Here is a 72,089-nt window from a genome sequence, read left to right as displayed (position 1 = left end):
GGATGACTGTACAGTTTAAACAGAAAATATGTATAATGTTGGTTGCATAAAATGACATGGCGGGCTAAATTTGCCCCCTGGCCTTGAGTTTGACACCTGTGCTTTTAATGACTTTGGGGTTGATTGAATACAGACTTTAATTGAGAATTTACGGTATGTTTATATAAAAGGGGAACTGGGGAGAGGAAAATGTACAAGACCAACCTAAAGTGATGAACTAAAGAATTAAAGTGTGCGTTATGTAAAAGATAAATGGCTATGATAACCATAGAACCATAAATGGAACCCCCTCTATTAAGAAAAAAGTGTCAACAAAAGTAACAATCTACGCCTATATTAAAGTTCAAATCAAATTTTAAAAAGTTAATATTGACAAACCATTGCGATCAACGGGAGAAAACTGCATGCTCCTTCTTATTTCCTCCAGTGAGAGACCACCAGATGCTCGCCTTCGCTCACTGAAAGTAAAAAAACAAAAAGCAAATAAACCACGAAAAAAAAACATGGTCGCAGACAACAATCATGGAACACAATACATTGAATTGATAACAAAATCAACATTAATGATTCAATGAAAACTCATCCAGATGCGAGGCATGGATTATCACTTTTTGAGAGGGGAAATGTCATGTCTATATTTAGGTGTGGCACCCGGGCCAGGGGAGGTACCGATTGAACCACACTGTCCTATAATAACCCTTCACTGGACTCATAGAAGGTTGAATCTCAATAGAAAGCACTTAGAGCAGGGATGGGCAAACCTTTTGGCTGAGGGGCCACATTGGCTTTTGAAATTTGACAGACGGGCCAGGCTAACACATAATGCATTTCAAAGCATGTCATATCTGTTGGAACTAAGAGTAGTATGTTTCCAAACATGGGCTATACATCTATTTTCCACATTATCCTATCAGAACCTCAAAGAAGCCCAACAAATGGCATTACAGGGTTAACACTTATGTTCTCTTTCAGTGGGAGCAGTGTTGTTGATCACATTTTTGCCCAATGCGTCAAAGTCTAGTATCAGTTTTGTTGTAGCAATTCTCAAAACAGATCTTTGCCTAATTTTGTCCTAATATTTGGCGGGCCGTATTAAAAAGACCCACGGGCCGGATGTGGCCCCCGGGCCATAGTTTGCCCATCCCTGAGGATATGCAGAGTCACCCAAAGAAAAAAATGTTATCCTTAATTGTCGAAATGCTTTTGAGTTTGAATCATGAACAAGAACAGACATGTTTTATGGTTAAAAGCCAATTGAAGTTGTAATAATCAAGTGTTAAAACAAATATGAGGCTTGCTAATACATGCAAAATGAATGTAAGTTCCTTATATTATTAATTTCCCATAAATTAGTGTAGGACACATAGCAGCATACCATACACTGGTGTGAATATTCCAGGGCATTACTGCAAACTGCTTATTAATGCCTTTTTTGACAGAATAGAGTAACCAATTTTTGTACACTGTAAAATTATTCATTGTAAATTCACAGCAAATTACTGGCTAATATTTTGCATTACTTTCACAGAAACATTTACAGTATTTCACTGTGAGCTTAACTGCCATGAAATATAAGGATATCATATTTTTGACAGTCATTTGTAACAGTAAATTGTGATTTCAGTATTTTAATGTGAAAAAATACTGTGAAATTGAGGTACATTTTTACAGTGTACATTTTTGGTGAACGTCCTGACTTTCAATAATAGCAGCCTGCCCATTCTCATGATGGTTAATGTGCATAACTTCAGCCAGGAAAAAACAGTCACAATTAATACAAGACAATTATAGCGATAAGTGATTTGCGTCATCGTGCAGCGACTTATTCCGACCTCTGGCTCCAGAAGGCATAGGCTCGAGTGTTGAGAGCGTACTCCAGCTCGAACCTGGACCGCAGGGCGGCCACGTGACCCCGGCTGGGTCCGGCACGTGCAAGCAGACAGTCCGATGAGGAGGAAGGTGACAAGGAACCACTGCTGTTGCTTGAGGCAGGTGACATTAGCTAAAAGACCCACACACAATAATATGATAAATGCTTTGATTAACATCAAGAGATATGGCTGTAGGCAACCTCATGGTGACAGTAGCTGCATTTGAAGTATCATAAGTGGTCAGCATCCTATCTACCTCTTCATGCACTTTAAAATATGAATTGCACTACTCAGCTGTTAATCTGAAACGCGTGTGTGTTCACACTTGCCGCACTGTTGTTTACAATGAACTGATCAGCAGAATGAATGCTGACTGAGTGGTTTACTCCTTGCCGCCGAGGGATGGGTACTGAATTTGGTATTTTTATAGGCACCGACCGAATTCCGTCGGTACTGCTGGGTATTGATTCACGTAAAATCAAACAGTACCATATTTTAATACCTTTTGTTGCTTGTGACGTCACGTCCGGTTGCAGACTAAACACCAGCTCAAACGCTTGGCAAGGAAACAAGCACTCAAGCAGCACTCAGAGCTGCCTCAGCCAAACTGCTTCTAGGTAATGCAGCAATTTCTAAAGCCAACAAAGCAGGTATGTTTATAGAAAACACTTGAACTTATTATATATGAATATATGTATGTATGTGTATGCTTGCTTTAGTACTATTATTTTGTGTTTATCATATAGTGTTTTTTGTGCTTGCCACCATGCATGCCTCCGATTTTTCAAAATGCGCTAGCTTGAGGCACATTTACATTGGCTTTTCCATACACATGCTAACCATTAGCATTAGGGACTTTACATGACAATTTAAAATCCTCCAAATTTGGTAATGAAAATTACAACTAAGATGCACTTTACAATCAAACAGCTGGTGTGTAATAAGTATAATACGACTTTGTATGGTGCAACATAAGACAAGACTAGCACATTCAACTTCATGGCAAAGTCTACTTCCTAGCCAAGCAACACAACATATCTATACATTAATGCCATCGTGGAATTGCAACTGTATGCAAAGTCTACTGTATAATACTTGCAAATGAGACTCAGAAATGTAATAAGAAAACAACATAACTGGACGACACAGTTATCATAACTAGCTCACTAAACAATTAACATTATTAACCCACAAAGAAGTACCAAAAAATGGTACCGTTGAGTGCCAGTATCGTGTCACAGGTGCCAAGAATTGGTACCATATTGTTTTCAAAGTGAAAGGTACCCATTCCTATTACAACATTGGTACTGCAGTAGTCTTGTTAATAAATGACCTTGGAGCCAAAGAGAGCTAAGTGTCCATGTTTTTTTTCCCACTTTCTCATGCAACCCAAATCATTGGTAAAGTGAAACTAATTAAGTTGTGATATAAAAGAAGTTTTATATAAAAATTTAAAAAAAAGTAACATTCTCTCTCCAGTTATTACCTCCTTCAAATATACCCCTTTATGGTTGAGGTAAACAAAGGCCCGGGGTATAATTAGAGAGTTTTACTAAGATAACATGGTCATAAACAAATAATGTTTACCTCAACATTGCATAAGCACTCCTCCAGGTTGGTGACCACTTCAGAGAACTCTGGACGGTCCTGAAATGAAATCAGCTGTTTTTCATATTGGGCTTCAAGGCAGAATAGTGGCAATGACTGACAAACCGCCAACGTATACTCTACACACATGAAGCAAAAAGGTGACCTTGGCTTCAAACTCCAGCAACGAGCTGGACAGCTGGAGCTGTTCAATTGTACATTGTCAGACGACGGCCCATAAGAGCCGCTGCTTTGACTCAAGATATATTTTAGGAACAGTAAAGGTAAAAAGTTTGATGCTTGTATTGACTTTTTGTATAATATTGCATTACAGTAATCAAGCCTTGTCTACTTCTTTAACTGAGTAGTAAGTCGTAGAAAAGGTTTAGTTTATGTTTCCAGACAATCATGGAGGTGCACTAGCTGAATGTGGAGGTCCTTGGCTGTTGTGGTTACACGTGGGGCGATATAGCTCGGTTGGTAGAGCAGCCGTGCCAGCAACTTGAGGGTTGCAGGTTCGATTCCCGCTTCCGCCATCCTAGTCACTGCTGTTGTGTCCTTGGGCAAGACACTTTACCCACCTGCTCCCAGTGCCACCCACACTGGCTTAAATGTAACTTAGATATTGGGTTTCACTATATAAAGTGCTTTGAGTCACTAGAGAAAAAGCGCTATATAAATATAATTCACATCACTTCACTTCACGTGGTCGGCAATTGTGAGGCCGGTTGGATGTACTGCCAAATTATTTGAAACGCCTTTGAAGACAGCTTGTGGTAGGGCAATAAACATTCAATTCCTGGGCAACGGCTCTAGTGGACATTCCTGCAGTCAGCATGCCAACTGCACGCGCCCTCAAAACTTGCGACATCTTTGGTATTGTGCTGTGTGATAAAACAGCACATTTCAGAGTGGCCTTATTGTGGGCAGCCTCGGGCACACCTGTGCGATAATCATGCTGTTTAATCAGCATCTTGATATGCCACACCTGTAAGTGCTCACTAACACAGATTTAAACAGATTTGTGAACAATATTTGAGAGGAAAAAGTATTTTGTGTATATGGTAAAAGCTTTACATCTTTGAGTTCAACTCATGAAAAATGGGAGCAAAAAAAGTGTTGCGGTCACATTTTTGTACAGTGTAGTATAAAAATAAGAGATATCTTATTACTAATTACATTTGTATCAAATCCGACTAAATTGTTGGGATAATGTGTTCATGCCAGGTCAATATTTTTCACAGCACACCTTAATTGCTATTGTTAAACCAATAGTAGTGCTATACTCTAGGGGGATCTGTTTCCATGATATTTAATCATCAGGAAGACAGAAATGTGCACGCATGCTGTAATGTTTCATAACGAGGAAACAGGGGATAAAATAATGGCACAAAGCGTTGGATCGTCCACGTCACATGTGCTCCCTATTATGCAGAGGCATGCAATAACATATAGTCTAGGGATATGATCGTGTCATTCATTACTGGTGAATGTAGCTGAGTCAGGCCCCCTTTCCCCATCTCGGTCTCAGTATAATTGGGGAACTAAAAAGCGCATGGATGGCTTTTGTTGGTAAGATCATTTTACAACGTACAAGTTGGAGGCATGGAGGCATGGCAGAGATATTTCTAAAACAATCTTGCCTTCTTCCAAACTTGCTCCAAACGATCCTTTTGGAATTTGAGACTTTAGTGATGTATATTGGCTTAGCTATGTCAGCGGATATCTCCATATATAGTAGAGGTTTACCCGAAGAGCTTTGCACAAGTACGTCATTTTTATCCAGCTGTAGTCCAAAGTTGTGGTTAATAAGTTCCCTTTTTTTCTCTTTTTATTTACTGGCACGTGCTTGCTGAAATCTTCCGCTGTTGCCATTTCTGATACAAAATAGCGTGTCAGTGGACTCGATATGGAAGTGCTAAAAACTACAACATGGCTGACGGAGTGGAGACGTAGTCGAAGACTTTGCCTTGTAGGAAAACTTTGGCACATAAATAAAAACGCCTACAACACTGCACATTCTGAAAGCAGCTTGTAGATGGTCTGTAAAACAAAATCTATGCAAAACTTTGACCAAAGAACCAACATTACATGTTATGTAGACCACAAGGAAGTGTTTGAAACGTAGAAAAAAAAATCATTATATGACCCCTTTCTGTTAAATTGTACTGAGTCCTTCTGTTGTTTACATACTTTACAGTAGCTATACTACAAATTTTGATCACAATTATAATCATACAACAACACAAGATGACGGTGTAATCAATTAAATATTTAAATTATTTCCTACCATTGGATTTGATTTAAATCATTTGTTTTTTGCCCAGAAAGCCCTCCTGTGTCCAGGTACCTATTTCCTCAGTTTGTAAACAATAACAAAAACGGCCAAATATTTTTTTCATAATAAAAAATATTTATCTAATGACTAGTATCGACTGTATACTGATGCTAAACTTGGTATCATCCATCCATCCATCCATTTTCTACCGCTTGTCCCTTTTGGGGACGCGTACTGTTGATATTTTAATTGATCCGTCCACCTCTGTTTACATTCAAGAGCTTTAACTTGCGGTTAGTGGTTAGTATATCCACTTACGATGTGTAGTGTAGCATGTTTCGATATTGTCCAGTCATAACGATACTTGTAAGAAACATAATTTGTTGCTATATTTATTGGGAATTTGACTGTTTGAATTGATAGGTTGCTGATACACATTAAAGGTTCGGAAGATAGACTGGAATAAACATGGGAGGAATGTTTTTACCTCTGGACATGCGTTCCATCCTCTCATCAGAAGTGCAGAGATGGGTTTGGGGATGGAATAGCCAACAGGAGGCCTAATGTGATGGTAAGCCATGTCCGCTGCTGCAGCAGCTGATGGTAGCAAGACAAGCAAGCCTTTAATATTGGCCATTTAAGTCAATCAACATTGAAATATGATACGAGAGTTTTAAATGTCTGTACCAGGTTTCAAGTGTGCGAAGGGAATTTCTCCGGTGAGCAACTCCCACAAACAGAGGGCATAACTGAACATGTCTGCTTTCACTGAGTAGCGAGTACACTGGGTAAAGACTTCAGGAGCCATCCATCGCAAGTTCTTCCCAAAAACACAAAAAATATTAATTAACAACAAAATCAAAACATTCAACTACCACCAAATGACTCAAACATTTTGACTTAGGTTCTATGGTAAACACTGCTGCAAAGTGTGCAAATGCAACTAGTTCCTTACAACAGGTCCCTCTCGAGAGATGCAACCCCCTCAACGCCAAATTGCAGGCTAAGCTTGCGGGATAGTGATGACTCGTCACATTTAAAAAAAAAAAAAATCTGCATGAAGGCAGTTTGGTTTGCTGGAGGGGGGAGGTGGGTAATTGATTGCAGGTGCAGGTAGACCCAATACTGATCCAGCGGTAATACAAACACTTGTACATTATAAATAAAGTTGATTTGATTTGATTTGATATCTGCAAGAACTAAACAACCACCAATAAAGTAAAAGAAGTGACTTACCCCCGGCTGCTTGGTCATGTTGTCCTCGTCAACAGACTGTAGAAATCTGGACTCTGCAGAACAAGCAGCTCTTCTTAGTGAAATAGTTTATTATTTGCAACCATTAATGACTTCACTTAACTCTATAATAGCAAATGTAAACTTGGAATTGTGTCTTGTAGTTTTATATTTCAGTGAATTTGGCCCATTATTGTATTGTCACAATATAACTTCTGTTAATTTTTGGCTCATTATTGTATTATCAAAATATAACTGCTGTTAATGTTAATAGACAATAAACAAACCCTTAGTGAGCATTGTTGCAGTTTAGAATACCAGAGCTGTATTAGAAAAGGGAATAATGTATTTTTGTTCTTGTATTGTGGACTGTTATATGCATATGGACACACACACACACACACACACACACACACACACACACACACACACACATACATACATATATATATATAAATATATATATACATACACACATATACATAAATATATATAGCATATACATACACACATAAACATATTTATATACATACAGTACAAATACATACTGTATATGCAAACGTACAAACACATATACATACATACATGTGTATGCATATATGTATATATATATATATGTGTGTGTATATACATCTACACCTATATATACACACACACATATATATATACATACATGTGTATGCATATATGTATATATATGTGTGTGTATATACATCTACACCTATATATACACACACATATATATATATACATACATGTGTATGCATATATGTATATATGTGTGTGTGTGTATACATCTACACCTATATATACACACACATATATATATATATATATATATATATATATATATATATATATATATATATATATATGTATATATATATATATATATATATATACACACACACATCTATACATATATACATACATACATGTGTATGTCTATATGTATAGATATTTGTGTGTATATACATCTACATGTATATATATACACACACATATATTTATATATATGTATATACACACATGTAATCTGATTTAAAATAATAATAATTTAACAGCACTAATGATGATATTGCAGAAGGCGTTGACATTTAAAAAAAAAAAAAAAAGGTTAAAAGGCACACCATTTTTAATCAGGCTTTTTACTTTGGCGCAGTTGGAAGAGTGGCTGTGCCAGCAACCTGAGGGTTCCTGGTTCGATCCCCACCTTCTACCAACCTCGTTAACTCCGTTGTGTCCTTGAGCAAGACACTTCACCCTTGCTCCTGATGGGTCGTGGTTAGGGCCTTGCATGGCAGCCCCTGCCATCAGTGTGTGAATGTGTGTGTGAATGGGTGAATGTGGAAATAGTTTCAAAGCGCTTTGAGTACCTTGAAGGTAGAAGAGCTATACAAGTATAACCCATTTACCATTTACTGATATTTTAAAATATGTCTTGGTTATTAATTTTCATTCTGTCATATTCTGTTTTATTTATTGCTATTATTACTACTGTTATTATCACTAATTTATGTGTTTATTCATTTATTAAATTAGTATTTAGCGCCCCCCCTCCCCAGTGAACCTGAGAGGGACAAGCGGTAGAGAATGAATGGATGGATGGATTTTTTTTTTTTTATATATATATGTTTTATATAATTTTTTAGATGGCGTTCATTTTAGTTATTTTCCAGTGTGGACGCCTCAAAGTTGGTGTTTTTCCCTCAACCCTCAGTGTCATGCCATATTATTGTCAATAGTGCTGCGTTTGTGTGCGTGTGTTCTTTTTTATACTGGTGTAAAGCACTTTGTGTTGCAACATGCCTGTGCATACAAAGTGCTATATACTGTAAATAAAGTTTTGATTGATATTATAATATATTGTACTATTTTAAGAAAAAAATGTTTTATATATTATTTATCTCTAATGTGTTGAAATTTAGGGGCTTCACGGTGGAAGAGGGGTTAGTGCATCTGCCTCACAATACGAAGGTCCTGAGTAGTCTTGGGTTCAATCCCGGGCTCGGGATCTTTCTGTGTGGAGTTTGCATGTCCTCCCCGTGACTGCGTGGGTTCCCTCCGGGTACTCCGGCTTCCTCCCACTTCCAAAGACATGCACCTGGGGATAAGTTGATTGGCAACACTAAATTGGCCCTAGTGTGTGGATGTGAGTGTGAATGTTGTCTGTCTATCTGTGTTGGCCCTGCGATGAGGTGGCGACTTGTCCAGGGTGTACCCCGCCTTCCGCCCGATTGTAGCTGAGATAGGCTCCAGCGCCCCCCGCGACCCCAAAGGGAATAAGCGGTAGAAAACGGATGGAAAAAAAATGGATGGTGTTGAAATTTATACAGTAAAAAAAACGATAAATCATCTAAATTACAAATATCAATAAGATGGTTGTGGAAGGTTTTTATGTGTTTAATATATGTTGCAATTTAATTTTTTATCTTCAAACACTATGTATGCAGTAGACATACACACGGCTGCTTTTTTAAATTACACCTCTGCTGAACATGTCCTACCTCCAAAATCAGCCACCACAGCATGACCATCCTCGTAGAGAAGAATATTGTGACTGGAAAGAGCACACATGTCATTTATAGTACATACTGTATAAAGACAACAACAGCTGTTACTGCGACACATGCCTGTTGAGGTCTCTGTGAATGATAGGCTGGGTGAGGTTGTGCAGGTATTCCATTCCCTTGGCTACATCGATGGCGATGATGAGCTTGGACTGCAGATCAATAAGCCTGTCCATTGACACGTCATTAGAGCCGCAACCCTTTAGTGACAAATCATTGGCCTCCCATTGCCAATCACACACACACAGCTCCCAACACTGATCAGTGGACATACCGGGTTGCACGCAGTTAGCAAAACACTTGATCTGGATCAATGAAGATCGCAACTAAAGTAGAGGGACTGGTGAGGGAATGCTTCCAAGGTGGATAATGAGGCCTGGGGCCGATTTGTCTGCTGTGCAAACATGCTCTCTTGGATAACCTATACAAACAAAAGTATTGGGCCAGCCATACTGGAACATAACATTTTCTTTCTGTTCACACGCATGGTCCAAAATGTCTAAGACAAAAGTGCCGACAAACAGTGCCCCTTTACCTGGCAGGGAACCATAATTAGGTAATTCAGTGGGTGTTCAAAATAGCTCACTATGTGACAGTATAGTCACATTATTTGGCCCATGTTTAACTACTATCTTATTATTGACAAAATACATACTTTAAAAAGATACAATATAACTGTGAAAACCACAAATTTGAACGCAATACGTTTTGTGAGGCATTGAACATTTTGTTATTTTACTTATTCCCAATGAAAACAATGATTATAAAATCATTTTCAAGAAACATTGAAGCAAAATTTCTTAATTACCATATACGTAGAAAAAGTGGTTAACCATTGTATGATACAACTAAATTAAACTAAAATTACAAAATAAAGGCGCCTGACACACAAAAAATGGAGAACAAGGTGCTTCCAAGGTGCACAGCAATACTGTCACCAAGTGGCGTTTTGTTGGTACAGCTAGAATTAATAAGTACTGCAAAGTGTACAGTATCATATAAATGAAGTGTACAATGTACATGTGCAACACCTCTGTAAAATAAATTTGTGTAAGTACTATGTAAACTCAGCTGTCATAATTGTGGTTCTATGGCTATCATCACATTTTTCCTATATGTTTTAACTGTGGTGGCAGAGAAGCTAAAACAAATGTATATGACTGTTGCAGTATCCGTTATGGCAACTCCACATGGTTTGGAAATCTGTCTGTCACACTCGAAACCCAACTTCAAACCTTATCAAGAGGGCTGGTAAAATAATTGGCATGCGGCTGAGCCCCCTTGTTCCCTTCAAGAAATATTCGACAAGACCGTGAGGAAGCAGGGTTTTAAAATCACCCGTGACCCACACCACATACCGTACTTCATAGTGAAATTGTGTTGATGCCAAATGGTAAACGGTACAGAACAGCAACATACAAACTCAACAGGTATAGATTTTCCTTTGTTCCACTAGCATTCAAAGCACTTAACAACAGAAAACTACTGTAATAACCGGATGCAATAATAAGGAGTGCAATATTGGATAGTGCAATACGGGAGGTGTGCAACACGGGGGGAGTGTAATGTGTGATCTCATAACTAACTGACATACCTGCACACTGTTTACTGTCGTCACTGTATTGTCGGATGAACTGTATGTATGTATGTATGTATGTATGTATGTATGTATGTATGTATGTATGTAAACCGCTGTGTCTTGATGTCCAAGACAAATTTCTCCTCGGAGACAATAAAACTAAATATTATTATTATTATCAGCTTTGGAGGTTCCACTGTCGAGTAGAAAATTAATATCTTAAATATATACATATATACATACAGTATATATATATATATATATATATATATATATATATATATATATATATATATATATATATATATATATATATATATCAGTGACGTGCGGTGAGGTTGATGGCTGGTGAGGCATTGACTTCATCACAGTCAGATTTACAAACTTATGAACCCTACAGAGTATCTTATTCACAATTTGATTGGCAGCAGTTAACGGGTTATGTTTAAAAGCTCATACCAGCATTCTTCCCTGCTTGGCACTCAGCATCAAGAGTTGGAATTGGGGGTTAAATCACCAAAAATGATTCCCGGGCGCGACGCCGCTGCTGCCCACTGCTCCCCTCACCTCCCAGGGGGTGAACAAGGGGATGGGTCAAATGCAGAGGACAAATTTCACCACACCTAGTGTGTGTGTGACAATCATTGGTACTTTAACTTAACTTTAACTTTACACATACAAACTGTAGCACACAAAAAAGCACATTTAATAAAAAAACGTTATTATGGTCTTACCTTTACTTATAAATGCGACGCTGTTGTGCTGGATTAATGAACCCCCTGATGGGAGTGTTATATCAACTAAAGCCCTCACTTCAACTTTCCACGTGCAAGACTGAATCTGTTTAAAAAAGTGTAACCGAGGGTTTATAAATGTCGCCTATACTGTATGAAACTACAAAATAACAAACACGGAGGCTCCAGTTTACACGAGGACCACTTTATTTACCTTCTTTCAAAAACTTCCGCTCCACTCCAACGTGTCAAAATTCCGCTCTTAGCGCCTTCAAAATAAGAGCTCAAGGCATATACTGTATAACAGCGCATAACAGGAACTTAACATCACAAAGAGGAAAGCCCATAAAAATAGGTTACAAAAGTTATTTAATAAGAAGCCAAAAAGTGCAAAAACAATAATGTTCGTGTTGGAGGAGTTGTGAATTAGATACACCTGCAGTCTGCAGGTGTACCTAATGTTGTGGCCCAGCAGTCATTCGCAACTCCTCCAACACGAACATTATTGTTTTTGCACTTTTTGGCTTCTTATGAAATAACTTTTTTAAATAGATTCAATCTTGCACGTGGAAAGTTTAAGTGTGGGCTTTACTTGATATAACACTCCCATCAGGGGTTGCCGTGCATTCTACGGCGGGGGTGCAGGAGGCGAGCCTCAGCCAGTGCGTCTTTTGCAGCCGTTTTATGATCGCTCAGCACAAGAAATACGTTACACACATACAGTTGTTGACAAAATACACTGTACATTATATACCTCAGCTAACTAAACTATGGAAATGTATAATATAGTTCATATAGCAATACGGTCTCACTGCACAGCAGACCAGCAGTTAGCCAAGTCCGTCCATGTTGAGGCACTGAGTGACGTGCCTCGACTGGCTGCTGTTCACCGCACCGTCTCTTCTCAGTATTTGAACGGCAAATGTGAAAATTCAGCGATTTTGAATAAAAATAATCTAAAACTCGTGAAGTTAAATGGAAAATAACTTTATAGTATAATCACTGGATACATTTAACAATTTAATATATTTTTTTTTCTTTTTAATTTTTTTTTCTTTCCATGATGGCAGGTGAGGGGCCTCACCTGCCTCTAGTGACTGCACGTCACTGATATATATATATATATATATATATATATATATATATATATATATATATATATATATATATACATATATATAAGGATAATCGTAATGTACATCAATGCACTACAATATAGGGCTGAAGCTATCAATTATTTCAATAATCTAGTAATTTATTGATTAGTTTGTTTGATTAATCATGTAATCGAATGAAACACACTTTATAGCCTTTATGCACATTTTAGGGGAAATAAAGTTGAAATAAACAATAACCTTTCTGCTTGCCATAACCTTCATTTTTTCTTTTAAATGCACATCAACAATATTTAAATTGCGTTTTTAATGTCTGTGCATTGTAACTGAATCACTATACTGTATTAAATATAAAAAGAAAGAAGAACAGCGCTTACTGTTGGGGTTTTTTCACCACCGTGTGAGTCCCAACACTTTTGTCCATACAGTGTAGCAATACTCTTTTTAGATTGAAATATTAAGGTTCAAATTACATGAATGAATGACTCATTCCAGCATGCACAAGCAGTTTCACAGGGGGCGTAATGTCGTATTCCTCACCTCTTCTGTTCGTGCAGCAGAGAGAAGAGCGAACCCCCCGAGATGTACTGGGTGACAATGGCGAACTGGCTGGGGTCATCAAGGCACGCGCCCACAAACTGGATGATGCAGGGGTGGTTGAGGCGACACAGGATGGACACTTCTCTGCAGAACATGTCCACATCTGACTTTGAGCAGTATGTGTTGGCTCTGTAGCTGCAGAGAACAGGACAAAAAGGTATGCATTGATACAAACAGAGGGGGAAAATAACAAAACAAGCAATATATAGATATTTACCGTTTGATTGCAACAATTTTATTTCGGCACTTTCCTTTGTAAACCTTGCCGAAGGAGCCTGTGCGGTTAGACTAGAATCAGTAAGATTGGATGCATGACCATAACATGCAGTACACAGGAAGAAACATAGTTACCTGATCCAATTATTTCATTAAATTCCAATTCAGAAAGCTGAAGATGGAAGTGAGAGGGGAGGCTGGCCCTGAGGAGAAGCACCTCAGCTTTTTCTAGAAAAGATAAAACATTTATTGTTACATGGGCTGCAGCTGTCGTCTATTTTAGTAATTGTGTAATCCATCAATTAGTTTGTTCGATTAATCACGTAATCGGACAAAACACACATTATAGACTCAATGTGTATTTTAAGGAAAATAGTTGGAATAAACAACTAGTTTTCTGCTTCCGATAAACCATATTCTTTTGCATATGATCAACGTTAAAATTGCTGTTTTGACATGTGTTCTTTAACAAAAATAGCAACAGAACATAAATCAGAGCTTTTTTGTAACCGTATGATTCGATTTAATCGATTAATCAATGCAGCCCTAATTGTTACCATAATGAAGAGCTCAATAGAGCTCTGGGAGATAGGCCCGCATCCCTCAATCAAAACCATGCCATATTGGCAGGAAAAAACAAAAGCAAGTTACCGGTAGTTTCTCACTTGTACTAACCAATGTAGACAGGATGCCAGAACAAACAAGATGTGAAGGGGAGAGCATTTTACCACAAAGACCACAAAAGACGACCAGTGGATAACAGTCATAAAGCAAAACGCTCTGAGTCCTCGTACAACACATACCGTCTGAGTAGGGAACACTTCATATTACGTACGGAATATAACACTTTCTGCACTATAATTAGGGGTGTCGTGATCCGATATTGATATCAGATGTTAGTTTGTTTGCAGCAACAGTATTGGATGATATCGGTCTGCATCTAATCACTTTGATTTAAGCACTTCGTGCAACAGCGCACTTACATGTGCAAAGTTAGACATCAAGTTAACATAAAGGGGCAAAACACTTAAAAACTGCTCTCACTATGATGCAGTGCTCCTTCGAGTTTGTGAACAGGAAATTATTTTATCACAAGAATATAAAGTACCGACCGGTATGAGCACAATATTTATCATTTATCACTTATTTTTAGCTTTTCAGTGCGTTTTATGACACTGCGGAAGTGGCAGCTGGTTGCAGCAGCTCTGTGCTCTTCTATATCCTCCTTTGTGTTCTTTAATATTTCCCTCGTTTTCATGTGTTTATTTACCTTTTGGTTTAAACACCTTCGGGACTACGCAACAAGAGGTGACCATTTCAGGGCCTTGGTGCTACTTTGAATACTTGTTTCTGGACTTCTTGAATCTGCACTGAAACCCATATTTTCTCTTCTATAGTCTATCCATCCATCCATAAAGATTATATTTTTTCGCATTGACAAAAATTACAGTAGCGAGAGATGATACCTCAATTGTCCTAAACAAGCAACACATTTTGTTCTTGGATCGTGTTCAAATTTCTCCTGTAATGTTGAAGCTTTTACGCAAAGTTTGACATTTTGTACACAAAAATAGCAACAAGTGAGCATTGCTATCTTAGCAAAGGCTGACTTTGTGACACAGCTCTTGCAGCGGATCTCATTGTGCATGGGTACCTATTATTGTAACCAGTGACTGTAGGACAATATTATGGCTCACACAGCCTCTGTGTGGTTTTGTTTATCAGCAGTTACCCTGGGCAACAATGTGTGTGTGTGTGTGTCTTGTCAGAAGTGAAAACAGAGAAAAATCCGCTCCACTTGACTACCTTTCGTCATGCTCTTTATCTTTCCCAAAGGGGACGGGACAGAAACGTAGGAGCCATCTGGAAAGAAGTTGACATATTTAGACAGTTTAATGATCTGTTTACTTTTATATTGGTTTACGCCAAACAGGCACTCACCCCCTCCTGGTTGCGAGTACTCATTGCAGGGAGAGTCATCGGGGCGCTTGTAGTGTTTCAGTAAAGTGACAATAGCATCATGACCTTCAGTGGAAATCAACAACAAAAAGGCATTCATGTTTTTTGTGCTTTCACTTTCTGTGTGATGTTCGCAACCTTTCTCATAAGCCCACATCAGGCAGGTTTGCTCATCCTTGTCCCCGCTGGACCTGCTAGGGTCGCAGGCCACCAGGTTCATGTCTGCCCCGTTGTCCAGCAGGAACTGCACCAGGCGGATGTGGCCGTGGAAACAGGCGCTGTGCAGGGCTAAAGACAAAATGGTGACAATTCCAGTCACACCGACATGTGATTGTTTTTGAAAAATAATTTAAAAAATGAAAAAAAGTCACCTGTGTGTCCATCTCTGCCCTGGTGGTTGATGCTCATGGTATTCTGGCTCAACAAGAACTTGACCATCTCCAGGTCTTTACCATAGGTGCATGCACTGGAATGTAAGATATGAGCTTATAATCGGACTTTATCAAATCAAATCAAACTTTATTTATAAAGCACTTTTCATACATAAAAGAAATGCAACGCAAAGTGCTTTACAAAGTTAAAAACAATACCCCGGTGACCCATACCCCCCATTATCACACACGTACGCACGAATACAGATACCAAACACAAACACACACACACAACATCCACACATATGCAACTATATGGACCAATGATTGCATGTCTGAGTACAGAGGAGACATGTGAGTAAACACTATCACAGGAGCCATCTGCACCAGGAGGTCATCTGACCATGGCCACCAGGACGTTGAGACAAAAGCGCCCCCACAAGCACCGATAACCCCTGAGGCACATGGCTCATCTAAGGAACGTTGGAAAATAAAAAATAATAAAACTTGTAAAATAGTAAGAACCATGTGTAGAGATAAAAAAATAAAATACAAGTAAGACATATGAAGATTAATAGAAAAAAAAAGATTATTTACTGAATATATATATATATATATATATATATATATATATATATATATATATATATATTAAAAAAAGCCAAATCAAAAAGGTGGGTCTTAAGCTTGCTCTTAAAAACATGAACGTTCTCTGCAGCTCTGAGGTCCTCCGGCAAGCTGTTCTATAGACGAGAGCCATAATGGTGGAAAGATGCCATCCCGTGACTTTGTGTCCTGACTTTGGGAATAATTGGGAGATGAGTGCCTTAGAGGGACGTGAATAGCGCTATGGCTGCTATGTGTATATTTTGCTCACAATAAAATGTCATATTTCTTCTTATAGTGGTGCATATTCAAATTAATAAACAAAAAATGCATTGTCACAGACAGAAAGAAAGACTCGTTACAGCCAGTGCCACCTGCTATTTAAATAAAAATTAATGCAACTTCATTTTCTATACCGCTTATTCTCATTAGAGTCACGGGTAAGCTGGAGCTTATGCTAGCTGATTTTGAGCGGGAAGCGGGGTACATCCTGGACTTGTCGCCAGGCAATTGCAGGACACATATAAACGGAAAAGCGTTATTCAAATGGACACCACACCCCATGAATAATCCATATTAGAGGAAATACGGTAACAGACAATACCTGTGAAGTGCTGTCTCGCTGAAAATGTTCTCCTTTGTAAGACTCTCTGCACCAGAGAGCTGAATAATCTCCTTCACGGCGTTGTATTTGCCATTGTAGCAGGCCCTGGTGAAATTCAACACAATGTCACATCAGCTCATCATTAACATAACATGGAAATTTACTGACACTGCAAAAAATTGTTTTACAAGTGTAACGGTGTATCTCCGTAGATGTTGGTAGCGTGAGGTTGCGCGTCAATGTTGCCTTGAAGGAGGAAGCGTACGACCTCATGGTGGCCAAAGCGGGCACAGAAATGGAGGGGGACGTGGTCCTCATTGTCCTGAGCGTTCACTGGAGAGTGTTGCACAAATAGCAAAAGTGATAGGATTGTTCAGTTTGAAGGTGAGCGGTCTAAAATGTCGCCGAGGAGTTTTTTTTAATAAAATTGTGCAGTTCAGTTCAGTTTATTTCGAACATACATATGATACAATGTAATTGAACATACAATTCCACTTGTTTCATTACAGCATGCCCGAAAAGGAGTAGGAAGAAGCAGAGCTTATTTGTAATGCATCATACAATTCCACTTGTTTCATTACAGCATGCCCGAAAAGGAGTAGGAAGAAGCAGAGCTTATTTAATCCTACACCTTTTCATACCATAGCAATTTTATCCAATTTCCTTGTTCTCTGTAACAGAATAGTGAACAAATAAATAATATACCATAGTAAGCATACAAATGTTAAATACATAAATAATCTTTGTCTCAATAAAAAAAATAAAAAAAGGAAAAAAAAGGGTTCAAGATGTTCATCATAACTCTTGTTCTGTGTACTTTGTGATCACTTGTAGTTTGAACAGTCTCTTAAACGGAATCATATTGGTGCTTTGTTTGATTTCTTTGGTTAATCCGTTCCATAATTTAATTCCACATACTGACATACTACAGGTTTTAAGTGTTGTACAAGCAAACAAATGTTTTAAATTAGATTGTCCTGTAAGATTATATTTCTCCTCTTTTGTTGAGAAATTTTTTTGTACATACTTGGGTAGCAGGTTATAGTTTGCTTTATACATAATTTTAGCTGTTTGCAAATGCACCAAATCGTTGAATTTCAATAATTGTGATTTAATAAATAAAGGGTTTGTATGTTCTCTATATCTAACATTATGTATTATTCTAATTGATCTTTTTTGTAACACAGTTAGTGAATGAAGTGCACATTTGTAGTTGTTTCCCCATATTTCTGCACAATAACTCAGATATGGTAACACTAGCGAGCAGTAGAGAATATGAAGTGATTTTTGGTCTAGAACATGTTTTTCTTTATTCAATATTGATGTGTTTCTTGCTACTTTATGTTGTATATTTTTTACATGAGATTTCCAATTCATTTTATCATCTATTGTTACACCCAAAAATGTGTTTTCTTTTACCCTTTCAATATTTACTCCATCTATTTGTATTTGTGTTTGACTTTCTCTTCTACTGTTACCAAATAACATTATTTTAGTCTTACTGAGATTCAAACCATCTTTTTAATTTGTTCATTTCTTCTTTTATTATTTGTATTATCTTCGGTGTGTTCTCTCCTGAACAAAATGCTGTTGTATCATCTGCAAATAATACTAACTTTAAGTCCTTTGTAACTTTACAAATGTAATTTATATAGAGATTGAACAATTTTGGTCCAAGTATTGATCCCTGAGGTACACCACAAGATATTTTTTGCTCTGTGGAAGTGTGTTCGCTTATCTTCACGTATTGCTTCATGTTGGTTAAGTAGCTTCTTATCCAGTGCAAGACCAACCCTCTGATGCCATACCGTTCTAATTTGTTTATTAAGATATTATGATTAATTGTGTCAAATGCTTTTGTTAAATCCATAAAAATGTTTTACTATCTATTGCATTTGTAATCTCTTTCGTTATTTTGATTCATGCCATTGATCTTGAGATGTTGGCTCTGTATCCGTATTGGTTGTCTGTGAGTGTTTTGTTTTTATTTATAAATTTGTCTAATCTGTTATTGAACAGTTTTTCAATGATTTTAGAAAATTGTGGAAGTAGAGAAATAGTTGCATTGTGTTTTTGATTGCAACATTGTTAGAATAGGATATACCGTAAACATAAAGTATACACACTTTCAGGCTTCTTTTAGCCCCATTGACTCCCATTATAACTGTTTTTTAACAGATGGTAATCATGGTATATTACTATCTTTTTCAGGGGAAAACAAATTTAGCCTCTTTCTTGCTGATTGAAAAAAATATATATATATATTGTTTTGGTGTAATTGTGCCTCTTACCCACCAGATAGCGCCAGAAAATCATGAGCATAATTCTCAGAGCTTTGATGAGCGTAAATGAGGTAAAGTTAACTGCCATGAAACCTCTGAAATGCAATGCACATAATCTTAGGCAGTCATATATAAAACAGCAGGTATATACAAAAGACTTGTGTGAACTCAATTAACTCAACCAAGTTCCGCCTGCTTTCTCTCTCGTTCTAGCTCAGTAGGCAATGTAAAACTAATATTTTTTGTCTATTTTACCAACATCAACGTGGTCATGAATTATTGATGTATTCAAGGTTGTAATTACCCAACCTCAAATATTCTATTCTCGAACCAATTTTAAGAAATATTGCATATTTTGTATTTTCCTTTATAAAAAAAGAACAGTTGGTATTTTCTACAAAAAGGCCATCAAACATAAACATTTATAAAAACGTTATATCAATAGAAGTTGTTTATTTCCAGCATTGTAAGCAAAAAATAAAGATACATTTATTTCTGACTTACAACACTTTAATGAGCGGGTCACTTTTACATCCTAAGAGAAAGTGTGTATCGTCAATCCAAAGGTTGCATTTTAAGGTTAAGACCATTTTTTGGTTCTTCCAGTAGCACTAATATTAGTTGGAGAGCTTTACTAAACCTCAGGGTGTGAAAAGCTGCCGTCGCGGTAATTATCTTTTTTTTCATTTAATCACGTTTTTTGGCCAGGATGGAAACCTTGGTCCATATGCGGCCTGCAAGACCATTTGAGCCTGCCCGCTCTAATTCTACAGTACAACACAACGAACCCACAAATGTGTAGAAAAGATCTAATTTTTTTTGACAGTTGCATAAGCTACGCATCTTTTTCTTAATTTTTCTAAAGCTGCTGCGCCTCCCCTACTTCAGGGGACTAAAATGTGCCCTTGATAGAAGAAACAATCCCACCCTAGTCGTAATGGCTGCCGGACAAATCCAATGTGGTCGTGTCACTTACACAGTTGTTACTGCGGAATGTATGGAGGCCCCAAAGTCTTACCGTTAGCTTTGCCTCCCTCCCCCACCAGCAGTGTGATGATATCAAGTAAACCCTTGGCTGCGGCCAGATGCAACGGCCGGTCCCCCACCTCGCCACTGGCGTTTACATCCGCCCCGAACTTGAGCAACAGTTTGGCAAGCTGCGAAGGAAACAAATTAAGGGTCCATTCATTTCACCTTCCATGCTGGGTTACATCAAAGTGGACTTGCCTGCTCATTGCCGTTATAGGAGGCGATATGCAGCGGGGTGAAAAACACAGCGTCCTGGACGTTGACATTAGCCCCATGTTGGAGGAGAATATCCGCCGCCTGCACACGAATGATGAGTCGACAAACAAGGTGCTGATAGTCATCTAGTTTGTGCACGCTTACCTCCAGGTGTCCAGCTAACGTGGCCACGTGCAGTGCAGTGAGGGCGCCGTAGCCCAGCTGCTGCACATCTGAACCCCCATGGAGAAGTGCCGTAACCAGCTCGCCATTGTCCTAAAAGAATCAAGTGGCATTAAACCCTTATATGCACTAAATTATCAATCATTTTAATGCATAGGTTGTATTCACTTGACGTCACGCCCGGCTTGTTAATAACTATGCGAGGTTCGAAGTAGTGGGCCAGTGAGCGTCTGTTGTCATTGCGTTTTGGGCGGCATTTTGACTTTCTCGAAGAAAAATGCCCTATGCCTGCATTGTTTTAGGCCAGAGATCGGCAAGACTGAGATCTGTGAGATGTGATCGAGCATTTCTCAGCGTACTTTCACTTTCATTTAGTTTTTTTTCATTTTATATATACATATATATATATACATACATATATATATACATACATACACATATACATACATATATATATATATACATACACATATATATACTGTATATATATATATATATATATATATATATATATATATATATATACATTGTCTTTATATTCCAGCGAGTTAATCCGTTTTGTCATTTAACATCAATTAACATTGATGTTCATCAACATTTAACATTGTCACGTTATCGATAGAAAATTTATTTTTTAGACAATATGTGGTAGAAAATTGATTAGAAAGGAAAGATTAAAAATAAATAAATAAATAAAATTTAAAAAAATTCTTGGGACTTCCCGTGGGCCGGATTTTGGATGCTGGTGGGCCGGATCTGGCCCGCGTGCCGTAGTTTGGGGGAACCCTGCATTACATGATGTAACTTAAATACTTCAAATCCAAATGCCGTTTGCTGGGTTGAACATCCAGACTATCCTTATATTTACCATCATAAAGTTCACAAAAAGCTCCTAAAAAAATATTTTAAAGATCACCCTTTTACACAAAGAGGTAGAGAAGACACAATGCATGTTATGTACCGGTACAGTATTTGTCATTTCTGCATGCTTTTTTTTGGCTGTCGTTTAACACTTGTCCAATCTGGTCTTTGGTTCAAGTTTGAGCTCAGGTGAACCGACCGCACCAAGGTTCGGATGATCATGGTCACACTTGACCAAAGAAACGGTACTAGCGGCGAAAACAGACCAGAATTAATTTTAACCAAACTATACATAAAATTTGTGAACGCACCCTTATTGGCAAAGTAGCTCAATTATATGTACGGTGTATAGTGTGTACCTTGTACGCGGCCAAGTGGAGTGCAGTGAATCCATTTTTGGTCAGTCTGGAAGGGCGTAGACCTTTGAGCATTAAAGAACTGATGTGTCCCTTGTTACCTTGGACACACACACACACAAAATAATGTATAGATAAGTCAACATTTACTTGGAGAGTGGTACATTTTTGTTGCTTTTATACGCTACCACAATATGGATTTGAAACAAGTCAAGCTTGAGCTATTTAATTTAAAAAAAATAAATCTGAAAATGTAGATTATTGTAAATATCAATCAATCAATCAATGTTTATTTATATAGCCCTAAATCACAAGTGTCTCAAAGGGCTGCACAAGCCACAACGACATCCTCGGTACAAAGCCCACATAAGGGCAAGGAAAAACTCACCCCAGTGGGACGTCGATGTGAATGACTATGAGAAACCTTGGAGAGGACCGCATATGTGGGTATAACTTCAGTAGTGCCGCAATTTAGGAACTTAATTGGTTCTGTGGCGGAGCTCTTAATTCAAAACACTTCTGTCAATACCACCCATTGAAATGAATTTAAATTGATTTAATTGCCGCCCCAAAAACACACAATTTTAACATGTGACATGCCTTTTAAAAAGGAAATACTTTTAAAAAGAAAAACAACTTTTAGAAAACTTCAATGAAAAACAGTACTATAGAACAGTGGCTCTCAAACTTTTTTCCACCAACATTAAAATACAGTAGCATAGTAGGCCCAAGTATTAATTAAAAACAAGGTTTTAACAGGTATATTTAATATTTCTGGCCATTGTAACATTATACACAGTTTGACAGTAACACTGTGTTTGTAAGAAAATAAAACACTACTTTAACCAAGTGATTTTTTTGGCGTACCACTAGATGGGGCCTGCCTACCACGAGTGGTACATGTACCAAAGTTTGACAATCAATGCAATATGCAATTTTTTTTAAATTAAGTAATATAACACTAATGTACAGTATTTACCTTCGTGAGTGGATTGTTTTGGTATCTTCTTCCACTTGCTTCTTATATATATATGAATTTAACATTCTTGGCTGGTGTTAAGACTAATTTTGCTTCCATATGGTGCAGACTCGCTGTGATACGCCTCAAACTGCTTAGCCAAGTTGGTTACACACTCTGTTATGTTTTTGATGATTAATTTGTTTTAATTCAGTGAATATCACCCACTTCTTCTCAGCAATGTCCTTTACACTCACTGTCTTCCTTCCCATGCTTGGGAAAACAAAATGATGTTAAACTTTAGCTATGAGCTAATGCGAGAGGGCAAAACCAGATGTTTTGGTCGGATATTACAGGGTTCACTGTGACATTTGCTGCGGAAACTAATGGCGTGGATGCTTGTTACTCAAATTTGTGCTTGAGGCGGCGTGTTTCAGTTGGTAGAGCGGCCGTGCCAGTAACTTGAGGGTTCCAGGTTTGATCCCCGCTTCTGTCATCCTTGTCAATGCCGTTGTGTCTTTTGGGCAGACACATTACCCACATGTTCCGAGTTCCGCCAAACTTGGTTTGAATTTAGCTTAAAGATGTAGATAATAGGTTTCACTATGTAAAGAGCTGTATTAATATAATTCACTTCACTTCACTAAAGCATAATGATTAGTCGAGACACAGCTCTTATCTCATAATACTCTTTGTTGAAGCACTCTTAAGTTAAGTTACCACTGTTTCACTTTAGGGCTATATGTGTGTAATGAATAAGTATGTACTTTTCCCACATGTTTCTATGTTACAGCCTTATTCCAAAATAGAATAACAACATTGTTGTTTTCAAGATTCTACACACAATACCCCAATAATGACAATGTGAAAAGTTTTTTTTTTAATTTTGCAAATTGAATTAAAATGTAAAAATGTAAAAATCACACATACATAATTATTCACAGCCTTTGCTCAATACTTTGTTGATGCACTTTTGGCAGCAATTACAGCCTCAAGTCTTTTAGAATACGATGCCACAAGCTTGACACACCTATCTTTGGGCAGTTTCTCCTATTCCTCTTTGCAGCACCTCTCAAGCTCCATCAGATTGGATGGGAAGCGTTGGATTTCACCCAGGATGTCTTTGTACATTGCTGCATTCATCTTTCCCTCTATCCTGACTAGTCTCCCAATTCCTGCCGCTGAAAACCATCCCCACAGCATGATGCTGCCACCACCATGCTTCATTCTAAGGATAGTATTGGTCTGGTTATGAGTGGTGACTAGTTTCCTCCAAACATGATGCTTAGAATTCATGCCAAAAAGTTCAATATGTGTCTTATCAGACCAGAGAATTTTGTTTCTCATGGTCTGAGAGTCTTTCAGGTGCATCTTGGAAACTTTTCACTAAGAAATGGCTTCCATCTGACCACTCGATTATATAGACCTGATTAGTGGATTGCCGCAGAGATGGTTGTCCTTCTGGAAGGTTCTCCTCTCTCCACAGAGGAAATTCTGTTGCTCTGACAGAGTGACCATCGGGTTCTTGGTCATCCTGCATGAAAACCAACACTTCCCATCCAACCTGAAAGGAGCTTGAGAGGTGCTGCAAAGAAGAATGGGCGAAACTGCCCAAAGATAGGTGTGCCAAGATTGCGGCATCGTATTCAAAAAGACTTAAGGCTGTAATTGCTGCCAAGGGTGCGGTCATGACCTGGCAGCCCTGCCTTGTTTCTGGGTCACGAAGCGTGGCCACCTGTGCACACCTGATACTAATTTCCTCCTGACTCCAGTTTTCACTCGGCGCCAGTAGATTTCCAGATGGTTCACCTTTCAGTCATGTACATCTCCGCTGCTTTGGCTCCACACACGCTTCTCGTTTCCTGTGGCTAAGTCTTATGTTGTTACTTTTTTACACCTCAGGTGTGCTATTTCTGTTCCTCACACTTTAAGTGTGCATCCTTAGTTATTTCATACTCACTCATTTTTTGAGTGCTCTTTTTGTTATTATTTTTATGCTCTGCATTGGGGTCCTACTCCGGCTAAGCCGATCATGACAGGTACATAAACAAAGTATGTACTTATTTACATGTGTTTTTTAATTTATTTTATTTTTAATACATTTGCAACTAAAAAAAACAACTTTTCACATTGTCATTATGGTGTATGTACAATTTTGAGGACAACAATGAATGTATTCCATTATGGAATAAGGCTGCAACCTAACAAAATGTAGAAAAAGGGAAGCGCTGTGAATACTTTGTACAATATGTCCCTTCTGAACTTTCAAATCTGTTGTAGTGGTGTGTTAAGACAATACTGTTTAAAATGATTGCTGTCAAAATACCTGTGGTCACAAACTCTCAACCAATAGAAAAAACAATTGTTGTCGTTCAGTAGCAATCTGGTCTTTCAGTCTGATTGTGTATTGTTGACAAGTTATTAATAGTGCGTGGTGGCCACACATACCTTCGCATACGCAGCAGAGATGCAGCAAGGACAGGCCCTTCTCCGTTCGGTAGTTCAAGTTCACTTTCTGAAACGCCTCATCGGAGCTAAGCCACAAAGAAAATCAACGGAAAGCCCAAACCACCCAGACAAGATGCAGGCAAGTTTCATGTTGGCTCACCTGAATGCTAGTTTGAGGTCCACAAGTTCACTGTCTTTAAGCTGGAGGTCATCTTCCAGCTTCTCCAGGATCACCGAGTACGACTCACTCACCTTCTTCTTCCATTCATCTTTAGCAGCAAACACAAATGGTCTACTAGTCATGATTCAAAAGTTTAGGCTCAAACCATTAAAAACAACTGAGCCTCACACACTAAAGCTATAACTCACAAACAAAAGCTGTAACAGTACCTGTACACGTCTGTGATGGTCTTGATTTGTAATTCCCCATCGATAAGGTCCGTGACTGATGATACGTGCAGTGTTGTCGTTGGTGAACAGGCAGTCATACAATCTCTCACTCAGCCACAATTGCACTCGTCCAGATAAAGAGAGGATCAAGGCTGTGGGCTAAAAATAATAACGGCCAACGAACAACCCCGACAACTGATCTGCCACCATCGCTGGTAACTGTGTGTGTGTGTTAGAGCAAAGGTACACCTGGTGTTGTGGGGGGACCGAGTTCAGAAGGACGGAGGACACACTTTGGGGGGGAGGGTCTGACTCATCTTGTCCTTTTGGGGGAATGAGACCCTACTGTTATTCAGGAATCCATATCATGTTACATTTGGACTATACATTTTTTTAAATAACAAACTATATGTATGGGCTTAGGCCCCCACCATAAAGTTCCACAAATTAAAAAAAATCCACATGATTTTCTAATATATATAAAAAATTAAAAAAGTGTTTGATGTTTGCATTACACAGTTTATTTATCATAGTTCCACAAAGATTTTACACTTACTTTGTTTAAAAAAAAAAAAATTTAGACAACAAAATATTTTGACATAAAAATGACAAAAAAGGAGAAAATAATTGACATTTACAGACACATATTAGGAATGGGAATCTTACAACTCAAGAGTCGATCCCGACTCTTGGGGTAACAATTCGATTCAGAATTCATTCTCAATTAAACACAATTCTTGATTTATACCAAATCGATTCTTGAAAATTATGAATCAATTCAGAATCGGATTAATTGGAATCACGATTTGGATGAGAATCGATATTTTTGAGCACCTCTAACATGTAGATTTATATATACATACATGTACTGTAAATATTTTGTCGGCGTGCCGGAAAAAAACGATTTATATCTGGATCACGATTCTTATGTATTACGATTCTTACTCGATCCAAATTTTTCATAAAACTATTTTTTTTAAAGTTGTTTTAATAAAATGATAAATGGGTTGTACTTGTATAGCGCTTTTCTACCTTCAAGGTACTCAAAGCGCTTTGACACTACTTCCACATTTACCCATTCACACACACATTCACACACTGATGGAGGGAGCTGCCATGCAAGGCGCTAACCAGCACCCATCAGGAGCAAGGGTGAAGTGTCTTGCTCAGGACACAACGGACATGACAAGGTTGGTACTAGGTGGGGATTGAACCAGGGACCCTCGGGTCGCGCACGGCCATTCTTCCACTGCGCCACGCCGTCCTTGCTTTTACTCAGTACGCATATACGTCAGGAGAAAAGAGGAGCTTTCGTAAGCTCTAACCAGTTTTGAAAAGGTTTTATTATAATTTACATAAAAATTAATAGATTGCGAGAACCGGTTTACTAGAATCGAGAACCATTTGAATCGAGAATTGTATCTGAATTTAATTTTCACCATGAAAATTGGAATCAAATTGAATCTTGAGTTGTGGGAAGATTTACATCCTTAATATTTTGTATCTAGGTCTGATTTCTGTTAAATATTGTGCATATTTTCACCCGACCAAAACCGTTTGAATATCAAAATGTTCGGCTCGATCAAAAGTAAGACACCCTGGCAAACATTTCATGTTCATGTTTCCAAATATCCCAGATTACCGAGAATTCCAGGTTTTGCTGGACATTTTCCCCATTGAAAATGAAAGGGCCATTTTTCAAACTTCCACGATTCCCACATTTCTAAACGGATTCAAACCATCCACACACTCCACTCAGCCTGGACATTAAAACCAATGTTTTCTGATTAAAAAATGTCTACGTTTTCCAGGAATTTCCATTTTTAAACACCACTGTTATTATCCTTTTTTCTTTCGACTACTTCTCCCACATTTGTCATTCGATTTTAACCATTCCACCATCAAGGCGTTTCTCTTTGTCAGGACAATCAGGCTATCCATTCTTTTTTTCTCCTGAACAAAGTCATTAACGAGCAAAACAACAAAAAACATCTCATAATTTATTATCTATTTTTTTGTCACAAAGTCTTGGAATATTGAAATAGTAGAGGAGAATAGTTGCATTTGATTGTTTTTGGGTTGACCAACTTCCATCTGCAGTGAAAAACTGTGTTGCACGTTAACAGTTGAAGAACTGAACAAACTAGATAAGAGGTTGATTTAAAAAAAATAGATTCATAGAACAGTTGTTACAGATGTAATCTTACCAAAATCCTAATTTGAGTCTGAAGAAAAAACGTCACTCTCCTCATTCCTTAGCGGGAAGCCTTCTCTATGCAATGTCATACACAAGTCTCTCTGTGAAGTTCTGCATCTCCAGCAGATTCTGACACTGTAGGGCCTCTTGCAGTGATATCAACTTCCTGTCTTGTAACTCCAAAGCAGATCCGCCCAGGACGGCCTGCAGCATCTTGAGAGACACAGAGAACGAGCTCTGTGCATCAGGGCAAACTGGAAACAAACAGGCGTTCCACAAACTACAGCGGGACGTGTCACCGGAGAACTTCAAGACTTGGTCTCCCAGCCCCCAGCTGGATGTGCAGGTGTCCAGAGTCACCCCGCACAGGGTCAGTCCTTCCATAGATGCAGCAGCTTCTACGCCGGACTTTAGGTTGTCGTCGACTCCAAAAGCGACTGTTACAAAGCCGCTTCTGTTCTGCTGGGTCACACACAGTGTATGTATAGAGACTCCGTCGGGCACTGACAAGCCTGGACTGACCCAGCATCGGCTGACCAGTGTGCCCTTGCCTACAGACACCCCCTCTTCCAGTCTGGAGTACTCCACCACGGACCCGGCTCCCACAGAGCAACTGGAAAGGAGGAGGCTGGCTAACACACAGGAATCCTCATTTATGTTTTTATTAGAGAGCACACTCAAATTCCACGACTGGAGGTTCAGCATACTCCTCAGGCCATCAACATCGGTGAGATGAGAGAGGTACTCGGACGTGGTTCCGATGTGATAAAACTTTGAATTGTTGAGAACAATCACGTTCAACGGAGTCCCTCTGAGAAGATGGAAAATCTTTTGGCGGACTTCCACCAGGCTACTATCCTGTTTGGTGACGTTGGCTGTGTTGCAGGTGTGTTCCATCGTGGCTTGCTGGCCTAACGCTTGGAGAAAATCGCTGTATGCGTCAATCTCACACTCTAAAGGTCCTAGCTCTTTGAGCACATTAAGGAGACATTGAGAAGTATCAAAGTCCATGTAATAGGTGCTGTCTGTGTAGACAAACTCTGGGTCACATATTGGAAAACAATCGCTTTTCTTCTTACAAACAGCATTGCTTTCTCGCATCTTGTCAATGCTCGGTTTGTGAAGAAAGCGCAAGCAGATTTTCGTCTCCATTTCTCGAAAAGCCGAGTCCTCAGGCGGCTCCAAGACGAACACGCCGTGGGTAGTGCCAACATACAGCGGCGAGGGGTGGGCTAAAGCAGTGAAGCCGGGTTTGTCGAACACAAGCCTTTCGTCATTTGCAATACTATAGAGCTCAATGTCGTCGGCGCAAGTCACCAGCACGCCGGGCTTCATGTGAGAGGGGAAATCCACATAGATGACCAGTTTGAGCTCCAGCATTTGGTAGAGTGGGTCACCCAGTGGCAAGGTGGTGAAGATCTTCCCGAAGGCGCTGGCACTGGGCAGGCGCTGACTCAACCCTCCTGGAGGGAAATGTTAGGGTTTTCATGAACATATATATTGTTCGGTTGCAAGTCATCTTTGAAAACTGGTGTCTAATAATTTCATACTGGGTGTTACACTTTTGATTGATTGATTGGAACTTTTATTAGTAGATTGCACAGTACAGAACATATTCCGTACAATTGACCACTAAATGGTAACACCCGAAAAAGTTTTTCAACTTGTTTAAGTCGGGGTCCACGTTAATTAATTACACAGTATATTGAAACGTACAGAGCCAGAGTGGAAGTGTTTTTGCACTTCTGTGTTACTCTTCGTATTTAATGTACAGTAAAACCTGTTTAGTTCAGATTGGCTGCCATGACTCCCACTGATTGCACATTTTCTTGTGACTTTGGACACAAACATAACAGGTAGGGGTGTAACGGTACGTGTATTTGTATTGAACTGTTTCGGTTCGGAGGTGTACCGAACGAGTTTCCACACGAACATATAAAATAGCCGCCTAAGCTAAAGTCTTAACAAGCTGCTTCGCTTCCTTCTGCCTGTCTGTCAGTACTCTACACAGCACCCAGCATTGTCCCACCCACACAACCATCTGATTGGTTACAAAGAGAGCGGTAACAGCCAATCAGCAGTGCGTATTCAGAGTGGTAACAGCCAATCAGCAGTCCGTATTCAGAGCGCATGTAGTCAGTTCTTAGCATTTATCAGGTAAGCATCAGGCAGCGCACTCTCCCCAAATTATAATATACACCTCCCAGTCAACTACTAGTAACATCACTATGAACCCGTTGACGTTCTACAAACATAAACGGCAGCTTCAGCTCGCTCGCAGTCCTGGCTTGAGGTGAAGGCTAATTCGCTTTTAGCGTAATGTTAGCTCATTTTGCGGTGTGTGTGTGTGTGTGTGTGTGTGTGTGTGTGCGTGTGTGTGTGTGTTACGGACAGCAAAGCCCTGTCTGTCTGTTATTTCACTTTACCTTTTTCTGTGTTGATTGAGCTGTGTTGAAGCAGCAAAAAAGGACATTATGTTAAATGAAGAGTTTCTGTCTCTGATAGTTGATATAATAATGTAACTGCATCATAAAGCCTACATGAACTCCATGGTGTTCAGGGATGAATAGTCTCTCCTATTGCTATTGTACTATTTTTTCAGCTATAGTTACAATAATCATTAGTAATGGAGCAGCCTAGTTTTGAATGACAGGGTCCCTGTTATCACATGTTGATAAAAATATAACATTTACATAATAAAAATCAACTACAGGCTTCCCAAATGCTGTAATAAATTAAGCATGATGAGTTGACTTGAAACTGTTTAATGTTGCACTCTTTATATGTACAAGAAAAGTTTTGTGATTGTATTTAATCTGAGCAACAACTTGAGGCAGTTTAATGTTGATTAACGTGGGCATAATTATTATAATGTTCCCAATGTTAAAAGGATAAAGCCATTGTTTACAAATTTGGTAAATAAATAACCAAAAAATGTATATCTTGTTGTTTTCTTACTGTACTGAAAATGAACCGAACCGTGACCTCTAAACCGAGGTACGTACCGAACCGAACTTTTTGTGTACCGTTACACCCCTAATAACAGGTGATAGATAATAAAGGATTTTTCAACCTCCATCAGATAGTTGCTGTCATTTTCCTCCATTTGTGCAGATTTCAATTTTTCCGTTTCCATATATGATATACTCTTGTCTATGAGCGATATAGCCTAAAATCTATATTGTAAAAAATATTGCAGACTCCTGCGATAACGGTATATATCAAGATATATTATTTGGTATGTAAATGATAACAATATAATTTCAAAATGGGTTACAAAAGCTCCTAATTTAGCTGCTGACATATGCGGTAACAAATTGCGTCATTTGTGGTTGCATTATTTTGTCAAAACTTTTATGAATCTACTGTTAATTTACTGTCATACGTTGCTTGATGTTGTAACATGGTTCTAAATTTCTGTTCAGATGTAATAAACTCTTATTATTTTGTTGTTTGAACACTTTACACTAGTTTTGGAAAATACTACAAATTTGAGTATCGATGCAATCCTAAGTAGTTACAGGGGCAGTATGGGCCCATCAATGCTCTTACTGTTACTTAAGATTTTCAATGTTATTGAATGAAAAAATTAATTAATACAATTTAGATCACAGTAATAAACAAAAACACAGGATGGTGGTGTAACAATATCAATTAAATATCCAAATGATTTCCTACTAATGGTTCTGATTTAAATCATTTGGTTTTTGCCCTTAAAAGTCCTCCTGTGCCCAGGGACTTATTTCTTTGATAATAAAAAATATCGATCTAACCACGGTAGTATTGAACAAATAATGATATTGTACTTGTTATTGTTACGGTTGATATTTGTATTGATCCACCCACCTTTGTTTACATTCTAGAGTCTAGCTTATCGTCCTATGGTGTGTAATGTAGCATGTTAAGCTACTATTTGTCCACCAGGGATGGTAATTGTAAGAAACGTAGTTTATTTGCCGCCATGGAGGCAAGGGTTGCTGATTAAGAAGTGGCCTTGCACCGTGGACGAAAGTTAGCCACGAGCTACAATTCTACATTGCGTTGAGGACTTGTTTGTTCGCTTGTTGCTGACAAATCTGCAGACACAGCTAGAATGTGTCATTAACCTGCATTATTAGAATATAACAGTATTAAAAACCCTATCGTTGGCCAAATTTATATCATTGATATCGTATATCGTCTTTATAGCGCAACTCTTATCTAACCGAGCTGCTGAAGTCATTTCACTGTAAGTCTTGACAACAATTACAATACGCCTTCTGGTGGCTAAAAATAAAAATATATATACTTTTAATGAGTGCATTTTGTTAGTTACTGTGGTAGAATCAAGGTTAACGCTGCAATGCTTTTATTTTGAAGTTTAGTTTGAACTAAACAAGAAATCACTGCATTCGTGTTTTAATGAGTGTGTTGCTGTTGTCATTTCATGCTGCTCGGAAGTTGAAAACATTACAACACGTGTCGGCGTAAACTGACAGTTTTTTCAAAGAATTGATCCTGTAGGGTCTCAAATTTAATGTCTACATGTTTGTCTCCTACTCTACATTGACTTAAGCAGACACGCTTTAGTAATAAGAACATGATGAGTTAGTCGACCTACATGGGTTGTTGACATAAAAGGGTTTCACTGTATTGATACTAGTTGTACTGACCTGCATGGATCATGAGGACTTTCATCTTGCAAAGAGCTTTGCCATAGATATCTCTAAGGTTCTTCAGAGCGTGCAGCGTGGAGCCTCCATTACCTTGAAAACAAAAGAGACATTGGTCATGGAATTTGTTTTTAGGTTTTTTTTTCGAAACAACAAACCAAATGCATTCTTTTACACCATTGAAAAAAATATGACATTTCCAATATAATATCGTCATTTGTAAAAATAACAATAGTAATAATAAAAGAAAATTACGAAAAGAAACATTGTGTGCAGGAAGAAGGAAATCTTATAATGTCCAGTGTTGCCAGTTACTTTGAAAAAGTAATCTGATTACTGATTACTTCTTCAAAAAATAACTTATTTACTTGACTGATTATTTTATGAGTAACTGAGTTTTACTTTCCACAGCTGCCGACAACACCACCCACTGCTTCAACATAAACATGACAACCGGTTTTCCTATTTGTCAATTTAAGGGAAGTGTAATTGTATTTGTATACACTTGTTGTTAATGCATATTGCTGTTATACACTTGCTGTTTTTCCAGTTTTTGCGGTCCTTTCTGTTTAATTTTGTACCTGCAGTGTGCCAAGGGCCAAAGACAAACAAGTAACTGAATGCTTGGTTCCACCCCGCTTTTCTTCGCGAGGATTTTGAGTATATATCCCATCTAAATGGGATATATATGAACATCCTAGCAGTCGGCATCTTAACAACAGCAGACATTGTACAGTAGGTGATGTTTTATTATATTTGTTGGCTCTCATAAAGTCTGCAGTGAGCAGTTATAAGGGATAGTTGAAAAAAAAGCGAACGTTGTGATGTGTTTTTGAAATTAATGCGCTGCATATACTTAAAATGATAAAGTACTTAATATTAAATGTTATTATAAATGTGCCTGTTACTACATTATATATATACTTACATGTAAGTTATTGTGTATATAATAACTGCCTGAACTAGCAAACAAGCATTTGAGTAAGGACAATATTAATTGAGCAGGTTGCCACACTCACCTATTTTACATCCAGGGGGATCTGAGAAGACTTTGTAGGGAATTCCAAGCGGGAGTACTCTGCGGTCAACTTTTTTTTTGATCTGATCTTCGTAGGCATCTTTCTGTCTCTCATCCATGGCGGTTACGACCACCACGTCCCAAAATGTACCACTGTCCACCTGCCGACCTTCAGGTAAAGAAGGCACAAGACATTTTGCAATTAATAGCTGTAAACATATTAAACAATCAAACAGTTTGAAAACTCACCGCAAACAGTTTGAAAACTCACCGCACGAAGACTTAAATTTCATAAGCTTTTCCACTGTTGCATTTTTGATATCAAGGATAGACCTCTGGTTCACGTCATCACCTACAAGGGCCATTTCATATGTGTTGAAATGTTCTTGCACTGTCCTGTAGGTTCTAAGTGAAGAAGTTGAACTTGCGTCGCTGAATGCCTTTATTGCATCATCTGTGTGCAGAAACAACAATGAGGATTGTAGATATATACAATGTACTTCTCTTTATTTCCTTTGTCACAACAGAAGCACATGCATACTGTACATACATACATACGTACACATATATCTATCCATCCATTTTCTACCGCTTAACCCTTACGGGGTTGCGGGGGGCTGGAGCCTAGCCCAGCTGCACTCGGGCGGAAGGCAGAGTACACCCTGGACAAGTCACCACCTCATTGCATATACACACACATATACATATATATACACAAACATATATATATTAAAACACACACACATATATATATATATACACACACACACACATATACATATATATATGCACACACACACACACATATATATATATATATATATATATATGTATATATATATATATATATATATATATATGGCGACTTGTCCAGGGTGTACACCGCCTTCCGCCCGATTGTAGCTGAGATAGGCTCCAGCGCCCCCCGCGACCCCAAAGGGAATAAGCGGTAGAAAATGGATGGATGGATATATACAGGTAAAAGCCAGTAAATTAGAATATTTTGAAAAACTTGATTTATTTCAGTAATTGCATTCAAAAGGTGTAACTTGTACATTATATTTATTCATTGCACACAGACTGATGCATTCAAATGTTTATTTCATTTAATTTTGATGATTTGAAGTGGCAAAAAATGAAAATCCAAAATTCCGTGTGTCACAAAATTAGAATATTACTTAAGGCTAATACAAAAAAGGGATTTTTAGAAATGTTGGCCAACTGAAAAGTATGAAAATGAAAAATATGAGCATGTACAATACTCAATACTTGGTTGGAGCTCCTTTTGCCTCAATTACTGCGTTAATGCGGCGTGGCATGGAGTCGATGAGTTTCTGGCACTGCTCAGGTGTTATGAGAGTCCAGGTTGCTCTGATAGTGGCCTTCAACTCTTCTGCGTTTTTGGGTCTGGCATTCTGCATCTTCCTTTTCACAATACCCCACAGATTTTCTATGGGGCTAAGGTCAGGGGAGTTGGCGGGCCAATTTAGAACAGAAATACCATGGTCCGTAAACCAGGCACGGGTAGATTTTGCGCTGTGTGCAGGCGCCAAGTCCTGTTGGAACTTGAAATCTCCATCTCCATAGAGCAGGTCAGCAGCAGGAAGCATGAAGTGCTCTAAAACTTGCTGGTAGACGGCTGCGTTGACCCTAGATCTCAGGAAACAGAGTGGACCGACACCAGCAGATGACATGGCACCCCAAACCATCACCCAACCATGCAAATTTTGCATTTCCTTTGGAAATCGAGGTCCCAGAGTCTGGAGGAAGACAGGAGAGGCACAGGATCCACGTTGCCTGAAGTCTAGTGTAAAGTTTCCATCAGTGATGGTTTGGGGTGCCATGTCATCTGCTGGTGTCGGTCCACTCTGTTTCCTGAGATCCAGGGTCAACGCAGCCGTCTACCAGCAAATTTTAGAGCACTTCATGCTTCCTGCTGCTGACCTGCTCTATGGAGATGGAGATTTCAAGTTCCAACAGGACTTGGCGCCTGCACACAGCGCAAAATCTACCCGTGCCTGGTTTACGGACCATGGTATTTCTGTTCTAAATTGGCCCGCCAACTCCCCTGACCTTAGCCCCATAGAAAATCTGTGGGGTATTGTGAAAAGGAAGATGCAGAATGCCAGACCCAAAAACGCAGAAGAGTTGAAGGCCACTATCAGAGCAACCTGGGCTCTCATAACACCTGAGCAGTGCCAGAAACTCATCGACTCCATGCCACGCCGCATTAACGCAGTAATTGAGGCAAAAGGAGCTCCAACCAAGTATTGAGTATTGTACATGCTCATATTTTTCATTTTCATACTTTTCAGTTGGCCAACATTTCTAAAAATCCCTTTTTTGTATTAGCCTTAAGTAATATTCTAATTTTGTGACACACGGAATTTTGGATTTTCATTTGTTGCCACTTCAAATCATCAAAATTAAATGAAATAAACATTTGAATGCATCAGTCTGTGTGCAATGAATAAATATAATGTACAAGTTACACCTTTTGAATGCAATTACTGAAATAAATCAAGTTTTTCAAAATATTCTAATTTACTGGCTTTTACCTGTATATATATACCGGTAGTTTGAAAATATTCAGCAGGCCGCATTTAAATGTTAATTATGTTGTATTATGCCCAGGTAGCCCAGTTAACTGCATTCGTTATGCTGTTTTGCAAGACCCGTGTCACATGACTTCTAAACTTAACACCTCAGTGGCTGGTTCTGAGACAGGATCGATTGCTTCTGAGTCTTGCTTTTTGAAGCAGCTAATTTTTTGACACTGACATTTTTCAGCACTGAATTTTTTTATACTGAATTTTCTAAGCAATTGTCAGCATAATTTGATGTAAAGAAATTCAGTTTACAAAAATCAAACGCAAAAAAATCAGTTACATAAATTTAGTGTAAAAAAAAAAAAAAGCTTACGTAATAGAGAGACAAATATAACCTCCATAAAAAGGCTAAAGACACACCTTATATTCGTCTTCGAATCCCGTGGTGACCAGTCGGTGTCCGGCTTTCGGGCGGTCCTCCTATCCAGAAAGAATTGGAAAAAAGGCAGATCTGTGTTTGTAAATCTGGAGGACCAGTCACCGTCCGTCTCTGAGCCGTAGGTCATTTAGGAATCCAACTTCTGACACCAAATTGTTTTTGAATTTGTCCTATTTAATAAAGTATGGTCCAAAAAAAGTAAGTGTCACGTAAGTATTTCATTTATCCATCCATTTGCTACCGCGTGTCCCTTTAGGATCCCAAAACAAACAGAGCACTAGAGTTGCGCTGCAGACAGAATAGAGAGGCGGGCAAGAGAGAAAGACAGACAAAAAACGTTCAGCTCCTTGTGCCATGGGAGAGGAGGGAGAGGAGTTGGGTGATTAAGGGATGTGTCAGGTAAGAAGTGAAGCATGGGCCAGTACAGAATACAACACAACAGTCTTTTTCGCAGACTTACAGCATGGAGTCAAGGCTACAAAAATGTATCAAGGCCACAAACATGTCCGTTATTTTTAGACAAACCCAGGCCCCAGACAGCTGCGAAAAATGAACACCACACAAACATTTAGACTTAAATTGTGGTCAAAACAAGAGATAATTAAAATATAAATTTTGCCACACACTAACTAACTTTCCAGTTACGGTAACAAAAACTTGAAAATTATCTGCCAAGGGTCCACTTACAGATGATGAAAAAAATGTAACTCATTGACTCATTGACACATTGTAGATTGTCACTGAAGGCATCAAAACTATGACACCTGTGAAGTGAAAACCCTTTCAGGTGACTACCTCTTGAAGCTCACCGAGAGAATGCCAAGAGTGTGCAAAACAGTAATCGGAGCAAAGGGTGGCTATTTTGAAGAAACTAGAATATAAAACATGTTTTCAGTTATTACCTTTTTTGTTAAGTACATAACTCCACGTGTTCATTCCTAGTTTTGATGCCTTCAGTGACAATCTACAATGTAAATAGTCATGAAAATAAAGAAAACCCATTGAATGAGAAGGTGTGTCCAAACGTTTGGCCTGTACTGTATGTTTATACTACACAGTATGCTATAAGGCACATACAATTACAGTCAATGAGCAGTATGGACTAGGGCCAATATGGAGTTTTTGGGGCCAATGCCAATTTCGATATTAGAAAATAAAAAAATCAGATAACTGACATATCAGACGATAAAATTTTCACATCCTTTAATTAAAAAAGACAGTAAGAACAAACCAGGATCAGACAAGCTAATCTCTAACACAACACAAGAAATAAGTGCTTCAAGAAGTCTAGGTTTGTATTTTCATGTTAGAATATTCTGGAAAAAATTCCCTGTACACAGAAGGACTTTGAGGGCAACGACCAAAGGATCTAAATGAGTAGTAGATAGTAGTTTTTAAATTTGTTTAAGTATTATTGACTTCATTGTGATCAAACCATTGTATGTAATAACAGACTAGGGTTGTACGGTATACCGGTATTAGTATAGTCCCGCGATACTAATGAATTATATTCAGTACTATACCGCCTCTGAAAAGTACCGGTCCGCCTCAGTCGGCAGTGTTTTAGCTACTTCTTAATCACTAATCCTCGCCCCCATGTCGACAAATGAAGTAAGTTTCTTACAAGTAACATCCCTGCAGGACGAGGAATAGCTAAACCTGCTTCACTACACACCGTAGCTCACTGGCGTCAAAATGTAAACAAACGCCATTGGTGGATCTACACCTAACATCCGCTGTAATGATACCAAGTACAGTAGCGTATCTAGTCGATACTACAAGGATTACGTCAATATTTTTTGGCATCACAACATCTTCTTTCGTTTTTTTTTTTAATGTATATCTTAAACTTAGGAAATATGTCCCTGGAAACATGAGGACTTTGAATATGACCAATGTATGATCCTGTAACAACTTGGTATCGGATTGATACCCAAATTTGTGGTATCATCCGAAACTAATGTAAAGTATCAAACAACAGAAGAATAAGTGATTATTACATTTTAACACAAGTGTAGATAGAACATGTTAAAAGAGAAAATAAGCAGATATTAACAGTAAATTAACAGTAGATTAATAATTCATTTTCTACCACTTGTCCTTAATAATTTTGATAAAATAATAGAATGATAAATGACACAATGTGTTACTGCATATGTCAGCAGACTAAATTGGGAGCCTTTGTTTGCTTACTGACTAATAAAAGACAAGTTGTCTTGTATGCTCTCTATTTTATTTAAGGACAAACTTGCAAAAAAAAACATATGTTTAATGCACCGTAATATTTTTTGTTAAAATAAAGCTAATACAATTTTTTGTGGTACCCTTTATTTAGAAAAGTATCTATATCATTTGGGTACCGGTACCAAAATATTGGTAACACTATAACAGACAATAAGGAACTATTTTAAATACTGTCAAAAATAATCCTCATGAGCTTTTACAACCAGTAGTGCAGTCATGTGATGTTTACATTTTTCAATTAAATCGAATGTGATCGAACACTATAAGAAACACAAACGGCTATAATGTTACCAATTGTGGTCGAACTTCCAATTAGAAGTTCTACTTTGTAAAGTTATCATTTTAATTTCTGCCGACCCTGTATGCTTTAGATAAGGCTATAAAACTAAAAGTATTCGCAAAATTGCATTTATATTGACAATCACGTGTGAATTAGTGCGGTGTGATGTACGCGCTCGAAACAGGAAGAGGAAGCCCGTAACTGTGTTTGTAGCAACGTTAGCTAACAATTAGCAGCAGACTGTCGACCAAAAGTACAATGTAGCGAACTCGACCTCGGCCTAAATGTACACAGGACGTCTCAACAATGTTAACAGTATTATGACTTCACAACATAATTTTTTACATGACGCGAAGAAGCGAACACTTGCGACATACCTCTGTCAAAACGGAAGCGCGCACGTACAGCTGCCGGAGCCGCGCACGCGTCGTGACGTCATCACGTCACAACATTCCAGATAGCGCTCGCTTGTTAACATATCACGCACATTTTGACACATATAAAAACCAAAGGAACACATGGGACATCGGGCGAATGCTAAGAGTGTGCAAATCAGTAATCAGAGCAAAGGGTGGCTATTTTGAAGAAACTAGAATATAAAACATGTTATCAGTTATTTCACCTTTTTTTGTTCAGTACATAACTCCACATGTGTTCATTCATAGTTGTGATGCCTTCAGTGACAATCTACAATGTAAATAGTCATGAAAATAAAGAAAACCCATTGAATGAGAAGGTGTGTCCAAACTTTTGGCCTGTACTACATATATCACAATCACATCATGTGACCTTATTTTTAATGCCATTGTGACAAACACAACATACACCACACGTGTCTCATTAAATACACAATCAAAAAAATCCTATTTTTATGGTTGATTTACTCTAAATTTCTACTGTAATTATTCTATTTTTTTAAAATAGTTTATTAAACTGTAGAATCTGTAAATAAACAATCCGCCTGTTATTTTAAGTAATATGCCAGTAATGACAAACTATGTATATTTCTATTTTTTTTACAGAAAAATACCAAATTAATTATACATAGCATTTTCTGTTTTCTTAAATTACTTTCAAATTCATGTAAAATTACAGTAATTATCTTTCATTAAATATGTAGCTTGTTATATAAAAGTCTATGTCCATACTAAAGGTATTTTTCTGCAGTCTATGTCTATGTCCATACTTCTGCAGAACTGTTTGCGTCATCACTTTATTAAAGCTGGTTGATCTTAACAATTCAGAAAAAATCTGTAAAATAATGGTATTTTTCTGTGGAACTGCCAGCATTGTCACTTCATTAAAGGTGTTTGATCGTAATAATTTGGAAAAACTCTGTAGAATAAAGGTATTTTTCTGCAGAACTGTTTGCATCGTCTCTTTATTAAAGGTGGTTGATCTTAATAATTTAGTAAAAATCTGTAAAATTACAATATTTTTCCGCAAAACGTTTCATGAAAATTTCTGTAAATATGTTTTTGATCATTATTTGGTTTACAATGTTTTACTTTAATTTTATGGTTTTCGTTTGGCAGCCGTAGCTGCCAGTAGATGACCGTTGTTTGACAGAATTTTTTTTTACAGTGGATAAATAATATTAAAAAAAAAAAACTTAAGATAAACAATTATTATATATTATTTACACATGATTGTCCAAGAATGAAAGTAAGCATGTTGATGTGAAAAGGCCAGGCCAGTGGGGGCAGACAGGTGCAGGATGCCAGGCAAAGGCATACTACATTCCTAAAATAACACAGAAGAGCTGGCACTGCAGTGCTGGTCATTAGCCACCACCTAACCACTGCTTTTCTCAGGCCTACAAACGTATCAAGAGCAAATTATTTCACTGCATAGCTTTGTGCATGTCACTATTTTAGACCATACAGCAGGGATACTCAACTACATCATTTAGGAAGCCACATTTTCAGAAAGTTAGGGATTACGGAATGTATATATGTATATTTCCGGAGAGCCATTTGATTTTTGGTCTATTTGTTTTGTCAGAGTTACAGGGGCACTCTGCTGTTTTTAAGGACCTTCTGCAAAAAAAAGCTAGTCAAAGATCATCTCTAAAGTTAAGTTAAAGTACCACTGATAGCCACACACACGCTAGGTGTGGTGAAATTACCATCTGCATTTGACCCATCCCCTTGTTCCACCCACTGGGAGGTGAGGGGAGCAGTGAGCAGCAGCGGTGGCCGCGCTCGGTAATCATTTTGGTGATTTAACCCCCAATTCCAACCCTTGATGCTAAGTGAGGAGGCAATGGGTCCCATTTTTATAGTCTTTGGTATGACTCGGCCGGGGTTCGAACTCGCGACCTACCGCTCTCAGGGCGGACTCTCTAATCACAAGGCCACTGAGCAGGTTTATGACAGCACGCTAGTGTTTTTAAGTATCTGCTGCAAAAACGTGAGTCTCTCACAAGTTTTTTTTAAAGTAAACTCACTGGTTACTAGATGAATAGCCCAAATGATGAAAAAGAGAGGAGGTAAAATGAAACTTGAGGAACGCCACTAGTATAACTAAAGAAGTTGAACAAATGACCACTGACTGCAGCTGAAGTAAATAAGCTACAGCAACACCTAGAGTTACAGAAGTCCAGTGGTGTGCCGTCAGGGCCAGCAAGGCCTTCTCTGCTGGCCTAACATAACCAGAAATCATGATCATAATTAAATAAATTAATTAAATATTTAAAATTATTCATATTCTCTTCATGTCATATTATGCTCCTTCTAGTGCTTTTGTTTTTAGTTTTAGTTTGCATCCAATCAGAATTCAGCTAGCTTATGTTGCCATGCTGTACCAAATCTTCAGAATCAACAATGTCTGTGCACTGTAAGTGAACAGGCACATACAGTTGATAGATAATTGCCACAGCCAATCAGATCACGAGTTGTTGTCAGTAAAGCTTTTGAGCTGGCCTCATGTTGAACGTGACATTTACGTGTCCTGTGATTGGATACTCACTTGGGAGTCCCAAGTGAGTATCCAATCACAAGTTGCGAAAACAGGAAGTGGCACCGGAGCCATACGAGCCATAGGAATCCACAGAAAACTCACTTTTTTAACCCACAAAAGAGAGAAAAATGTTGTTTAGGTGGCAGATATATATTTGCAAGGCCATTTTCAGGAAGGATACTTAAGAGAAACTACATCTTGTGAGACGATGTCGGCCGACACTGGAAGCTAGCTAAGCTGTCCCGGCAGTGAAATGATTTGCCCGCCATTTCCATTCGAATCAACCGACTAGGGGCGTTACCACTGGCTTATACGGTGTCGAATGGGTGCTACAAATTGTGTGTTCAAATATTTGATTTCTTAATTTGTTTAATGTTTCATTTGTTTTATACAATTATTTTAATGTTGACAGTACCACATAAGATATGTTATAATTGCTGAAGCGGGTTTATGAATGTTAAATGTGCCAAAAAAATAGACCGTTTTGTACACCGTTGATGGGTTTCAATGAAAGTAGTGTGCAAGTGTGTTTGTGTATAGTATCTCTAGCCGTGTCCATGTGGTGACATACATTATGGTATTTTGAGAGGTGAAGTAGGACTAATAAGTAGGACATCACTGAAGGCCTAGGTGAGAAACGTTGCAAAAATCACATTACAAACAGAATGTGTAACTGCCAAAAAAGAGAGGACTTAAAGGGGTGCCTTGAGAAACACTTTAGTTATGTAAATCACAAGTTTGGACCCCAGTGTTTTATGTTTGCGAACAAGATTGAAATGCCAGTGCAAGGATCTGAAAATGTGTTTACAGTGGTCCGAGTACCTCTATAAAACACTTTTTAAATAATTTGCTGCAAAAATGTTTGTCTCCCAAGTTTTGAACTGAACTCGGGGGCAGGTAGGGTGTAATTTCTGGGCCGGGTTAGGTCACTAGGCCGCCACTTGAATAGCCCTGGCATATAGGATCCAAATGCTTTTATAATTTGTCTTAAAATGGAGCTACAATTGCCAACTTCTCTGTAAAACTGGATTACACCTCTTTTACTCTAGAAATGATTGTCAAATTATGAGAGAGATGCTTCAATATTTATTGTTCCAGTTAAATCAACACAAACTGCCATGGGAGTTACTTGGCCATTGAAAGTAAACATCAAAACACACATGATCCTATGATCTTTAAAAACATGAAAATTACCAACCCCAATATACACCAAATATATATTGCATATTCAAAGGACACTTTGCAAATATTGGTCTGAATCTGCAACCTCGTTGCACTATTTACGAAAATGTGGCTTAGAAATTATTATTGCACAAAATAAGTCACACTTGCTCGGCCCTAATAACACACGTGCGCTAAATCCAAGAAGAATTGCGCGCTCATGCTTAGAAACTGTTAATTCTATAGTAACCTACACCCAGATTTGACAAAAACACACATACTGCATTTCCCTGGCCCTTGAGAAAATGCCCACTCATTGTCACATACATAGTCACACAATATGGGTAAAATAGTCAAAAGTCATCTATCATCATTCTAAGAACAGACCATGGATAGTCAGATAGGTTATCTATTGTTCCTTTTGTAGAGAAAGGACATCAGTTGCACTAATGAGCTGCAGTACTGAAGCAGGCAAGCTGTCCTTGTTCGCCTCTAGGAAGTCACTACAGGCAGAAAAGGCACTGTAAAAAGACGAGGAGAGTCCAACAATGTCTGTAGAGATGTAGGGAAGAACCCCCGGTGTGGCCTGATTGTAGTAGGTGACCTACAGCAAAACACATTCTGGGTAAAATACACACCTTTTTTGCTGCTGTTAAGAAAACTCTTGACAAATGTTTAACCTTAGTGACGCTGCTGCTTTCTTCCCAGATGGTGAAGCCAGCGCAGAGCACCTCTCCCCTGTTGTAGTCTCCGGTTGGAGGGTGAGTGGGCAAAGTGACAGAACGCAGCGCTATCAAATATGGGTCCCTGAGAAAAAATATTGAGAAATGGAGAGGTAAAGAGAAAAGCCTTCTACAATCCAATATGGCAAAAGCAAAAGAGTGCAGCAATGATGGACATTCTAACAAAAGTATAATTCATTCTCGCAACCATTTTATTATCAATGGACAATACTAAATAAATGACATTTGGATATAACGTAGAGTAGTCAGTGTAGAGCTTGTACAGCAGTATAGATTTACTATGCACAAAAAAATGCTTCAACAAACAGCAATTATTGTCTAACTCGCTACACACAACAGGCTTAGGCCCCTTCTACAGGTTATCCTGGATAACCTGGATAAAATTTATCCTTGTCCACACACACAATGGTCGTTTAAGACTCCTTCCCCCCCTCCGTCCGCCGGCGCAACGCGACCTAGTACGCATGGGCGGAAAATGCGCACGGCATAGTCACCTCCAGTGTTGCTTTGTGTGCAAGTTCTTAAATGTAACTTATCTGAACAATATCCAGTGTTGTGGTATTTCAATTAACTGGAATCCAGTGTACATCATAAATTAATCAAATCTTTAATGGACAACGTGAAAGTAAATGTGATAAAGAACATTTTACATCAATCAATCTAGGGATCTAGATATCTGGTCAGGACACTCTTCACTCTTTTGCCTTCACCTTCATTGTTCATTCGTTTTTGGTGACTTTATACACTGTGGACCTAGACGTTGAGTCCACGACATACATGGCGGACAATAACTGATAGTCTGCTTTGGCAGTCCAAAAGCATTCGCCATTTTCCATAGTCTTCCCTTGACAGCCAGGTAATACAAAGCACGCGCTACCTTTTTTTAAAATCACATCCACGGGAGCCCGCATTCTCGTTGACTCTCCTTCGACAAAGTTTTTCTGCCGTCTGAGAAGTGTTTTATCCGAAATAGCTGCATTTGCTTTCTCTTAAAAGGTATTCATGTGTGATTTCCACAAGCGTATGTACAGACGGAAGGAGAAACACGGGCATGTCTGATGACTCCCCTCCCTATTTCCAGTGGTTAGCTCCGAGTTACGAAACCGCTTTATTATGAAGCGTTCTTTCTGACGTCACTTCATGTGACTCATTGATCGTCCCGATCAATGAGTCCATACAAAGCTAAGAGCCGGAGAATCAAGAAATAGACGGCGCACTTACTCATGTAAAACATTATCCAAGGAGGGGAACCTTAAACGATGATTTAGTGTGGCCAAAACGGGGCTTAAGCTAAATAATTATGCATTTAATGAGTTATCCGGCCTAATGTAGACAGGGTCTTAGTGTGGAGCATGGGGGTCGTTAGGCCTATTTTAGGGGGTCTGAAGCAAAAAATTGCAGTAAGATTCAATATAAATATGCAGGAATATGAGTTTGAATAAATAATATAACCCGTCATTATTCACAATGATTCATTTGAAAACCCTTTGTCAGCGCTTATTATCCAATCCGTTACATCAGTAACGCACGCATTAATATACTGAAAATCCAGTCCTCGTTTTCCTTAGCAACCAGACCGCAGCAGCATTAGTGCGTTCACAACATTGCAAGGTAGGATGTCCAATTCAGATTTTTTTTTTCATCAAATCTGATCTTTTTATGTAGTCGTTCACACTGCAAAAAAAATGCATCCAAACTCAAATGCAAACTGACCCAAATACAGACAAGGCGTTGTGATGTCGCACGTCCTGCAGTGTTTACGGAAGTAAACCTGGAAGTAGACATGCTTCAATTCTAGTCGTTTCAGTGCTGGCGCATTTGTGGTACTTTCAAGGATTCTGTGCAATCAAAGTCAACATTTTTCGGAATCGTAGAGAAGATTATGAAAGAAAACGTCTCCCGCCGTTTTGGAGACATTTGCATCGATGTCTTGGCGATCAGTGGTGGAACATTGATTGACGGGAGTTCCCTAAAACATTATTTTTCGCCTGTTTCTGCTAATTTATCAACTAATTTATTTTGTAACCGTTTATTTCAGTCAATAATGATGCTTATAAGCGTTATTCTTCGCCATTATGAGACCGGAGCGCGGAAGAGTTCACACTGAAGTCGCATCATAACACTATGTGATTGATAAAACTCTTAATAATATAATAATAATAATAATAATAATGTCTATAATATTGCTGACAGAAAAAAAAACGTCCATGATAAGCAAAGCCCATTACTACAGCTACTTATATATGAGTGTCCGCCCTGAGATCGGTAGGTTGTGAGTTCGAACCCCGGCCGAGTCATACCAAAGACTATAAAAATGGGACCCATTACCTTCCTGCTTGGCACTCAGCATCAAGGGTTGCAATTGGGGGTTAAATCACCAAAATGATTCCTGGGCGAGGCCACCGGTGCTGCTCACTGCTCCACTCACCTCCCAGGGGGTGAACAAGGGGATGGGTCTAATGCAGAGGTTAATTTCACCACACCTAGTGTGTGACTATCATTGGTGCTTTAACTTTAAACTTAATTAATGTAGTTTAATAGGCTTACCCATTACTTCCCTCTGCTCCCCTCACCTCCCAGGGGATGATCAAGGGTGATGGGTCATATGCAGAGAATAATTTCGCCACACCTAGTGTGTGCGTGACAATCATTGGTACTTTAGTGTTATTTTAGAGGAAGTGTTTTGACTCATAGTCAAAAAGGTGGAGTTTTATGGGTGTTGTTTTTTTAAAATCTTCACATAATTCACAATTTCACAAATTTCAACAAAACTTTGTGAAAATGTGAATATTTAGTGTGAACACCAGCGTTATCTAACACTGCCCTCAGGTGGCTACTGGAATCCTACTCAACTCCCCCATGATGACATCACTACTAGTGAAGCTGGTTGACGCTCCACAGGGGGCTCTATTGGATTAAGGTCTGGAGCAGACATACTTGGCCACTCCATCATCTTTATCTTCAGCTTGGATTTACATGACATCACGTCAGGCTCATTAAATATGCGTGGTGGTCAACCCAGCATCGGTTCTCAATGGGTACTGTGAGCCATTTAGCCTTTTTCGAAGAAAAATGCCCTATGCTTGCGTCGTTTAATTGTACGAACCGTTCAAATCGCGAAAAGCATCAATGTTTCTTCAGAGTTCCTCGAGAAGCAATCGAGAAGGATGGAAGTGCAAGATTTTACGAAAAACGACAGGAAAAGCGGCACGCACTCCAGTCCAAAGGAGCGGAGTCGAAGAACTAACGAGTTTGCACTTCATTAAAGGTTTGTTTGATATATTTTTAATATACTTTACTCGTTTAGTATTTCCCATTGAAGTATTATCTTGATATTGTTTGTATTTAAATTTTCAAACAAACTATACTTTGTCAGGACATGTCCTACGTCTCCCCTCTTGTTTATTTTCTACACAAATGTGTCAAAGTACATATGACAACAGGACAAAAGTCAAATATGGTGAGGATTCAGTCATTGTTAGTTTGTTAAATAGATTTGCAGTCACCGGTGTCAGCTGACGGGTGCTAGTCAGTTTGTTTACATGGACGCGTCCTTGCAAGACACAAAATTGAATCATGAAATGCAACCTTACCCGAGCAAAAACAATGCATATTAATCCGGGAGAGTCTAGATACTAATTCCCTAGACACAGCCACACACAAATAAGTTGTAGACCTCCATGCTTTTCCAAGTTTCCATCTGTTTTGTTGTGTAGAATGATGTGTGGAGCACAATAATTCAATATGTCTGGGAACTCCACCGACAGATAATTATTGATATCACTCGACACATCTCTTTTTTGATAAAGTATAGGGATCTATTCCATTGTATAATTAGAATTTTTTTTTTTTAATCGTATCTATTTTTTGCAGGAAGATCTAGGCCCCTTGCGTTTGTATACTGCACAACTGTAATCTTGGCGTGGTTGACCACCACTGTTTTTCACTTCTGGGAAGAAGTCACATGACGGAATACAAGCAATAAGGCACATGTCATCTTGGAAGTGTATTTGGGGCTACACCTCTTTATTATGGCGGAAACCAGAAGCCCGATTTCCAAAAGGATGTTTCTTCTCAAAAAGAACCGCAACTCCCCGGTGCAGGCAACACTCACGCATCCTCAGACCTTGATGCTACCACCACTTTGCTCGACTGTAGGCAAGACAAAATTATCTGGCTCCTCACTTGTGTTGCCAGCTATAAAGACTCATTTTGGATAGTGAATTGACATTGTTGTACAAGCTGTAAACTTGCTATTTTAAAATAGGGGTGTGCCAATACATTGATTATAAGATGTGTCGCAATGTGACACCACACACCTGATATCACATGGTTTCCGACAGGATGCCAACAAGATAAAGTCCTGGCCTTTGCCCCCTTTACTGATAGAGGGGGTTGCGATGCGATAAATGGTGTCTTCCTCATCCGCCTGCGTGATCACCTCGCACTCCCTAGAGGACAGCCGCAAATTAGTCAACGCTACACTCTAACCAGTAAGAAGTTTTAGTAGAAGTTGAAGTCACTTGTTAATGTACAGTCGTGGGCAAAAGTTTACATACACTTGTAAAGAACATCATTTGTCTTGAGTTTCCAATCATTTCTACAACTCTTATTTTTTTTGTGATAGAGTGATTGGAACACATACTTGTTGGTCACAAAAACATTCATGAAGTTTGGTTCTTTTATGAATTTATAATGGGCCTACTGAAAATGTGACCAAATCTGTTGGGTCAAAAGTATACATACAGCAATGTTAATATTTGTTTACATGTCCCTTGGCAAGTTTCACTGCAATAAGGCGCTTTTGGTAGCCATCCACAAGCTTCTGGCAAGCTTCTGGTTTAATTTTTGACCACTGGTCTTGACAAAATTGGTGTGTTGGTTTTCTGACATTGACTTGAAGAATTTGGAGGCAATTTTTTTTTCATTGTCCCATTTACTCTCTGTAAAGCACCAGTTCCATTGGCAGCAAAACAAGCCCAGAGCATAATACTACAACCACCATGCTTGACAGTAGGAATGATGTTCCTTGGAATAAAGGCCTCACCTTTTCTCCTCCAAACATATTGCTGGGTATTGTGGCCAAACAGCTAAATTTTTGTTTCATCTGACCACAGAACTTTCCTCCAGAAGGTCTTATCTTTGTCCATGTGATGTCGGATGAAACAAAAATTGAGCTGTTTGGCCACAATACCCAGCAATATGTTTGAAGGAGAAAAGGTGAGGCCTTTAATCCCAGGAGACACCATTCCTACCGTCAAGCATGTGGTGGTAGTGTTATGCTCTGGGCCTGTTTTGTTGCCAATGGAACTAGTGCTTTAAATGGGACAATGAAGGAGGATTACCTCCAAATTCTTCAGGACAACCTAAAATAATCAGCCTGGAGGTTGGGTCTTGGGCGCAGTTGGGTGTTTCTACAGGACAATGACCCCAAACACACGTCAAAAGTGGTAAAGGAATGGCTAAATCAGGCTAGAATTAAGGTTTTAGAATGGCCTTCGCAATGTCCTGACTTAAACATGTGGACAATGCTGAAGAAACAAGTCCATGTCAGAAAACCAACACATTTAGCTGAACTGTACCAATTTTGTCAAGAGGAGTGGTCAAAAATTCAACCAAAAGCTTGCGGATGGCTACCAAAAGCGCCTTCTTGCAGTGAAACTTCACAAGGGACATGTAACCAAATATTAACATTGCTGTATGTATACTTTTGACCCAGCAGATTTGGTCACATTTTCAGTAGACCCATAATAAATTCATAAAAGAACTAAACTTTATGAATGTTTTTTGTGACCAACAAGTATGTGCTCCAATCACTCTATCACAAAAAAATAAGAGTTGTAGAAATTATTGGAAACTCAAGACAGCCATGACATTATGTTCTTTACAAGTGTATGTCAACTTTTGACCACAACCGTACATGTGAAATGCAATAAAGTCAAAGGAATGTGGACTGACTCATAATGCCGGTCCCACTCTTTCCTCCTCCTGAGATCTGACAGCAGGTGGAACGTCTGCTCGGCCGAGACACTGACGTACATTTCCACTTTGAAACACAACGTCTGGTTCTCCTCCAGCGTGTACAGTCTGACCTACAAATCGGATCCAGCGTGAGTCAAAGTGGGACAAGATACTGCACATGTGTTTTGCTTCAGGGCAAATCCTCCATGTGGTAGCCAGAACAACATGGGCTTTGCTTGCGTAAGACTCACCATGACTGTGCATTTTGTCTAACGCAATAAAAATCTGAATGCGAAACCAATAATACTCACTTTATTTTTCTCTGAGGTCAACACCCAATTGTTTCTGGTGTCCATGAGTTTCAGTGCAGATACATTATTGTAGCTCAAATACATCTGGAAAAGCAAAGCACTCTATGAAGTTTGCAGACAATATCTAACAGTCAAGCTTTGCAAAAGTTGCGTGTCAATCGATACCTGGTTACTTGGATCCCAGGGTACAGACAGCGGCACCTCGGTTTGCTTGCAGGAGATGATATATTTCCTGTGCACAAAGTGAAGCATTTACAGTACATTTCCAGGAACAAAAGCAAGACCTGAGCGGTTCAAAGGCCACTCATTATTGCTATGTAGTCAGACATTTAGCTATGAAATGGCTTAATTGAGATTAGAATGGAGGCAGGCTGCTTCACGGTGAAACAATGAGCGTATTATGCTTGACAAGCGCTGCCGGGTCACATGCTGTTATAGATTCTGAGCACAACACAAACAAACACTTTCAACTTTACAAAATAATGTATTTTTCATCAAAGCACAGTAGAATATAAAAATAACTGGACATCCAAATTATACATACATACACTATATTGCCAAAAGTATTTGGCCACCTGCCTTGACTCATATATGAACTTGAAGTGCCATACCATAGGGTTCAATATAATGTCAGTCCACCTTTTGCAGCTATTACAGCTTCAACTCTTCTGGGAAGGCTGTCCACAAGGTTGCGGAGTGTGTTTATAGGAATTTGACCATTCTTCCAAAAGCGCATTGGTGAGGTCACACACTGATGTTGGTCGAGAAGGCCTGGCTCTCAGTCTCCGTTCTCAAAGGTGTTCTATCGGGTTCAGGTCAGGACTCTGTGCAAGCCAGTCAAGTTCATCCACACTAGACTGTCATCAATGTCTTTATGGACCTTGCTTTGTGCACTGGAAGTTGTTGGTATACTTTTTTTGTAATAGTTTTCAAACAAAACCAAATTTAGTGGGGGTTACTGAGTTATGTTAATCCCATCTTTAAAAAGTCAACAACCTGATTAGGGATTTTACATTAAAAAGCTGGTTTCAATCAAATCCATACAATAAATACTTTTTTAGTACTTGTAAACATACCAAGTGTGCGTGTATGGCGCTGCGACGTTGGGTTTTGGGTGGGGTGCCTTTAGGAGTCTTGTGTATGAGGGCCCAGAATGTGATGCTCCGCCCCTGGTTGTAATTATTTTATTGAACTGGTATCTACTACTTACCCAGGTGGGTTACCAAGCAACGTGCTCTTATTAGAATCTAGTAAATTTCAGCTGCATACTTAAATCGCAATAGTTATTTGTTTGTATCAAAGCTTGACACTCAGCATCAAGGGTTAGAATTGGGGGTTAAATCACCAGAAATGATTCCCGAGCGCAGCCACCGCTGCTGCTCACTGCTCCCCTCACCTCCCAGGGGGTGATCAAGGGTGATGGGTCAAATGCAGAGGATCATTTCACCACACCTAGTGTGTGTGACAATCATTGGTACTTAACTTTAAAGTCTTGTAAGATTCGTGCTGATTGGCTCCAACTCACCTATCAAGGCGTATCTTCTTCCTGGCAATGGCTTCTTGATAACGCCTTTTACCATCCTGTAAAACACAATTTAAAAAAGGGTCATATGATTTTTAATCTACATTTAAAACGCTTCCTTGTGGTCTACATAACCTGAAATGGTGGTTCGTCTGTCAAAAATTGCGCATAAATTCTGCTTTACAGTCCATATTCAAGCATCTTTCTATAGAAGTCTTTTGAAAACAAGGTGTTTCAAGGGGGACGCTCCCTCATGCTGAATGAAACTACGTCCCAACCCCCGTCAGCCATTTTTGCAGCGTTTGAGTCAACTACACTTTTCGTGATGGACCAAAAATATGATACATTATATTCAGTCGTATTTTACAACATCAACGGATTTCAACATCCAACCGTAAATGATAGAGCCAAAGGATCGAGAGAAAAACGAAGAAAAAAAAAAAAAAACGAGCCTTGAAATGAAAGCATGTCGCAACTATGTGTTTATTAGCTTTGTTTATAACGCCTCACAGTGCTGTAAAGCTAAAAGTAAACAGGCTAAGTGTTATTATAATGTCTATCTCCCAATTCGAAATAACATGTACAAACCCCAAAACCAGTGAAGTTGGCATGTTGTGTAAATCGTAAATAAAAATAGAATACAATGATTTGCAAATCATTTAACTTATATTCAATTGAATAGACTGCAAAGACAAAATACTGGAAAACTTTGTTTTTTGCAAACATAAGCTCATTTGGAATTTGATGCTTCCAACATGTTTCAAAATAGCTGCCACAAGTGCCAAAAAAACTGAGAAAGTTGAGGAATGCTCATCAAACACTTATTTAGAACATCCCACAGGTGAACAGGCTAATTGGAAACAGGTGGGTGCCATGATTGGGTATAAAAGCAACTTCCATGCTCCATGCTCAGTCATTCACAAACAAGGATGGGGCAAGGGTCACCATTTTTAAGAACAAATGCGTGAGCAAATTATCCAACAGTTTAAGAACAACATTATCAAGCAAGTTATGCAAAGCGAAAGCCATTTATCAACAACACCCAGAAACGCTGCTGGCTTCGCTAGGTCCAAGCTCATCTAAGATGGACTGATGTAAAGTGGAAAAGTGTTCTGTGGTCTGACGAGTCCACATTTCAAATTGTTTTTGGAAACTGTACGTCGGGTCCTCCGGAACAGAGAGGAAAAGAACCATCCAGATTTTTCTAGGCGCAAAGTTTAAAAGCCAGCAACTGTGATGGTATGGGGGTGTATTAGTGCCCAAGGCATGGGTAACTTACACATCTGTGAAGGCACCATTAATGCTGAAAGGTACATACAGATTTTGAAGAAACATATGTTGCCGTCCAAGCAACGTTATCATGGACGCCCCTGCTTATTTCAGCAAGATGCCAAGCCACGTGCTACAACAGTGTGGCTTCATAGTAAAAGAGTGCGGGTTCTAGATTGGCCTGTTTGTAGTCCAGACCTGTCTCCCATTGAAAATGTGTGGTGCATTATGAAGCCTAAAATACCACAACGGAGACCCCGGACTGTTGAACAACTTAAGCTGTACTTCAAGCAAGAATGGGAAAGAATTGCACTTGAAAAGCTTCAAAAATTGGTCTCTTCAGTTCCCAAACGTCAACTGAGTGTTGTTAAAAGGAAAGGCCATGTAACACAGTGGTAAAATTGCCCATAAGACAACTTTTGCAACGTGTTGCTGCCATTAAATTCTAAAGTAATCATTATTTGCAAAAAAATTTAAGTTTCTCAGTTTGAACATTACATATATCTTGTCTTTGCAGTCTATTCAATTGAATATAAGTTTAAATAATTTGCAAATCATTGCATTCTGTTTTCATTTACGATTTACACAATGTGCCAACTTCACTGGTTTTGGGTTTTGTACATCCCTGCATTATACATACATGTAGCAAGTTTACCTTTAGAGTCTGTACTGCATACACTGTATTGCTACATCACTAACGTATAATTACAGATGGTCTAGCCACTGTTAGACTTACCTCTTCATTGTACCCACTTTTGCCATGAATAGTAAGCACTGACCCCGCCATTAAACATAGTTTCTAGGAAATTCCTTTTGTATGTTGTCGTAAAACAGCGGCTTTAAAAGAATTTTGCAAATACGAAACACAAAAGTACTTTTTACAGTACTTATTCAGATGAGGATGGAGTGACCTGTGCTGGTTAATATGACCAACAGAGCATTTTTGGTCATAAGGTCGCACCGTGAATATATTTTTGTGAGAAATACATACGCCGCTAGAGAAATAAAAATGGCGGACTCACGCCAGCGTTATGTGGAAAACATTTAGGGCCTGGTTTACAAAATGTTTGCGTGTACTAAAACACTTGCAAACCTGATAGCCCATGCAAAGCTGATCTACTAAACATGTACTAAACATGGGGCGGTATAGCTCGGTTGGTAGAGCGGCCGTGCCAGCAACTTGAGGGTTGCAGGTTCGATCCCCGCTTCCGCCATCCTAGTCACTGCTGTTGTGTCCTTGGGCAAGACACTTTACCCACCTGCTCCCAGTGCCACCCACACTGGTTTGAATGTAACTTAGATATTGGGTTTCACTATGTAAAGCGCTTTGAGTCACTAGAGAAAAGCGCTATATAAATATAATTCACCTCACTACGTCGAGGTCACATGTTTGTGGATCATTTCCCCAAGATGCAGACAGAACTCCAGAGGCAGTGTGCAGGTAGGACAATGATTAATTTTCCATAAATCAGTCCATAATACAAAAATGCAGGAAAAATACAAACACAAGAAGAGCGTGTCAATTGCACGGCGAGCTAAGGCAAAAAACTATCACAGAAACAGGAATCAAAGGAGCACTAACGTAACTTGTTGCAGGAGCAAACAAAACAGCCAGACAGAGTGTGGCGAAAGGCAGGAATAAAAAGCACTCTCAATAGTGCCCGGGAGCAGGTGAGCGTCCTGAACACTAATCAGAGGCAGGTGAAAATAATCAGCACCCATGGTGACCAAGAAACAAACCCAGGGGTGCTGAAACAGAACTAAGAGATTCTTAAAATAAAACATGATCCGGGCAACAAAACGTTTGCAAAGTGGATTGCATCTGTTAAGAGAGTAGAATAAGGCGTGCAATCCATTTTGCTTCTCTGTCTTCAATAATATGCTAAATATATACTGATCATCAAAACGGCCACAATACTGTGAGGAAAAATTAAAATATAACAATTTAGCACGTGCAATTAGATTTATCAACACTCGTTTTTCCCCTTTTTCAAGCACTATTTTGCGTTTTACGTGTGGAAAGGACGTGCAAACTAACATTTCCATACATGGCTACAAGATCAGTGCGCGTGCTGCAAAGACAGACGATGGACTGAAGAGACTCCTCTGTCCTACATGTGTGTGTCAACATTTTGGCAGGTCAGAAATTAAAAAAATATTTGAAAAAAACAGGAGACTGCCGACCACGTGCAAGTAAATGAGAATTCAATGTCCAAATGTATCAAACAAACAAAATGCGGATACGTCAAACACAAAAAAGGCGCCGGGAAAGCTGTGCATCAAAAAAATGGGCAAGCTGGATTGGGCGAGCGAACAAACAATACTAAATCCAAGGTGGAAAAAAAAATCTCAAAGTCCACATACCGTTTGCGTTCCACTCAAATACAAACCAACACCAAGAACAAAGGGAGACTGATCTAAATAGCCCTCTAACACCAGGTGAGATAAACAATACAAACAAGCCGCAGGTGAGGAGGTAAGCGCTCAGAAGCAAAGTAAAACTACCGCAAGCACAATACAAACAAAACAGGAAGTAGAACTAAATTAAGAGCGCAAAACAGAAAGTGAACCCAAAAACCACCAGAAAGACACCCACAAATTAAACGAACGACCAGACAAAACAGGTCTTAACAATAAAGTCTATTCAGCTGCATCATTTTATAATTTTATAGCTGCTAGAAAATAAATTTAATTGAGGCGTTTTGGTGTCCTTTAGTATTTTATAATGACATTTGTTTTTCCACATAGAATATGTATTAATGTATTACTTAAACTTCATTAATGAAAGATCTCTGGGATGTGACAACATGAATAACTCACCACAGGCTCGGGTCTTATCCGGGGCAGCGTGCATGGTTTCCTATCACCGTCAAGCACCTCAAAGATCATGAAGGCACTATTTATATGGCGCTGAGGCTCTCCACCCTGATAGGCCTCAGCACACACTCCCACCTCCATACTACAACATGATGAGACATAGATGAGTTAAGATAAGTTTGTATTGTTTGTTTTTGAAGACTCACCTGTGTTTATAGGCATTGTTAACAATGGATTTCAGCACTAGTCGGTCACCAATGTGAGACGGCCCGCGGAAATGGAACATGTCTATGCTCCTCAACGTGGGATGAGCGTTACACAAGCGACTGCATCAAGAAGAGACAAAAAACAAAGACGCACATTTAGCCTTTATTCCCTTGACCTTTAAATAAGATTACCAGAAGAAAAAAAAGTTTAAAATAGAGATTAACTGTATAATAAATACAATAATAAAATAACAATTAAATAAATAAAAACTAAATGTAAATGACAGAGGAGTATCTAAAACAGGGCCGCTCCAAGCTAAATTGAAATTAATTAGTTTTACAATAAAATTAAATCATGTGAAATAAATTTTTATGAAAAAAATAACAAAAATAACATATTTAACATTTAAAATCTATAAACCTTCCACTGTCTGAACTACGATCTGGATTTGAATGCCCGGCCCTTTTGCTTTGCAAAACAATGGCTAATGCTGTGATGTAATGATGACACCAAGCATGGCCAGAATAGGTTTTAGTGCAAAATTTCATATGAAGCGCCCTGTCATTCATTAATGTACAGTTTACATGCACTTCTTCACACAAAATGGGGGTCCCCACTGATCAGGGGCTCTACGCAAAAGCGCTTTTTCGGCGACTTAAAAGATAAACACAACACAGTATTGCATAGCTTAACAAGTCATGAAATTATAATGACATTATTATATTTTTTACCGTAATATTAATTATTAAAACTTTTATAATCCAATTTGAATATTATATTTTTTTGATAAATATTCTGTAAAATGGTTGGGTTATTTTTTGTTTTTCCAAGTGGTATTTATCTATTTACAACTCAGTAAAGTCTACATGAAAGCTACAATAGTAGATAAAAATACCTTGCAGAAATGGTGGCTACGTTCTCCATCCAAGCCATGATCTGGCCCCCGAAGGTGCTGACTTGGTGGTTGGCGTGGGGTGGAAGCACCAGCTCCACACTCTCCACTTGGGTGCGCTCGGCCGGCACGGCGTCCTGGTACTCCTGGCAATCTCCTGTTGCGAGAGCGAGGGAGCAAACATTCCAGCGGTGCAGATGCCTTCCAGAAGTGCAATGCGTGAGGAAACCTTAGGTACCCAGCTGAGCGGTGCTGCTGCTCAGCAGGTCTGTGATGATCTCAGCGTGGATGAGCCTCATCCTCCTGCGCTCTGCTGCCAGGCTGTACTCCATCTGCTCCATTTGTGTGCGGGGAGTCACCTGCTTTAGCTGGACCTGCAATGCAAGGGGATGTGGAACAGGGTGACCTACATTATAGGGAACAGTGAGTACCCTTTTCAGATTTCAGCAACCATTTATCATGAGACCATACTATAGAAAAGGAGCTTGGATGACATTTAGAATAGTCAGTGTACAGCTGACACACAGCCATCCATTATGATCTATATAGCTGGCAACACAAGTCCAAATTGTGTTTGAAGTGTCAATATTAGATGAGGGCATCACTGGTGAAGCTGATGAACGTCAGACACCTTGCGCTTCTCCTTCCTTCCTCGGTCACTTGGTCCAGCTTCCTCAGCAAGACACTTGTCATGCTGGAGTTGTGTTTGTTGGAAAACTGCCATAGAGAGGATGTCTCATCCTCAGAATGTTGGAATTCCTATTTTCCCTCAATGCACCGCAGCTCCACAGAGCCGGCAACACTCGTGCACGCTACAACCACCATGTTTGACTGGGGTCAAGCAAGCCACATGAGCTGGAATTCATCTTTAAATCGATGAACCGGAGCGCCCCTATGTCGGCAGTACTTATGCAGGCCCGTATCGTGATGCTACCACCTACATGTTTGACTGAGGTCAAGACAATTATCTTGCTACTTACTTTGGTAGGAATTCATTTCAAAATCCATTACCCGCATCTCCCCTGTGCTGGCAGCACTCATGCGGGCTTGTGTCGTGATGCTACCACCACTATGTTTGACTGGAGTCAAAACAATGATCTTGCTACTCACTTGAGTTGCCTTGTATCATGATGCTACCACCACTATGTTTGACTGGAGTCAAAACAATTATCTTGCTACTTGAGTTGGGATTTATCTTGCAATCAGTGAACCGTAGCTCCCCTGTGCCGGCAGCACTCATACAGTACCACACCATGACCTACCCCCACTGTGTTTGACTAGGGTCAAGACAATTATCTCGCTTCTCACTTGAGTTGGAATGAATCTTTTAACCAATGAACCACAGCTACCCTGTGCCGGCAGCAGTCACACAGGCCCGTATTGTGATGCTACTACCACTATGTTTGACTAGGGTCAAGACAAATATTTTTCTACCCACTTGAGTAGGAATTAATCTTTAAATTAATGGACCATGGCTCCCCTGTGCTGGCAGCACTCATGCAGGCCTGTATCGTGTTGTTACCACCAATATGTTTGACTGAGGTCAAGACAATTATCTTGCTAACTCACTTGAATCGGAAGTCATCTTCCAACCAATGGACTGCAGCTCCCCTGTGCCGGCAGGACTCATGCAGGTCTGTATTGTGATGCTACGACCAACATATTTGACTGGGCTCAAGACAAATATATTGCTACTTGAGCTGGAATTCATCTTTAAATTAATGAACCATAGCTCCCCCTGTGCTGGCAGCACTCATGCAGGCTCGCGTTGTGATGCTACCACCTCTATGTTGACTGGGGTCAAGATAATTACCTTGCTACTTACTTGAGTTGGAATTCCTTTTTCAACCGATGAACCGCAGCTACCCTGTGCCAGCAGCATTTATGCAGCCCCACACCAAGGCGCTGCCACCACTATGTTTGACTGGGGTCAAGACAATCATCTTGCTACTCATTGGAGTTGGAATTCATCTTTCAATTAATGAACCGCAGCTCCCCTGTGCCAGCAGCACTCATGCAGGCCCGTATTGTGATGCTGCGACCACCATGCCAGCTACATTGACAATTACCACAGAGTGTTAAGTCACTTTCAGTGTATAGTAAATCCATACTGCTTTACAAGCTGTACACTGACTACTCTAAGGTGTGAAAGCCGTGAGATAGTGTGCCTAAGAGGACTCCAGAGTGATTATTTAACTGACTGGTATACAGTTGTGGTCAACAGTTTACATACACTTGTAGAGAACATAATGTCATAGCTGTCTTGAGTTTACAATAATGTTTCCAATAATTTGTACGACTCTTATTGTTACAAAACTGTGCCATGCACTTACAAGCAATTGTCTGCACAGTTGCTCTTGGGACCTTAAGCTGCTTTGAAATGGCTCCAAGTGACTCTCCTGACTTGTTCAAGTCAATGACTCGTTTTTTTTTTCAGATCTGTGCTGAGTCTTTGACTTTCCCATTGTCGCGTTTGTAACCGAATCTAATGACTGCATCACATGAGCCCTATTTAAATGGGCTAAGGGAAGTCAACAGGTGTCATCAATCATAATCACAAACATGAAGTTAAGAGGCCATGCCATGAAGCTAATTGGATTTGATTGTAACTTTTCTACATCACCACAATTGATAATGTATGATGCTTCATATGTTTCATGGTTCAAATATAGAGATGAGGGTCTTTAATATGACCTGCTGTTGTACTCTGTCTCAAAGTGTTAACATGTGCTCAATGTTTCCTTACCAGTATTGCTATGTTGTCTATTACCATTATTGCTATGTTGTCTATTACCATTGTTGGCATTTTGTCTATTACCATTGTTGGTATATTCATTATTCCTACATTGTTGATACAAATTATTGTTACAGTGTAATAATTATTGTTACCTGTGGTAATGCCACTATGATTCAACAACTGTATTATAATCCTTGAACAAAGTAACAGTGAAACTCATGTGAATAATCACTGGATAGAGAATTGGGGGTGGGATTAAATAAATTATCTTCTTCCCACGCCCTTTCAGGCAAAACTGGACAATCATGCATTAAATGATAATAAATGATAAATGGGTTGTACTTGTATAGCGCTTTTCTACCTTCAAGGTACTCAAAGCGCTTTGACACTACTTCCACATTTACCCATTCACACACACATTCACACACTGATGGAGGGAGCTGCCATGCAAGGCGCTAACCAGCACCCATCAGGAGCAAGGGTGAAGTGTCTTGCTCAGGACACAACGGACATGACGAGGTTGGTACTAGGTGGGGATTGAACCAGGGACCCTTGGGTTGCGCACGGCCACTCTTCCACTGCGCCACGCCAACCCTTACATACTATACTTTTGCACTATATTAATTTATATTATTATGTGTTGTCAACTTTGTACTTTTTTATGTCATTGCCTGAAATAAATAAATAAATGAAATGAAATGAAAATGAAAAAATGCTGTATGTATACTTTTGACCCATCAGATTTGGTTACATTTTCAGTAGACTCATAACAAATTCATAAAAGAACCAAACTTCATGAATATTTTTTGTGACAAACCAGTATGGGCTCCAATCACCAAAAAATAAGAATTGTAAAAATTTTTGGAAACTCAAGACAGCCATGACATTATGTTCTTTACAAGTGTATGTAAACTTTTGACCACAACTGTATATTTTTGTCCACAGAGTGTACTTTGTTCCATATCTTGCATTTCACTCCTCATACCTTCCCAGCTTCAGTTCTCCTGGCCACAAAGGTGGCGCAGGCTTGACAAACCCTCCAATGCCTGCCAGTGTAGAGGTTCTCACATGTCACCAATATTCCAACCTGAGGTATAGCAAAAAACACGTTATTTTAAATAAGTCTGCAATAAACTTGGATATACACTACAGTGTCATAATTTAACACAAACCTCCATACTGGATGTGAAAGCTCTGTTGACCTTTGCTATGATGGTGACTACATTTCCCACCCTGCAACATATATACACACACACACACACATGCAAACGACTGTCTTTACCATCAACATAAAGAGGTGATGCCACTATCAACACAGGCTGAACCACCAGCCATCATTACCCTATGGTGTGTTCAAAATGGATGTCATCTACAGACGCAGTAACACAGGAGCAGCCGGCATGTCTCTCAGCTGAGAAGGGAGGAAAATAACGTTAGTTTACAATATACAAAGCTCCTTTCTAATGGAAATGATGCCCGTCTTGTGAACTTTGTAAAAAATTTAAAAATTTAAAAAAGCAGGCTTCACTACACATCTTAAAAGGAGCTCTGCCGTTAATCCGCCAGTCAGCTACAGACGTACGAGCTGTAAGTTTGATCATTTCGTTTTTTTTCTTCAGCATCTGGGCTAATCTAGCATGACGTTGTTGTTAAAAAGTGAGTCTAATGTTAGCACTGTAGGTTTCTAGCGTTTTGTGTCCTTCTGTGTTACGGCTCAAGCACCTGCCGCCTCTCATTCTTCTGTTGCACGTCTCTGGACACGCCCACGGGCGTTCCTCTCCTGCTGCGTCTGCGCCTCTGCAATCTGCACACCTGCCGCTGATTAGAGCTTGACGCCTTTTTTAAGCCAGCGTGTCCTGCGTTTCAGTGCCAGAACGTAGCTCCCTGTATTGTTCAGTAATCCCACACGTCTCTAGCTCCTTTTTATGTGCCTACTCGCTCTCTGTGTTTCCCCTCCTCTGTGCTCATTGTGTCTTGTCCTGTGTCGTCATCCTGCAGCCTCGCGTCATTCCCTGGTTTCGAGCTGTGTGTCTCGTCTCCCCAGATCCCCTTTCGACTCCCTGCTGCCTTCCTGGATCTCGACCTCTCACCTGGACACGGACTCTGACGCCTCGCTCCTGCCCTTGACCTCTTGCTTGCTCACGGACCTACGAGCCTGCCTTGCCCCTTCTGGAATTCCGCACCTCTCACAACACGCCCCTTCAACATTGTGTGGTAACACTCAACAGCTAGACCAGGGGTCGGCAACCCGCGGCTCTTTGACCACTCTGATGCGGCTCAGCTGCATACTTGCCAACCCTCCCGATTATTCCGGGAGACTTCCGGATTTCAGTGCCTCTCCTGGAAATCTCCCGGGGCAAATATTCTCAGATTTTCACCCGGACAACAATATTGAGGGCGTACCGTGATGGCACTGCCTTTATTAGCGTCCTCTACTAACTGTCGTCGCATCCGCTTTTTCACCATACTATCTACGTGCCAGCCCAGTCACATGTCGTATGCGGACTTTGCTCACACACGTAAGTGACTGCAAGGCATACTTGGTCAACAGCCATACAGGTCACACTGAGGGTGGGCTTATAAACAACTTTAACATTCTTACTAATATGCGCCACACAGTGAACCCACACCAAACAAGAATGACAAACACATTTCGGGAGAACATTAGCACCGTAACACAACATAAACACAACAGAACAAATACCCAGAATCCCATGCATAACTAACTCTTCCGGGCTACATTATACACCCCCGCTACCACCAAACCCCGCCCCCCTCAACCGACGCACAGGGGGGGGAGGGGGTTGATGTGTGGTGGGCAGGGTTGGGGGGGGCGGGGTTTGGTGGTAGCGGGGGTGTATAATGTAGCCCGGAAGAGTTAGGGATGCATGGGATTCTGGGTATTTGTTCTGTTGTGTTTATGTTGTGTTACGGTGCTAATGTTCTCCCGAAATGTGTTTGTCATTCTTGTTTGGTGTGGGTTCACAGTGTGGCGCATATTAGTAAGAGTTTTACGGCCAGCCTCAGTGTGACCTGTATGGCTGTTGACCAAGTATGCCTGCAGTCACTCATGTGTGTCTGCAGAAGCCTCATATAACATGTAACTGGGCTGGCACGCTGTATGTACAGGTTGTAGAGGGCGCTAAAGGCAGTGGCATCACGGCACGCCCCCTATTATTGTTGTTTGGGTGAAAATCAGCAGACATTCGAGAGAACAGTTGCCCTGAATTTCAGGATGGCAAGCATGACGCTTTCAAGCGCCATTCTTATAAAACACGCGGGCCGCACTAACATTACATTTTCATATTAAGATGCGGGCCGCGTGTCTGAGACCCCTGGTTTATACATAACACAAAGCAAAAAAAATATGCAGTGTTATTTCATTTTAAATTTCAAAAGAGTTTTGTGGCTCCTATTGTTTTCTTTAATTTGTGAAACGGGTCAAAATGGCTCTTTGAGTGGTAAAGGTTGCCAACCCCTGAGCTAGACGCACCACATAGTCACACCATACACCTTTGGAATTATTACACACGTCATTTTATTATATTAATAAATACGCCTAAGGCTAAAGGACGTCCCTGCCTCAGTGCCCTCTCCTTCTCCAGTGAACCATTACATTATGTCCCATGCCTTAATGTCACCTTGTTGTGTGTGATATACTGCATTTATCATGTTGGACAAGTGCAGAGTGACAGTTATGTAAAACACATTCAAATACAGCGCAGTAACATTTAAAGCTACAGACACACTAACCAGCGTGTTGTTAAAAGCACTTTTAAAACTGTCTACACTCTAGCATCACGTCTAGATTTTGGGGCAAGATCCTTCCAATATGCTATTGTGGGACCTCTGAGACTTATCTAAACTTGTTGGAATATACTTTAATATGGGACCTTTACCATCATATGCATTTAGGTACATGCGTAAGTGGCTTAATGATGATTTTGCATTATGAGCTCGGATATTCCCTGAAAAGAAGGGAAAGTACAAAGTGCAGGAAAAATAGAAAGGTGTTTTTGTCCTTAGTGTTATCAGTTTGACACATTCTAATTGAGGCTCTTTGCCTTTACCTGACAGACAGGCAGTGGAGTCCATCCACTTGAGAAGCTGCCCAGCGCTCAGCTCGCCGCAGTGGTTGGAATGGCAAGGCAGCACTATTTGACTCATCTTCACTTCCGTGGGGTTTCTGTACGGCTCGCCGTTCTCGGTCACGTTGTGGTCGTCGTTCACCTCTGACATCATGACTACACAGACAGGGGACATGTGACAGCGAGTCACGGTGTCAAACATGTCATTGCAGTTACGCTGTTGCACACTGTAAAACTTTTAGTTCTAAATTCACAGCAGACTGTTTAATAACTGCACTATTTTTACAGCAACACTTACAGTAATTTACTGTAGAATGTCTGTATATGGTTAATCACAATAAGTAAATGCTCTAACTCGGGGTCAGCAACCCGCGGCTCTCGAGCCGCATGCGGCTTTTTAGTGCCAACCTCGTGGCTCCCTGTGGCATTTTTTAAAAAAGGATTGAAAATGGAAAAAGTTGGGGGGAAATTTTTGTTTTTGTTTTAGTGTGTTTTTTATTTGAGGACAAACATGACACAAACCTTCCCAATTGTTAGAAGGCTTACTGTTTAATATGTTTGTGTGTATGCTTCACTGATAAGAGTATTTGGAGAACACCATTCTTGAACTCACCATAGTGTGGTCTGTGACGCAACAGTTTGTTTATATGTAAAATTGTCCACTCCTTCTTTGTCTCATTTTGTCCACCAAAAGTTTTATGCTGTGTGTGAATGCATAAAGGTGAGCTTTGTGATGTTATTGACTTGTAGGAGTGCTATTCAGGCATATTTGGTCAGTGTATGACTGCTATCTAATCAATGCTAACATGCTATTTCGACTAGCTGTATGTACATATTGCATCATTATGCCTCATTTGTAGGTATATTTGAGCTCATTTAATATCCTTTACTTTTATCCTCTTTGTATATAATTTACTTTTGCACATTATCTGTATGTAATATTGGCTGCATTTTTGATAGTTGTTTGTGTGCCATGTTGTTCCAGACCACAGCAAACGTGAACTAGCTTGCCAAAGATTATAATAAATCTATTAAAAGAAGACAGCCTGCGGCTTCCTTTAACTTGGACACACACATCTATACCTTTGGTCATTAAAAGCCAGTAATTTCCAGGAGTTATCTCACCTTCTGAGTAGCCTCTGATTTACTAATGGTTTCTAATGTTGTAAAAATGTGTAGAATAAATATTAAATGTCAACATTTCTGTCAACGAAGATTTGCTTCAGCCTGCGACACATAGTCATTTTGATAGTAGGCTACTAAAGCTAATATAGACACTTATGTCATGTGTTGTCTTCATTATAACACTTATATAAGACTTTTAAAGTCATTTTGATAGTAGGCTATCATAGCTAATATAGACACTTACATCATGTGTTGCCTTCATTATGAGACTTATATACGGCTTTTAATTTTTTGCAGCTCCAGACAGATTTGTTTTTTGTAATTTTGGATCAATATGGCTCTTTCAACGTTTTGGGTTGCCGACCCCTTCTCTAACTTTACAATTGTAATTTTGTAGTTAACTACTCTTTCGGTTTCGCAGCATACCACCACTTACTTTGATTACAGTGGATTACTGTGAAATACAATTGAATTGCTGTGAAATATGAGGATATTGTAATTTGTAACAGTCATTTCTTGTAATGTTACAGTAAATCTTGATTAGTGTTTTACTCTAAAAAAATACTGTTAAATGTGGTGAAATCCTAGTAGATTTTTATAGTGCATAGGATCTGAGTGTAAACAAAACGTAATCGGCATTTATCACTATCATTTTTTAACAAGCTGTTTTTTTACTTTTATTAAGCAAGGTTTAATCACAAAATCTGGATTACTCGTTGAATTTGAATGGGTTTTTGTCAGATGGATTTTAAGATTTAGTAAAGCTTTGGCCCAGAAACCAGCGTGATAATTACACCAAGTATACAGCCAAATGGGTTTGCAAGAAGACTATTAAAGTATAGAATGTTCCAAAGCGAGAACCCAGACCTAATTACAATGTAAAATCTGTAGGGTGTTCTGTAGGTTGGCTATGCTGATGCCCCTCATTGGCTGACAGATTTGGAGTATTTTTGTAAGGTGAAGGGCTGGGTAAATACATTATGGTATATCCAAAAAAAGAACTGATACAATTATAGCAAGAATATTAAACTAAATTGTTTAGGAAGCCACATTTCCAGAAAGCTAAAGACCACTATCAGTCTTATTTTTTATATTCCGGAGAACCAGCGTCCTTTACAGTCCTTTTTTTATTTTGTCAGAGTTACAGGCGCTCTGCTGTTTTTAAGGACCTTCTGCCAAAAAGCTCGTCAAAGATCATCTCTATGATAGCACTGTCGTGTTTTTAAGAATCTACTGCAAAAATGTGAGTCTCTCACAAGTATTTTCAACTGAAGTCGTGGGCCACCAGTTGAATAGTCCAAAAAAAGAGGACCTTAAATGGAACCTTGAAGAACACTATAGTATGACTAAAGTTGCTGAACAAATGACTGCTGACTGCATCTGAAGTAAACAAGCTACGGCAACATCTTAGTTACATGAATAACATTAAGAAAAAAAATGTAACTGACAAAAAGGAGAGGACTTAAAGGCATGCCTTGAGGAATGTCTCAGTCATCTAAAATCACAAGTTTGGACCTCAGTGTTCTATTTTTGCTCGCAAGGTTAAAATGTCAATGCAAGGATCTGCATTGGTGTTCCCAGTGGTCCAAGTTATTCTATACAACAGAAACACTCTAGTGCAGGGGTGTCAAACGTACGGCCCGAGGGCCAGGTCAAGCGAACGTGTTTTATCCGAGTTTGCTAAGTATGCTAAGTATAAAAATGAGCCGAAATTTTTGAATGAAAGAAACTGCTGCTCTAAATGTGTCCACTAGAACATCTTGAACCCTTTTTTTCCCTTTTTTCTATTGAGACAAAGATTATTTATGTATTTGTTTGCTTACTATGGTATATTATTTATTCATTATTTATTTGTTCACTGTTCTGTTACAAAGAACAAGGAAATTGGATATAATTGCTATGGTATGAAAATGGGTGGGATTAAATAAGATCTGCAGCTGAGATAGGCTCCAGCACCCCCCGCGACCCCGAACGGGACAAGCGGTAGAAAATGGATGGATGGATGGATGTTTTTTAACTAAACTAAACTTTGTTTGATATTGTCATTACTGCCACAAGTGGTGGAAAAGTGTATTACAACTGAGTACCACTGCTGCCGATACGGACCACGGCTGAAAAACAGATATATTATATTCTACTTGGCGCTCGTGGCCCAGTGTTGGGTCACGGCCCTATGGTTAGGAAACACTGGTATACGGTATATGCCATCAACATGCCTTCGCAAAGAAACACGCCAAAGGCTCCCACTATTTCAGTCTTATGGTGAGTTGATTTTTCATGCTAATTTTGGTGCTGTTTTTATCTGACACATGGAAAGCCGGTCCGTGAAAATAATGTATACTTTAAACGGGTCCCTGGTGGAAAAAAGGTTGGGGAACTCTGTCGTAAGGGACAAGCGATAGATACTGGATGGATGGATGCTTCTTCCTACTCTTTTTCGGACGTGCTGTAATGAAACAACTGTAAATGTGTGATGCATCACATTGTATCGTATGAATGTTCGAAATAAACTGACACTGAACTGAACTGAACGGAACTGAACTGATCCTTTTTACAACTGAACTGATCCTTTTTACACCCAAAAAGTCAGCTAGAATAGGCTCCAGCTCACCTGTGTAACCCCTGGTATAGAAAATAGATGGATGGCCTCACCGTCTTCATTTTATAACAGGGATGTCAAACGTACGGCCCGAGGGCCGGATCAGGCCCCTGAAGAGGTTTAATCCAGCCCGCTAAGTATAAAAATTAACCTGAAATTTTTTAATGAAAGAAACTGCTGTTCTAAATGTGTTCACTGGATGTCACAATATCAATTCTTTGTATCTTTGTAGATGATGCTACATATGTACAAAATAAACCACATGATGTTAGTACATCGGTCGAGGAAAATGATCAAACTACATGAATAACATCCTGTAATTTGATTTTGATATATTTTTTTTTATCTTGATAGATTGAAAATTATAGGCTCCAGCACCCCACGCGACCCCGGAAGGGACAAAGCGTTAGAAAATGGATGGGATGGATGGAGTTCACTGATGAACATTATCACATAATTTATTCCAAAAATATAAATAACGACAAATAAAGTATATATACTATTAACCGGTAATTGTAAAAGAAACCCAACAACATTATGATTTGTGCAATGTCAGAATATGCTTCTTCTATTTATAAACAAAGAAAACAATCTGAAGTTGTCTTTATTTTTAACTTATCGTGCCGTGATTTTACCAATCCGGCCCACTTGGGTAGTAGATTTTTCTCTAAGTGGCCCCCGATCTAAAATGAGTTTGACACCCCTGTTTGATAAATATTAAATAATTGCTGATGTTCCAACTATATTTAAAAAATGGTTATGTGTAAGAAATTCATGTTATCAGATGAATGTAAATAAATATAATGGCTGGATCGGGAAAGACAAAACCTGGAGTTCCTGATGAAGCCTACAAACCACAGGAATTTAGACAGCAACAAGTTCAAACTTTCCCATATTCATTGGGACAAACAGTAATTATACTGGAGAGATATGGTTTTGCATGTGCACTTATCATTGCAATGACCTTTCATCTGACTCCAGGTGCTATTTGTGATCCGGTGACAAACACAACACAAAGCCTGCGGTGTTTGGTTTTTTTTTAACTTTGTTTTGGAAACGTTCGTAGCGTGTCCATGTAAACGTAAAAGGCGAAAACAAAAGTGTTGATATTGGAAGTGAGCAAACTTACCGGCGAGGAGGGGACTCGTCCTTCAACGTTAAAAACCGGGTAGGTGAGTAGCGAAAGACGGCCCGGGTAGACGTTGTCTTCATTTCCCCATTTTTAAGTGACAACACACTTCAGACTGACTGGAGTAGTTTCGCCACTAGAGAGAGAGAGAGAGAGAGAGAGAGAGAGAGGGAGAGAGGGACAGAGAGAGAGAGAGAGAGAGAGAGAGAGAGAGAGAGAGAGAGAGAGAGAGAGAGAGAGAGAGAGAGAGAGAGAGAGAGAGAGAGAGAGAGAGAGAGAGAGAGAGAGAGAGAGAGAGAGAGAGAGAGAGAGAGAGAGAGAGATTCCCTTACACTGGCTACTGCTTCCTGCATGTTTTAAGGTGGAATTACTCTTGTCACAACCGGAAGTGCAAATGGGTCAAAAAATACATTTACCTTAACATTTGTTGAGGCAAATATATAATAATAATGATATGAATAATAATAATTATTACACATTTTTATAGAGTTATTTTTTATATATTACAGTTTTTCCATGCAAAATTCTATCAAATCGCGCAATCACTGAGCATTTCCATGTTAAATTCATATGCACGTTGCATATTTAATTTATATTATTGCATGATATACTGTATATATATATTTTTTTATAATATTTATTTATTCATTAGATAGGGAAATCATAATACAGGTACTGAGAAAACAGACAATTGTTTTTGTTTTTCCCCTCTTCGCAAAGAAATACAAAAAATACAAATGAAAAAATTACAAAAAATAATAATAATATATATATGTATATATATATATATATATATATATATATATATATATATATATATATACTGTATATGTATATATATATATATATATATATATATATATATATATATATATATATATATATATATATATATATATATGTATATATGTGTGTGTGTGTGTGTTAAGACATAGAGAGAAAGTTTCCCTTACACTGGGAATTACTCTTATCCTACGCCAATCCCAACCGGAAGTACAAATGGGTCAAAAAATCAATTTACCTTAACGGGCAAATATATTAATAATAATTATATGAATAATAATAATTATTATTACATATTTTTGTGGATTTATTTTTATATATTACAGATCTTCATGCAAAATTATATCAAATCGCGCAATCACTGAGCATTTCCGTGTTAAATTCATATGCACATTGCATATTTAATATATATTATTGCATGATATATATTTTTTGATAATATTTATTTATTCATTTGACAGGGAAATCATAATACAAGTACTGAGAAAACAGACACTTTTTTTTTGTTTTTTCCCCCTCCCCCCTGATATAACATGGACAAAGATAGAGTGTCCGCCCTGAGATCGGTAGGTTGTGAGTTCAACCCCGGCCGAGTCATACCCATCCATCCATCCATTTTCTACCGCTTATTCCCTTTGGGGTCGCGGGGGGCGCTGGAGCCTATCTCAGCTACATACCAAAGACTATAAAAATGGGACCCATTACCTCCCTGCTTGGCACTCAACATCAAGGGTTGGAATTGGGGGAAAAATCACCAAAAATGATTCCCGGGCGCGGCCACCGCTGCTGCTCACTGCTCCCCTCACCTCCCATGGGGTGATCAAGGGTGATGGGTCAAATGCAGAGAATAATTTCACCACACCTAGTGTGTGTGTGACAATCATGGGTACTTTAACTTTTTAACCAATAAGACCTTCTGGAGGAAAGTTATGTGGTCAGATGGCCACAATACCCAGCAATATGTTTGGAGGAGAAAAGGTGAGGCCTTTAATCCCAGGAACACCATCCAACCGTCAAGCATGTAGTATATACTCAGCCCAGAGGTTGGGTCTTGGGCGCAGTTGGGTGTTCCAACAGGACAATGACCCCAAACACACGTCGAAAGTGGTAAAGGAATTGCTAAATCAGGCTAGAATTAAGGTTTTAGAATGGCCTTCCCAAAGTCCTGACTTAAACGTGTGGACAACGCTGAAGAAACAAGTCTATGTCAGAAAACCAACTAATTTAGCTGAACTGCACCAATTTTGTCAAGAGGAGTGGTCAAATATTCAACCAGAAGCTTGTGGATGGCTACCAAAAGCGCCTTATTGCAGTGAAACTTGCCAAGGGACATGTAACCAAATATTAACATTGCTGTGTGTATACTTTTAACCCAGCAGATTTGGTCACATTTTCAGTAGACCCATAATAAATTCATTGAAGAAAAAAAAAATTCATGAATGTTTGTTGTGACCAACAAGTATGTGCTCCAATCACTCTATCACAAAAAAATAACAGTTGTAGAAATGATTGGAAACTCAAGACAGACATGACATTATGTTCTTTACAAGTATGTAAACTTTTGACCACGACTGTAATTTAACTTTATCTGATCGTGCAACTTTATAATAACATATATTCCAAACATTTTTTTTGTAAAAACTAAAAATAAGTCCCTACATTTGTGCCTGTCACCCTGACCTATGATTTCAAAGCAAGTTACCCATCAATTTGTGCATACATAATATAATTGGATGCATAGGCAATAGTGTAGTAATATTATGAGGTGAATGCAGCTGGGATAGGCTCCAGCACCCCCGAGAGGGACAAGCGGTAGAAAATGGATGGATGGATGGATATTTGAAAAAGTCAGGTCTTCTTATATCCGGGGTCCACAACAGAAATGTCCATACTTTTCCCACTAAATAAATAAAGATTTGGTATGGGGCCATTTGGATATCTTTGTATATGGTTACATTTTTAAAAAAGCATTGTTCGTAGTGTATTTAATAATAATCTTAAAGACGACGCTTTCTCTTATTCTTAGCTATCAGTTCAACATTTCAGATTTGAGCCTTTTGTGCCTTTTTAACCCATTTTCCCATTTTTGCGTTTTTTAAAATTTCATTCTACTTCTACAATGTGCTGCGTGCTAATTGTAATTTTTTGTAGGTCACTGTAGCGTTCACAGCTATGCACTTTGCTCATGCGTGATAAGTATATTTCAGAAGCTTTTTGCAAAGTTTGAGCTGGTATAGAAAATAACAGGATATAAAAATAACTCACACATTCAACGTGTCAGACGATATTTTGTTTCGGAATATTTGAGTTTTGCCACATGATGAACCATAAAAGCTGCAGTCTTACACTCACTTTGTTATTTTTACAGGGCAGCCTTTGG

At 39.1% G+C, this 72,089-nt stretch overlaps 3 protein-coding genes across 4 annotated transcripts in view; all 3 read right to left on the bottom strand.

Moving 5' to 3' along the window:
- Nucleotides 1-26,341, bottom strand: part of tnni3k (TNNI3 interacting kinase) — a 27,318-nt gene extending 977 nt beyond the window's left edge. Inside the window, exons 1-24 of the mRNA XM_061977987.1 lie at nucleotides 26,026-26,341; nucleotides 25,796-25,904; nucleotides 25,636-25,721; nucleotides 22,233-22,330; nucleotides 20,995-21,105; nucleotides 20,833-20,931; nucleotides 20,624-20,762; nucleotides 17,512-17,656; nucleotides 17,324-17,428; nucleotides 16,114-16,208; nucleotides 15,881-16,030; nucleotides 15,725-15,808; nucleotides 15,590-15,646; nucleotides 13,919-14,011; nucleotides 13,785-13,842; nucleotides 13,508-13,702; nucleotides 9,603-9,707; nucleotides 9,477-9,529; nucleotides 6,973-7,025; nucleotides 6,424-6,556; nucleotides 6,224-6,333; nucleotides 3,459-3,518; nucleotides 1,833-2,002; nucleotides 379-458 (exon numbers count right to left, since the gene is read on the bottom strand). Of these exons, the coding sequence (XP_061833971.1) occupies nucleotides 379-458; nucleotides 1,833-2,002; nucleotides 3,459-3,518; nucleotides 6,224-6,333; nucleotides 6,424-6,556; nucleotides 6,973-7,025; nucleotides 9,477-9,529; nucleotides 9,603-9,707; nucleotides 13,508-13,702; nucleotides 13,785-13,842; nucleotides 13,919-14,011; nucleotides 15,590-15,646; nucleotides 15,725-15,808; nucleotides 15,881-16,030; nucleotides 16,114-16,208; nucleotides 17,324-17,428; nucleotides 17,512-17,656; nucleotides 20,624-20,762; nucleotides 20,833-20,931; nucleotides 20,995-21,105; nucleotides 22,233-22,330; nucleotides 25,636-25,721; nucleotides 25,796-25,904; nucleotides 26,026-26,065 (2,428 nt within the window). The 5' untranslated portion in view covers nucleotides 26,066-26,341. The remainder of the gene's footprint in view (nucleotides 1-378; nucleotides 459-1,832; nucleotides 2,003-3,458; nucleotides 3,519-6,223; nucleotides 6,334-6,423; nucleotides 6,557-6,972; nucleotides 7,026-9,476; nucleotides 9,530-9,602; nucleotides 9,708-13,507; nucleotides 13,703-13,784; nucleotides 13,843-13,918; nucleotides 14,012-15,589; nucleotides 15,647-15,724; nucleotides 15,809-15,880; nucleotides 16,031-16,113; nucleotides 16,209-17,323; nucleotides 17,429-17,511; nucleotides 17,657-20,623; nucleotides 20,763-20,832; nucleotides 20,932-20,994; nucleotides 21,106-22,232; nucleotides 22,331-25,635; nucleotides 25,722-25,795; nucleotides 25,905-26,025) is intronic.
- Nucleotides 26,342-26,539: 198 nt separating this feature from the next.
- On the bottom strand, nucleotides 26,540-39,861 carry fpgt (fucose-1-phosphate guanylyltransferase). 2 transcript variants are annotated; one of them, XM_061977983.1, is made up of 6 exons: nucleotides 39,782-39,861; nucleotides 36,862-36,921; nucleotides 34,164-34,346; nucleotides 33,894-34,061; nucleotides 32,875-32,967; nucleotides 26,540-29,685 (listed from the first exon to the last, which is right to left on the bottom strand). In XM_061977983.1, the coding sequence occupies exons 3-6, from the start codon at nucleotides 34,255-34,257 to the stop codon at nucleotides 28,298-28,300; spliced, it is 1,743 nt and encodes a 580-aa protein (XP_061833967.1). In that variant the 5' UTR covers nucleotides 34,258-34,346; nucleotides 36,862-36,921; nucleotides 39,782-39,861; the 3' UTR covers nucleotides 26,540-28,297. The 2 variants fall into 2 exon arrangements, with proteins under 2 accessions (XP_061833967.1, XP_061833968.1); XM_061977984.1 differs by lacking the exon at nucleotides 39,782-39,861 and having other exon boundaries at nucleotides 34,142-34,346; nucleotides 36,862-38,894.
- A 3,530-nt stretch (nucleotides 39,862-43,391) lies between these two features.
- Nucleotides 43,392-69,061, bottom strand: acot11b (acyl-CoA thioesterase 11b). Its single transcript, XM_061977982.2, has 16 exons — nucleotides 68,927-69,061; nucleotides 64,056-64,229; nucleotides 61,327-61,396; nucleotides 61,158-61,218; nucleotides 60,971-61,072; nucleotides 57,487-57,622; nucleotides 57,252-57,405; nucleotides 56,356-56,475; nucleotides 56,153-56,291; nucleotides 52,067-52,122; nucleotides 50,707-50,773; nucleotides 50,542-50,625; nucleotides 50,228-50,361; nucleotides 48,589-48,720; nucleotides 44,207-44,333; nucleotides 43,392-44,130 (listed from the first exon to the last, which is right to left on the bottom strand). The coding sequence occupies exons 2-16, from the start codon at nucleotides 64,225-64,227 to the stop codon at nucleotides 43,936-43,938; spliced, it is 1,749 nt and encodes a 582-aa protein (XP_061833966.1). The 5' UTR covers nucleotides 64,228-64,229; nucleotides 68,927-69,061; the 3' UTR covers nucleotides 43,392-43,935.
- Nucleotides 69,062-72,089: the final 3,028 nt, after the last annotated feature.

This window comes from Nerophis lumbriciformis, linkage group LG18, assembly GCF_033978685.3.
Source record: "Nerophis lumbriciformis linkage group LG18, RoL_Nlum_v2.1, whole genome shotgun sequence".
In the NCBI taxonomy this organism is placed as follows: domain Eukaryota; kingdom Metazoa; phylum Chordata; class Actinopteri; order Syngnathiformes; family Syngnathidae; genus Nerophis; species Nerophis lumbriciformis.
Note: the sequence above shows the minus strand (reverse complement) of the source record. Positions and strands in the feature narration are given on the sequence as shown.

Coding starts and splice junctions, on each gene's coding strand:
- acot11b (XM_061977982.2), bottom strand. CDS start 64,227: ATGATGTCAGAGGTGAACGACGACCACAACGTGACCGAGAACGGCGAG. Junction 61,397..64,055: donor CTCCACTGCCTGTCTGTCAG/GTAAAGGCAAAG, acceptor CTCCCTTCTCAG/CTGAGAGACATGCCGGCTGC. Junction 50,626..50,706: donor CCTGGGATCCAAGTAACCAG/GTATCGATTGAC, acceptor TTGCTTTTCCAG/ATGTATTTGAGCTACAATAA.
- fpgt (XM_061977983.1), bottom strand. CDS start 34,257: ATGGCCCTTGTAGGTGATGACGTGAACCAGAGGTCTATCCTTGATATC. Junction 32,968..33,893: donor TCCCCCTGGATGTAAAATAG/GTGAGTGTGGCA, acceptor TTTGTTTTCAAG/GTAATGGAGGCTCCACGCTG. Junction 29,686..32,874: donor AGTCCTCATGATCCATGCAG/GTCAGTACAACT, acceptor ATTTCCCTCCAG/GAGGGTTGAGTCAGCGCCTG.